Genomic DNA, 57,385 nt, shown 5'->3' with positions numbered 1-57,385 from the left:
TGTCAAACATATCTCAAAACATATGGCAAGACAACGCTGCATGACTGCCATGACTGATCGTGCTGGGTTTGAGCCTTTTTAAGCTTTTTATACTGAAAGAGAGTAGAGCTTAAGTGTTCTCATCACAAATAAATAAACTTTTTATTTTAAAATAATTAGATTCACAGGAAGTTGCAAATAAATGTACGCGGGGGCAGGGGGGCTCCTCCACCCTTCACCGAGCTTCCCCCAAAGTTAGCATCTTGTGTAACTGTAATACGATATCAATCCGGGAGGCTGACGTTGGTACAATCCATAGAGTGCATACAAATTTCACCAGTTATACATGCACTCGTGTGTGTGTGTGTGTGTGTGTGTGTGTGTGTGTGTGTGTCTGTGTGTAGCTCTATGTAATGTTATCAGATGTGTAGCTTTGGGTAACTACAGTCACATTCAAGATACATAGTTGACTGTACCATCATCAAAATACTCCATGGTACCACCCCTTTTAGTGACAGCCCCCCTCTTCCTCCCATTCCTAACCACCCCCCACCCCTGGCAGTCACTATTCTGTTTTCCATCTCTGTAATTATGTTATTTCATGAGTCTTACATAAATGGGATCATGCGGTATGTATCCATTCTTTTGAGACTGGCTTTTTAAAATTCCATATCATTTCTTTGCAGTTCATCCAAGTTGTGTACATCAAAAGATCATTCCTTTTCACTGCTGAGTAGTATTCCAAGGTATACATGTACCAGTTTGTTTAAACATTTAACTGTTGAAGGATATTTGGGTAGTTTCTAGCTTTTTTCACTATTATGAATAAAGCAGCTAGGAATATATGTTACAAGTTTCTGCACGAAAATAAGTTTAATTTCTCTGGGATAAACACTTGAGAGTACAATTGCTGGGTTGTATGGTAAGCCCATTTTAAAAGGAACCCCAAATCTGTTTCCAGAGCGGCTATGCCATTCACATTTCTACAATGGATGAGTGATCCAGTTTCTCCACAGCCTCACCAGCATTTGATATTTTTCATTTTAGCCATTCCAATATGTGCATAGTGACATCTCATATGGTCTTAATTTGCATTTCTCTAGAGATTAATGAAGTTGAACAACTTTCATAGGCTTACTTGTCATCTGGATATCCTCTTCTGTGAAATGTCTGTGAATATCTTTTGCTCATTTCCTAACTGGACTGTTCATTTTTTTAATATTGAATTTTGAGAGTTCTTTATATATTCTAGACCAAATCCTTTTTTGGATATGTGATCTGCAAAATATTTTCTCCCAGTCTGTAATTTGTCTTTTCTTCCTCTTAACAGAGTCTTTCATAGAGCAAAGTATTTTAATTTTGATGCCATCTAGTTTATCAATGATGAAACTGTTCTGTGTTTTGATATCAATATCAATATCCTGGTGACATTGTGCCATAATTTTACCATGTGCTACCCCTGGGGAAATGGGGTAAAGGGCACACAGGATCTCTATGTTATTTCTTACACCCATGTAAATCTGCAATTTTCTCAAAATAAAAAGTTTAAAGAATAAATCAAATGTCCAATTATAAATTCATTATTAACTGGTTCCAGTTTATCTCAGTTTGAGGAATCACCTCAATCTAGATTCTTCCTCTAGACATACAGGTTAGAAACCTCAGGGTCATCCTTTACTACCTCTCTTTCTCCTTCTCCCTGAGTAAATGATTTTTTTCAATATTTTAAAAAGATTTTATTTATTTGAGAGAGAGCACGAGCAAGGAGAGGGGCAGAGGGAGAAGCAAACTCCCCACTGAGCAGGGAGCCCAATGTGAGACTCGATCCTGGGACCTCGAGATCATGACCTGAGCCCAGGTCAGACACTTAACCAGCTGAGCCATTTAACCAGCTGAGCTTAACCAGCACCGCCAGCCCATGGCTACATATTTTCAAACCAGCACTCTTACTGCTCAGTGTCTGCATGTGCTACTGTTAGTTTCCCTTCATCCGAGAATGTCTTCATTTCCTTTTTGTTCCTTAAGGGTAATTTCATCACATATAGAATTCAAGATTGATGGTTCTTTGCTTTCAGCACTCTATAAATGTTGTGTGACTTCTGTCTGCCTCCATAGTTTCCTTAATAGGCAATACCAAAATAGAACTTGAATTGGTGTTCCTCCCTGGTTGTTTCTCCCTGTTTTTCAGATTTTTTCTTAGTCTTTGGTTTTCAGAAGACTAATTATGATGTGTCTTATGGATCTCTTTGGTCTTAACCTACTTGGAGTTTATCAGCTTCTTGAATCTGTAGGTTTCTATCTTTCACCAAATTTGGGGGAGTTTTCAGCCATTATTCTTTGAATACTTTTCAGTTCCACATTTCTCCTCTCCTTCTAGGATTCCCATGATACAAACGTTGATCTTTTGTTATTGTCTCATGGGTCCCTGATTCTTTTCTTTTTTTTTTCTTCCAGTCTGTTGTTCAGATTGAGTAAATTCTATTGATTTGCCCTTAAGTACCCTGATTTGATCTTCTGTCATTTTCACTCTACTACTGAGTTCATCCAAATTTTAACTTTTACAACAATTCTTAATTTCTATAATTTCCATTTGGTTCTTTCTCATAACTTCCATTTCTTTGCTAAGATTTTCCAATTCAAGAGAATTTGCAATTGGCTGTTGAAGCATTTTTATTACAACTGCTTTAAAATCCTTGTGAGATAAATTCTAACATCCGAATCATATCAGTATTGGTACAGTTGATTGTCTTTTCTTTACATTGTTGTTTTCCTGGTTTGGGTTATGATGAGTGATTTTCTCTTGTATCCTGGACATTTGGGTTATTATGTTAGGGATCTTTTAATTTTATTCACATCTTCTATTTTAGCAGGTAGGAGTCCTGTTTAGGTGTAGTGTATTGTTCTTGGTTCTTTTACGGGTTTTAGTTCCAATGGAAGTTCATTTCTCTCTTTTTTTCCTTTTAGTTTTATGGTTTTATTAACATGAATGACATGCATATAAGCTGTCTATTCATTTTCTTCACTGTGCAGCCTGGCATTGGGATTGACAACTCTGATGGCCAACTGGGCTGTTCTTTCCACAATGGCTTTGCAGTTCTTGGAGGAGACATTGTGAGCAGTCTCCGCATAGTGAGATTTGCTGCACATCAGCAGCACTTCAATCTCCTTGACCTTGTGAACTAGGAACTTCCAGAAGCCACTGGGCAGCATGTGCTTTCTTTCCTTGTTGCTCCTGTAACCAATGCTGGGCATCAAGATCTAGTCCTTGAATCTTCTGTGCACCCTACTGTCAATGCCTCTGGGTTTCCACCAGTTGCTCTTAATTTTGACATGCTGGTCTGATGGGTGTCGATGAACTTCTTGGTCCTCTTGTTGGCCATCTTGGGCTTCACCAGAGGTCTGAGGGCGGCCATGATGCTGAGTAAGAGATGGCTGCCAGGAGAAGGAGATGGCGATGCAGTTTTCTGAGCCCTCGAGATACTGTTCTGGTCTGCGTTGTTCTTTGGGTGCTGCTAGGGTTCCCAATCCTTCCCTGCTGGTGTCTTCTGTGGTGTCAGAAGATGCCTCCCTGGATTGCATGGTGTTGCTGGGCCGCCTTCTGCAGAAGGGCAGGCAGATGGGGCTGCCACTGTGTGGAGGGCCCGGAGGCAAAGGGTTTTGTGGCTGCTGGGAACGAATTGGGCCACTTGCTGGCACCCTGGTGTGAAACTGGGGTGGGGGCTCCCCATAGGTCTCTACTGGGCTCCCTGTCCTTTGGCAGAGAAAGCAAACTTTCCTTTCCTTTTTTTTCCCCCTTCTTCATCTATGCCTGTTGGTGGTTCTGGGTTGCAGGCCCCTTCAGAGCTAGTCCAGGGTATATGGGAGACGAAAAGAAAACCCAGGAAACTCACCACATTGTTGTTCCTCAAGTCCTGAGGTCCTTAGCCAGCCCACCATTTTCTTTCTTTTAAAAAAAAAATTTAATTATTTGAGACAGAGAGCGCACAAGTGTGGGCAGGGGGAGGAGCAGAGGGAGAGGGAGAAGCAAGCTCCCTGCTGAGTGCAGAGCCCGATGCAGGGCTCGATCCCATGACTGCAAGACCATGACCTGAGCCAAAGGCAGACACTTAACCCACTGAGCCACCCAGGCCCAGCCCCTACACCCCCCACCATCGTCTTTCTAGCTTTCAGAGTCCTTTTATCATTGTTTTTAAACTTCCAAGGTTTTTAGCTGTACTTAGAGGACAAGGAAACTGTGATTCTACACCATCTTGTTCTGAAACCACAAGCCTGCCTTTTAAAGGAAGCAATAATTTGAGACTATATTCAGAGGGCAGGACAAAAAAAATAGAGTAAGAAATTGCCCCACATCAGCTCCCCCAGATAAATGCTGCTCATTGATTCTGACCTGGATGACTCAAGATTGGGCTTTGAGCTTGTGCTGGTGTGTTGTCTTTAAATAAATCACTGAGGGCTATCGCTTCAGGATGCATAATTCCTGTGACTGGTGGTATCAGTGATGTGACCCCGGGTAAGTGGGTGTAAAATTGCGAAAGGCTACACATCTTTATGTATGTATTCAAACATACAAGGGTAGGGCGCCTGGGTGGCTCAGTTGGTTAAGCGACTGCCTTCGGCTCAGGTCATGATCCTGGAGTCCCGGGATCGAGTCCCACATCAGGCTCCCTGCTCAGCAGGGAGTCTGCTTCTCCCTCTGACCCTCTTCCCTCTCATGCTCTCTCTCATTCTCTCTCTCTCAAATAAATCTTTTTAAAAAAAAAACATACAAGGGTAAATGCATAATTAGCTGATGTTTATCATCACTGAGCACTGCCTGAAGGATGGATGGTTGTAACTTTCTTAAACCCCCCTCTTGCAGAGAGTGGAATGGATGGCAAAGGAGCTTACAAATTGCTGGATCAAGGATGGCAAACAGAATTAATTCACTTGCTCATTCTGCTCAATTGATACTGGATACTTTGTCCTGAGAGATCCAAAAGCCATGCCTAGATTCAGTAGGAGTGTCATGTTCAATGAGTCCTGAATGGTCGGTGGCAGTGGATATGCCCCACCCATTGAACATCCCAGATCTAGAAACATCCTCTAGAGCTCACATGCTTTTTGCAGACACAGAGCTTACCTGAGTTTGAAGGCCCATGGGGGGAAAAAAGCTGTATTTGAGGGGTATGTAATAAAGAGATTTCTCAGTATGGGGGTCCAGAGTGATGGACTTTTGTCAAGATTTTGCCCAGGGGCTCAGAACGTATATAGTTCTAGCTGGGATGGGACTTGGCGTGGCATTTACACACATCACCGATATCTATGTGTAAACAATTGCGTGGTTGTTGTTGTTTTTAAAGCAAGGCTTTTCTGCTTTTTACAAACAGTATAAACACTTTACAAATGACCTCTGTCTCCAGGGCCCTACCCACTCTACTCTTGTAGACGAGCAGCAAACAGCTTATCTCAGGGGCAGCAAAGTTACTTGGACGGGAAGTGAGGCAGACATCCCATTTTCAGGACCTGCTTCATAATATACATGAGGAGAATTATTACCATTTTATCTGACAATTGCATAAAAACATTACAAAGCCAAAAATGCCTGTTGAGTAAAATGATAAACGGGAAAAAAAAAAGTGCCATCTGGCGTTCAACCCCTCTGTTCGTACACTGGAGGAAAAACCACCCAGATGGGACTTTGCTAAGAGTTGGTTAGTGTCTCTCAAGAGTCATTTTGACCGGACGCCTGGGTGGCTCAGCTGGTTAAGCGTCTGCCTTCGGCTCAGGTCGTGATCCTGGAGTCCCGGGATCGAGTCCCGCATCGGGCTCCCCGCTCGGCGGGGAGTCTGTGTCTCCCTCTGACCCTCTTCCCTCTCGTGCTCTCTGTCTCTCATTCTCTCTCTCAAATAAATAAATAAAAAATAAAAAAACAAGAGTCGTTTTGACTTGTTTTCGGCCTCAGACCTGACCTGAGATCCTGGCTCTCCCATATAACCCACACAACCTTGTACGTGTCCTTCACGCTTCCACGGGGCAGTTGTCTTCCCTGCCCTGTGGCTATGTGGGAGAACTCAAGACTCATTTCACTTGTTTAGAATTTGTGCTTGGTCAGTGCAAAAAAGTCCTTATCCTTTTGCTAGAAAGACCTGAAAAATGTGATCCTGGCAGATGGACCTATCAGGTTAGTGAGCTAGAAAGTTGCAAAGGTGGCCTTGTTTGAGAAGGCAAAATGAAAATTTTCTAAACGGGCAGCAAATCTTCCCCCTGGTACTTTGCCCTGAACCTGACCCCCTTTTCTTCTCGTGAGGGAAAGAGCTTGGCATGTGTAAGTAGCCTCTCTGCAGTCTCAGAAGTTAAAGCCACACTGCATTTTATTGTAATTTCCAAGCTCTGGTGAGAGGAGCAAGAGGGACAAGTGATGGAATGGAACAAAGCAAAGCCAGGGCTCAAGGTTAGGAGTCTGAGGGGATTTAGAAAGGGGACAAGCAGCCTTACATTCCTCCAGAGTCCCTGAAAACACCACCGTATCATACAATAGCGCAGAAATTCACGATGATGGCGAAGTGTGCCTTAGTCTTCAAAAAAAAGTTTGTGTGTGCTCGCTATTTAAGAAGGCAGAGAACCAAGTTTTCTACAGCCAAGCAAACACAATCGCAAAGGTTAAAACCAACATTTTAGTGCTTGAGGACAGGGGAGCTTCAGTTGCATGGAAAATCTCAGTGGGTAAGGACAACTCCATTTCCAACAAAGCTGAATAAATGAAGCATTGCTCCATTTATAATCTCTGCAAATTGGAACTGTGTAAATTTCCCACCCCCACCCCCAAAAGACAGTGGCTACTTAACTTCAGTGCAAATCAGGGTCGCCTTGCCTGTGATACTTGAGTGAATGAAATATGCTATTTTGTGATACGCCCCCTTTCAATTCATGTTCTCTGCTCCAAAGGGGTGCAGTGAAAAACAACAGACAAAAACCCAATAACGGACGAGACTTCACACATATATTCTTCTTGACAATGGAGTTTATGGAAAATTCTGCTCCTCTCCACAGCTGAGATTCCTTGACGGTAGCATGGGGGAGGCTGGACGAGGTGGTCTTCTAGGTCCCCTCCAACCCGGATGTTCTAGGATACAGTTACCTGACCCAACTAATAGGCACCCAGTGAGTGTCCTTGCTCAGCTTCTCCAAGAGCACTCTGAGCTGGCTGTGGGCACTCTGGAGGTCCTCCTTCACCAGCACGCTGTCCACCAGATGCCCGTAGTGCTGGTCTATGAAGGCGGCAGAGGCAGCCATCTCCTGCTGCTCCTCGTCCTGCAGGGAAAGGGGCAGCTGGGGAGCCACTGGGTTGTTCTCCCTCAAAATAAGAAACCTCCAGCCTTTTTCTCGGGCAGTGTTCTAACGTCTAATTTTGAGTGGCTGACTTGGGCCCATGAAAAACCCATGGTGTACACAAGAACAGAATGTGGTGATAATACCCGATCACATGTCCGAAAATGTTGCCCAGAAGTAGACACAATCCTTGTTCGTCTTCTCAAAATATCTACTGTTAGATATTAGGACCTGTTAACCTCAGCCATGACACGGGCTTTGGGCGGATGCCGATTCTATATCTGTGTGTACCCATAATACACACTTCCGAGTGGAAGGTATTTCCAAAGAAGGGGTACCATTGTGTTGTGTGTCAATTTGGTTAAGTAATTACAGCAAAGAATGGCAAATACTATTAACTATAACCAAAGCAAGCCTTTCTGGATTCAATGATGGGGCAAAGAAGGAGAATAAATAACTCTAAGGCTCTCTGAATTCAGACTCCTAAATTCATCACGTAGAACTCAATTCTTCTTGCCATTTCCTCATACCAGAGCCCAACATGAGCACCATAGCTAGAGTAGAGTTCTTTCCAAAAGTGCTGGGACAATCCTGACCAAACACCCCATTTCCCTGGGGTCCCCAACTTCCTTCATCAGACTGTTTTCCTGCCCCCTAACCCTGAGGGACAGGTTGCCCGCATCCCTCCTTCGCCCGGCCTGCGTAGGGTTTGTTTCTTCATTCAAAAACACCTTGAAGAAGCAGAACCTCAAGCCAGTAGTTGACTGATGGTTAGCTTGATTTGGGGGAAAAAGGCACGTGGCAGGTCACCTCTAAGTAACATCGCAAAATGAAATTCATCTCTGGCATTCACCCACTCCCTTTCTATCTCTAGCCAGGCCTCTGCCGCCTTCTCTCTTGTGCTTACAGAGACTCAGTGCTTTTAGAGCGTGGGGTGAGCCGCCCTCCCCCAAAGAGACCCACATTCCAAAATATTCTCTCTTCCTCCTCCTTCTTCTCTTCTCTCTGTTCCCCATCAGCCCCAGATCCCGACTTTAGTGAGAGCACCTGCAGGGTCTGAAGATAGGTTCTAAAGGGCTCGGAAAGAGTTGGGCATGCTGCCACAAAGACGGTAGAGACTGAACAGAAGGCTGAGGTCACTTCTCCTTACTTTCTCCCAGGAGGAGAAAAGGTAGATGACATCAGGAGAAGCTTGCTAAATCCATACTCTCTCTCGCAGGGCTCCTCTCATACTCAAAAGCACTCTGCAGTATCTGATGCTGTCCCTGGATCTTCAATCCTACCTCCCCTGTCCCCTGCTTCTGGAGTTTCCCCTCCTCTAGGCACCCTCATTGTTCAGCTTGGAAGCATATAGCTATTTAAGGAACTATAGAAGGAACATTTTCGCCACTAAGTACCTCAATCTTTCTAATATTTGTGTCTTGAAGGAACTCAAGTAAATCTCTCATGGAGTAAAAAGTATGACATTTGTTTTGCAGCCAGAAATCCCCTGAACCAGGGGCACCTGGGTAGCTCAGTGGGTTAAGCATCCAACTTTTGATCTCAGCTCAGGTCTTGATCTCAGGGTCATTGAGTTCAAGCCCCCTGTTGGAGCCTACTTAAAAAAAAAAGGCGGGGGGGAGATCTCCAGAACCCTTTTCCTGGCCTGTAAAGGTGGAATTCAACCCCCTGTGCTTCAGGGAGAGAGTCACAGTCCCGAACAACCCATAGGAAAGACTCCCGCCATGCTGTCCCTTGCCCCATGTTGGATCCACTTGCTGGATCCGAAGTTGGTGTTTCAATTAAAAACGACTTGGGTTTGGCCTGGGAATTGAACAGGTTAGTGTGATCAAGTCTTTGACAGATGTCCCTTATTTTCTGGGAGGATCCTTCTGTGGAGGAGTGAAGGGTGGGGAGCCCAGGCAGAGCCATCCCTGTCTGAAGCGGGAGGAACTTTCAGCTGCCGCACCTTGGGCTTTCCGGTGACCTGACTGACCATCTAAGTCTGGCCAACAGGCAAATGGAAAGACAGCTCCATGCAGAAGGTACAAGCCCCTTACACAGCTGTCACAGCCCCTTTAGGCCTTCAGAAATGATCAACTTTAAACTTACACATGGGGCTGCTGTGTCCTCACAAGCTGGGGACATGGGTGGCGTCTTCCTCTTTTCCTGAATCGCAGGTTTTACAAATATAACATAGGGCTTGAACTCTGAGGTCCTCAGTTGTTGCAGTGCCTGAGAAAGTTCAAAAATAGGACACATTTTATTATGAAACACTTACTGAATGCTCCGTAACAGTGTGCTTTATCACATAACCTCAGTGGCAGAGGTCCTGATCACATGGTCCTGTGACAATGGACTTCAACCGGGCAGACCAGCTCCTCATTTTCCCATCCTCCACTTTGACACTGGACTTGGCTGGGCCCCAAAGGCCCACTTGCTGAGAAAGAACGTTCCAAAGCCCTGGTCCCAACTGCTGCCATCTCTCTCAGCTCTGAGCCCACAAGCTCTAATCAACCTTCTTTATGCCCTCTCCACCTGCCCAGTCCTGACAGAAGATTCAATGTGCATCTCCTAGTCAAACGTCGTCAATTTGGACTACGCTAATTCACAATATGTATTATCACACAGGCCTCCTTATGATATTCAGAGAAGGAAAGGTTTGCTAAGCAAATGAAGAAGCTAAGAAATCATCTGAAACAAACTGTGAAGACATTAGAAGGTTTTCAAATGCAATTCACCCTCTTCATTAGCACCTATGACCTATAATGTAAGGGCCTCATTTGGAACACTGTATTAGACTATTATATGTACAATCTGCACCACCCCCCCCACCAAAATCAATAAAATCACTTTTCAAATAAAATTTTGCAATTTAGACTTTTAATTTTGAGGACCAACCCCCAGCAAGTCCAAATGAGAGAGGGTTTTCCTTCATAGACACAATGTGCTTTTTGGAATCTGTCTCAAGCCGACTTCTGTTAAATAAAGTCTACACCTTATAGCATAAAATCAGAGCTCCATTTCTATAGAGGAAAAAAAAACACCCAGATTGAGTTCAAAGCTTAGAAGATTTGTCAAAGACAAGGTTAAGAAGATGCTTGAGCCCCCGCCAAACACACAGCAGGCAGGGTGTGGATCTGACACCCTTCAAAGGGTCACTGTCTCCTTCCCTTTTCTCTTTCCAACTGCTCTCCGGGTGGCCTCTCTCGGTGATGCCCTGAGCCACTGACTTGACTGACTTGACCTGTCGTGGGGGCGCGGGGGCGGTGTCCTGATACGGGGAGCTGGGCCCCAGCATCCACCTGTGCAGTGGCATCTAATTCTCTGTCCTGTCACTGCGGACCGGCGGCGCCGGCCCACTGCCTGATCCCCACCATGCAGAGGCTATGATCCCAGGTCTGCAGGCCACCAGGGGGCCTGGGAGCACCCTACAATGAATGCCATTTTGTGTATACATGTGCACATTTCGGGCTACAGAGCTTTCCTTAGATTCTCAAAGGCAGACCTAAGGAAATTTTAACATCCAGTCCTCTGGACTAAAAAAGCCTTAGACTGGGGTCAAATGTTTTGTAAAATATACAGTCTCCTCATTTATTATTATTTTTTTATTATCATTTTTTTTTTATTTTGAGAGAGAGAACAGAGGGAGAGAATCTCAAGCAGACTCCCTGCTGAGCACAGAGCCAGATGCGGGGCTCAATCCCACGCCCCTGAGATCATTATCTGAGCTGAAATCAAGAGTCAGACACTCAACCGACTGAGCCCCCCAGGCGTCCCTCCCCCCATTTATATATTCTGCCAACAGAAAACACCCAACTGGCTCAGAAACTCACGTCCGGCTCCACGTCCACCAAACACACTTTGTTTTTGGCCATCACCTCCTGAATGGCGTCCAGGCTGGTTCCGTAGAGATTTTCCTTATATTCACCATGCTCCAGGAACCTAAAACACCACCAACAGGGAATGGGCCTTTAGTTCCTGAGTTTGCCTAAATTAGCAGGGCAAGATAGATAGACTTTCCACCATAACTCCTCTCCCGCATCCCCCATCCTTCCCGAAGGCCCTCCCACAAGGTCAGGGGGAACACCAGACGGCTGCACCAAGGGCCAGCTGGGCCGCCAGGCCACGTACTTGTTGTGATGTAAGTCAGCCTCGAATGCTTGCTTAGAGACGAAGTGATATTCCACCCCCTCCTTCTCATGGCTCTTTCGAGGCCTGGTGGTATCTTTGAAAGAAAGGAAATGGGAAACTGGGCAAAGAGATGTCCCCTCACAGTGCGCAAGAACAACAGCGAGCCTGGGCCCTCCTTCCCCTCCGGAGCTCATCGCTGCTCAGTGGATGAACGCACCGCTCCCATTCCTCAGTGTCCCTGAGGGGCAGGCACCCTCCTCGATGTGGGAAAGGAGGCCTCCCCCTTTGCAGGGGAGGAAAACTGAGGTGCAGGGAGGTCAAGCCCCAAGCCAGGGTGTGAGCTCCGTCCCATGCCAAGCGTTTGCCCTTAGGGGCCCCGCCAGACAGCCTGGCTGAGGTGGTGTGGCTTGTAAAAAATCGCTAAAGGGATCCCTAGTCCTAACCGTTGATTTCCTCCTCAGTGGCGGTGGTACCGGGAGTTGAGTGGCGGCTGTGAGCCGCCATGGGCTGGGTGTGTCTTTTCTGCGAGCCAGGGGGCCCCAGATACAGACAGCCCTGCTGTAGGCTTTCAATTCCTTATTCGGTTATTTCTCATTTTGAGAAAAGAGACATGAAAACAGACAGTCCCGTGATGGACTAGATGGTTTCAGCAAAGCTGGCTCTCACATAAATAACTACAAAACATACAGCCTTTCTCCACGGATTTCTGTGATAGAACTGAGGTGCACACTTCAGGGGAAAATCAGGTCCTTCACAGAAGGAGAGCACGCATGAAGGAACACACTGCTCTTTTCCAGAGCATTCCGAAAGAAAAGATGCGGGTCTTGAAGGACAGTATTTTCATGCCCTTGGGGACCACACAGGGATGCTCTGTGCTCTGTACGTGGCATCCCTGTCCCATCTCGGGCAGAGCTGCTAGGGTCACTTTTCTGACCGTGTCATTCGCTTGTTTAAAAACTTTATTCACCACCGATAACATCCTAAAGACTTTTGATGAGTGTCTCCTCCCACATCATCCACACTAGCCTCCCCAGTCCCTAATGCTGCTACCCTGGGTCACACCTCCATCCCTTTCCATAAACCATTCCCTCTGTATAGAGAACTATTCCTTTCTTCTCTGCCTGGAAAACTCCTATTTATGCTTCAAAGCCCAGAATAAAAGTCACCACCTCTCTGAAGTAGGAAGACTCGGGAAGTCTGCCTTGACTCTTTCAGTTCCTAAGAGCAAAGCGGGGGAAGTCACCTATCTGTGGGGTGCCTGAAGCAGGTAGGCCTGGCCATCCATGCACCCCTGTCTTGGGGGATGGATCTGGGCATTTCTGAAGGACCCATGTGAGAGCAGCTTCCACATGTCCTGTTTCAGTCCGCCCTGGAAGGCAGTGGCCCTCGGAAGCCTACCTACCAGGTCCATCAGAGGTATGCCACTAGAATGGCTTCCTGAACCCTGCTGCCTCCCTCCAATCCCTGCCACTTCAGGTAGGGCTCCAAAAGACAATTCTGACAACCCACACCCTGGGTTATGGACCCCGAGGTCCAGGGGAGAGGCGTCTGGCAAAAGAAAGCATTGGTAGCTGCCCTTAGAACATTCTGGAAAAGTCTAATTACTGCCACCACAGCCTTCCCTTTCGGTGACCCCGAGTGCCCACACTGCATCCCTCTGAGGCCAGAAGAACGGAGGGTCCCAGAAAGGGAAGGGACAGCCAAGGACAGGAGCGGTAGGCGGCAGGGGAGAGGCCCTTCATGTGGCCTCATTAAGGATGTGACTCGGCAGGCTGCCTGGGTTTGAATCTTGGCCCCACTACTTACCAACTGTGTGACACTGGGCGAGTTACTTAACCTTTCTGAGCCCCAGTGTCTTCCTCTGCTGTACAGGATGGTGATCATCCTTCTCCTCAAGGGTACTGGGAGGGCCGCCCAAGCTACTGCACATAAAAGCTCCTAGACCCTTCATGCCCCTCTTCTGCATCACATCCAGAACCAGGGCCTCCTGCCTCCTTGGTCCTCAGTATCCACAGCTGCTCCTAGCCTCAGGAACTGGCAGGGCTGTGAGCACCTTGGAGGGTGCCCAGCCACTCTGATGGGCTGGAAGCCAGCTACAAGGGAGTGCCCGAGCAGTATCATAACTCACCAGGCTCCCGCCTTCTCTGCCCTGCTCTCTCACCCAAGCAGAGAGCGGGGGCCGTTGGAGTCAGAGTCACTGTGAAGAGGAAGCTGGAATGCCCCCTTGGTGCTGATAGCCCCTTGGTGTCATCCTGAGGTTGCTACTTTGCCTGCAATGTGCTTTAGACTCATCTGCCACCCCAGGAAGGAACGGGGCAAGTGGTCCTCTAGCTTCTGCCTCAGAGGGTCCTAGTGGACCACTGAAAGTGGGTTTCTTATCATGCCTAGGTCCCATGATCCGCCCATAGCAGGCAGTGCCCATCGGTCCCTCAGACCCAAAGTAAGGATTAGATGGATATGGGGAGTCAAGTCCCTATGAACTATTATTCATGCTCACACATGCACACACAAACCCCCGTGTGGGCCTTCTTACGTGGAACTGCAACGCCAAAGTGCTGTGGGTTCTCTGCCACCACCTTCTGCTTCAGCTCATGCAGTCGGGCTCCCAGGGATCCTAGGAAACAAAAGGAAGGCTGACCAGGGTCCCTGTTGAGCTCCCTCCCGGAGGAAGGAGTCCAGGAGGAAGCCAGCCCACTCCCTGGAAATGCGGGACCTCACCTACCAATCAGAACCACCAGGCGGGGCCGTTCACCAGGCTGGTGCTGGTACCTGGTTACCTCCTCATAGGTCAGCAGCTCTGGAGCCTCGGCTCCTGCAGACCCCTTTCCTTCCTGGGGGCTTCCCGGTCTTTCTCTTCGGCCCAGCCGGAAGCTTCTCCGAAGACCAGCTTTGTGGGAAGGGCAGGGAGAACTGTGGCATTTGTCCCAGAATCTCCCAGGAAAGACTTTCTCTACCTGGCCAGACCTAGAAGGGGGTCTGAGTCCCACTGAACCTCTCCCAACTACCTCCTGCTACAGGAAGGGGCTGATCAGGATGCACAGCACAGTGAAGAAAAGGTGACCATCTGGCCTCCAAAAATAGGGTTCAAGGTCACTGTTTTATTTAAAGATGTTTACTTTTAGAGAGCACAGGGGGAGGAGCAGGGGAAGAGAGAGTCTTAAGCAGACTCCATGCTGAACGCAGAGCCTGGCCGGGGGCTCGATCCCACGACCCTGAGATCGTGACCTGAGCCGAAACCAAGAGTTGGACCATCAACTGACTGAGCCACCCAGGTGCCCCGGTCACTGTTTTATTTAGCACATGGCCGACTTGCGTGAATCATCACCTCTCTGAGCCTCCATTTCCTTATCTATGATGAAATGGGAATACAAATCTACAAGTGCAATGTGTGGTCCTGGGTTGGATCCTGGATCAGGGAAAATGCTCTACAGGACATTACTGGGGCAACCTGGCCAAATTTTAAAATGAACAGTGTATTAGATGAGAGAACTGTATACATGTTAAACTCCCAGAATTTCAGTAATTCCCCTGGGTTCTGTAAGAGAATGTCCCCATCCTTAAGGGATACATACTGAGGCATTTAGGGGTGAAGGGATGTGATGTCTACAACCGAGTCACAGGACTCAGGAAGAAACTGTGTATGTGTGAGACAGGGGATGACAAAGCAAATACGGCAAAGTGTCATCTGGTGAATCTGAGTTCTTGGTACGATTCTTGCACCTTTTCGGTAAGTTTGAAATTACTTCCAGACGAAAGGTAAAAAAAATCTCTGCCGGTCTCTAAGGCCTTTGAAAAGACTAAGCAAAATAAAAGCAGCAAAGGACCTTTGGAGGCTGGTAAAAGGCTCCGTCACTGTGTGGTGGTGGCACACACACGGACTGGACCATGGCCGAGACCGTGATGATAACAGATCGGTGTTAATGGAGCGGTCCGCATTCCTTCCCTGCCAGGGCTCTGCTCCCCGGGGCTGGGTGGAAGTTGGGGGGGACCCCAAAGCCTGGGCAAGTCAGTCCCTCCCCTGGCTGACAGAGATGAAGGGGAATATGGGTCCCCCAGGCTCGGCTGCTCTTGAAGCGTTGCTGGGGCTCAGGTCACTCTGCCCTTGTCTTCCCCTGGTCCAAGAGCCCACAGTTGGCTGTGTGTGGGCAGGGCAGGGGGTGCTGGGGGGCGAGGCCCGATACTCACCCACATAGTGCCCTTTGAAGTACCCCTCACAGTCACAGGTCTCTGGGAACCAAACAGAGAGAGGGCAGCCAGTGAGCCATGCTGGACACATACTCTGACCCAAAGGGACCCGGCTCCTGGGTGGCGAGGAGGAGCCCACTGGAATGATGTCTCACGGGGGCTCGGGAGAGATGCCATGTCCTGGCTCCCCAGGAAACCAAGTCCTTCTGTTTCACTCAATTCTCCATGTTTAGGCCCCAAACAGACTTTACAGGCCGTGGCAGGGGTTCTGGGCCAGCAGGCCCCTCTGGGTTAGGATCTCCAACAGTAGAAGGAGGGGAGATTCACTCGCCCGCCCCACCTTCCCGTCTCCTGCCTCCCACCCAGCTGGTGGCACAGTTAGCCCAGCCAGAGTCCAGGGAAGGTGGGGCACTATGCGTCCGGTGGGCAGGGAGGCGCTCTATCCCCAGCGGCTCTTCACACCTCAGGGCACAGGGGGAGGAAAAGAAAGCCCTCTAGCTCCAGACAGTCTACATTCTTGTCCAGGTACACAGGGGATAAATACCAGCCTACCTTTGTCACAAGGCTGATCATCTGCGGTTTGCACAAAAGACAGATGGAAGAGCGTTAGTGGAGGGGAACCAGGAGGCCCTGTGGCTGAGAGGCAGCCGTGGCCTCGTGTGCGTAAGGAGCCCTCCATCTGTCCCCTCTCTCTTTCCTCCAACAAACCTGTGATCTGAGCTGCGGTGCATTATTAAACCGAGCCTAGCTCTAATTAGTCTTCCTGTGTGTGTCTCATGAGCGGCCCGGAGCAAAACAGCTCAGCACCGGCGTGAGCAGCCCCAAAGCCAATTTACTCAGCAGCCCTTCTGATTTGAGAGCAAGTCTGGAAGAGTGGCCGTGGGCAGTGGCCCCGAGCCAGGGAGCAGCTCACCCCAGGATGCCTGCAGTGGGGCCAGACCTGCTCTCTCTCTTCCGGGGTTTCAGACGGGCCTGGGCAAAGGCGGGTGCCAGACGGTGGAGCGGTGCAGAGCAGGGCTGCCAGCCGCTGCACTCCGGTCACCGGACACCCCTCTGGGCCCCTTACTTGGTTCCGAGCCCCCCTGAGCCAGAGAAGCCATATCACAGGCAGCTTCATCGCTATACAGAGCTCTAACCAGGAGGCCATGGGCACAGGCCCTCTGAAAACCTGACCCCAGCCCCGCTCCCTTGACCTCATGACCCTCCATTTTCCCACGTTGGAAAAGAGGATGTCCTGACTCCACTCCTTCACATTGTGATGATTAAAAGGCAAGGTGGCAGGTGAGAGTGTCTTCTGACGGCAGGGGCTGCACAGGGTAGGGGTGCCAGATAAAATAGAGGACGCCCAGTTATATCTGCATTTCAGATACACAACAAGTAAGTCCCTAGTATAAGTATGTCCCAAATACTGCATGAGCTATACTTACACTAGAAACCCATTCATTATTGATCTGAAATTCAAATTTAACTGGGCATCCTTTATTTTTATTTGCCAAATTTGACTGCTAACACAGGGTCACGTGCAGCCTTCTCCACTCTCGTCCAGCATCGGTGGTTCTGAAACTATCAGGATCAGAGGGCCCCTTGGTAGGGGACACTCTCTCAGACGCGTGCGCGCGCGCACACACACACACACACACACACACACACACACACGTTTGCACACAATTTTGGAAGAGGTGTTTAACATGCCCCCCCCCGGTATCATCTATGGGTCCCAAATACAGTAGCTCCTCTCCAGAGAACAGCTCCCCCCTCCCCGACCTACCCCCATTTCCCCTCCTCACCCCTCTCCCCATCCCCTCCTTCTTCTGGAGGCCCCCCAGCTCAGACGGGACCCTTGGTGCCCTCTCCAGTCCAGCGCTTGCTTCTTCGGGGCACGAAGCCCCTGAGTCCTAGCCCCGGCCCCTCGCTGAAGGGCTTCCCTGCCCATCTACTCACAGGGGGGCTTCCTGAGGCTCTGGGGGCTCGGCAGGGTGCCGGTGGCTCTCCTGTAGCTTAGTCGCCTGTGGGGACACAAGGAGATAGACAGGCCCATGAGCTCCGCCACAAAACCAGTCAGAGAGAACCTTCTGGAAAATTCAGGGAAACCAAGGCCTGGATGGCACAGGTGAGAGGCGATGCGGTCATTTACACTTTTGGAAATCTATCCTAAGGAAATCATTTGAAATATGAGGCACAGTCTCACGTGCAAGGTGATTAGTGCGGTCATGTGGCAGCCAGACGGTGCGGACAACTTAAAGGTACAGCCACAGGGAAGGAGTGAACTCACTCAGAGACGCTCGGAGCACACCCAGGTGAGGGGCAACCCTCCCAGGATCTGACCTCGCAGAGCCCACTGTCCTCCTCCCCCGAACCCATCACATTTCTAGAAAGTGTTCGTCTGAACCACCTGTGACTTTCCTGCTACACTGTCAGTTCCTGGGCCGGGGGGTGGGGGGGCAGAACCCAGACTCGCTGCCCATGAGTACATGGTCTCCTTTTTTTTTTTTCCCCCATGTAAACCTTTTGTTTTAATAAATAAGACCTATTCATGGCCTAGATTTTAAATCACATTTACAGATGAGGAACACTTCTAGGCCCAAACAGGTGAACGGTGAAGCTACTATTGCTGGTAGGAATGCATGCCCCCCATGCATTTGAAGCCTAAAGAGCAGAGACTGAATGTCAGAGAACACCACACACATCACCCTCCAGACTCGAGAACTGACAGCAGAAGACGAGAGGAAGAGCAGAGACTTGGGGAAGCTCCGCTAACCACCATCTGATACCCTCACCTTCATGCTACAGAAGCAGATGAAAGTTGTGTTTTCAGATAAGCTAAGAAGGAGGTTTCCTGATCATAGTAAGTGAAACTTTCTCTCATTTTAACAATTAGGCCAAGGGCATTAGCTACAGAGAGGATCCACTGATGAATACAGAATATTAGAACAGCGAAGAGGAAGCCACACAGGTATCTTGTTTTTTCAAATATCAGAGAGTTCCGCATGACAGCAGGAGAGCAGTGGATGAACTTCACCTCGCCCAAAGGTTTAGTCCAAAAACTTCCTGTTGGCATTTGCACCAAAGGCTCCCTGTACTTCTGGCATCATCTGGGCTATGACATCCAGCCGGCTTTCTAGGGTATTGGAAACTTTTATTTTACAATTCCCATTATAGATCTCAATTCCACCAGCTATTTCCTCAGGAAGCTAGGCCTCCTGATCAATTTGGACATCAACATCTTTTTTGGTGGCAATTTTGTACCTAAGAATCGCTTTTTGCACTGCAGCCTTTACCAGAGGGAAACCCTGCTTCCTGCAACGAACAATCATTCGGGGCTCCAACAATTGGTACAAACCCTCGAGGACCAGCCCATCCAGCAGCATTTGGTACCTGGTTGTACCTTTTCCCGCTTTGCTGAGTCTCTGTTTTGCTTCATTTAATAGGTCTGTAATAAGGTCATCTCTTGCTCTGAGGACTTTGAGCCTTGCTTGATTCATCAAATTAGACATCTGAATTTTCTTCTGCTGCTCAATCTGCTTTTCTTTCTTCTCGAAGTATTCCATAATCTTCAGTCTTTGGGTTTGCACAAGACGACATTTCTCAATATTGAACTCTTCCTCTGCCTTCGCATCCATTTCCTCTGCTTTCCCATTGGCTTCTTGTTCAATAAAAGCCATCATATGCTTAATCTGCTTTTGCACGTCAGCATCGCTGAGGGCCATGGCGAAAGCTGTGCTGGGCCGGAGGCCCACTGGCTCTAGCTTAGGTTGGAAGGGGGCAGTGGAAAGAAGGGCATGGTCTCCTTTCTGATGAAATATTATATAGCTATTAAAAATCACACACTAAAGACTAGGTAATAACATGGGAAATGCTGAAGTTGCCATGTTAAGGGACACAGACCCCAAAAGCACGACTTCCAATTCTCTCTGTGTCTCTCCCGTAAGAAGCACGGGAAGGACATCCAACATGCCATCTCAGATAGTGGCGAGGCTTGGAGTAATTAGCTTTCCCTCGTCCTCCTCGTCTATATTTTTATATTTTATTTTTTAACTTTCTTTAAGTAGGTATTATACAACATACACGCATTTAGTGACAACATAGAATTCTGTGCATGTATTTAAATCTCAAACGGCCATCACCGCTGGTTAGAGTGCGAGAAGACCGAACACAAGGGCGATGGGTACTTCCCTCCGCAACGACACACCGCGCGCCCCTCCGGCCGGGGCTCCGCTGTGTACCCACACCTCTAAGCCACTCCAGAGCCACCCCCTGACAGCACAGCCCAGACCCACCTTTCCTGGAACCGCTTGGAGGGGATGAGGCCAGCTCGAAGGTTGGTGTCCCCTACTCGCTTGGCCTGCCACCACGTGGGATCGTCCTGGCTCACCACCTCCAGGACCTGCCTGCGCTGGAAGGGCAGGCCCGCCTCCTGGCAGGGGATGGCCCGGTCCTCCCTCGGGTTGTAGTGGAAGAGGGCCCGCATGAACACCTGAAGAGGGGGTGAGCACAGATGTGTCTCTGCCGCATCGAAGGCCAGATGACACCTATCATTCGCCATCAGGACGAGCAACCAGCCTCGAGGACAGAAAGCTAATCAGAAACAAGGCACATGGTTTCCTCTCGTTCTGCAGCTGTTGTGAATATTACAGTCGGGAAATCCATCGAGGTTCAGAAAATTAAGAGATGGGCCCTCTATCTGAATTTCTCTTTCCAGCCTAAGTACTTCCCTATTTCCCCAGCCTGCAGTCCTTAAAGCAGCCTCTTAGCAGACACAAAGCAACAACCAGTCCTGGGAACCAGCAGGGTATTTTTGATATGCTAACTGCCCCTAATGAAGTCCGCAGCCATCTGTTAAATAAGTGATCTAGATGCTTTGATTAGAACACAAATATCAACAACACAACTGTTACTGGCTCATCATCACTCTGCAGTGGGTGACTGACAGTCCACATTTTTCTACAGCTCACCCTGCCTCATCTGCCACATCCTCGGCCAACCCCCAACACTCCCCTTTACCCTGAAGTCACCTGTCTAGAGATGATGGGGGGAAGATACAGCATTTTATCACACTTTCTTGTTCCATAATTCAGTGGATGGATTTATTTTATTTATCTCTATTACCAGACCATTAGGGTCCAATTACTTCAACAACAAACAGAAAAAAAGAAAAGAAAAAAACAAAACAAAAGCCAGAGGTCTTCCTTAGACAGATCCAAGTCATATTCCTTTATGTGTCAACCAGAAAAGATTCAATTAGGGGCGCCTGGGTGGCTCAGTCGGTTAAGCGTCCGCCTTCGGCTCAGGTCATAATCCCAGGGTCCTGGGATCGAGCCCCACATTGAACTCCCTGCTCAGTGGGGAGCCTGCTTCTCCCTCTCCCCCTGATCGTGCCCTCTCTCTCTGTCAAATAAATAAATAAAAATCTTAAAAAAAAAAAAAAAGAAAGAAAGAAAGAAAGAAAAGAAAAGATTCAGTTAGACAAGAGTAAGAACTTTCTGGCCAGATATTATGAGGACAGATACCCTCATCCAGCCACAGATGTCAGGGTCCCAGGCACTCAGAAAAGAGCATAATCTTATATGGCCAGCCCAGATCAAGCTTCTGGATCAAGAAGAAATATTTAAGAAGGATGGGCTAAGGGACAGGTTACCCATTTTCTCCAGGAAAACCAAGTTTTCTCCCTGTCTTAAGTTAGAACATGCAAAAGCTGCCTATGAAGATCACATTAGCATATCCAAGAAAGAACTGCCTTCCATCAGATAAGAGTCTATATTATGCAAGACTTGGGATTCGATCAAAGTGTGCAAATAAAGAACAGTCACACAAAGATGATGTCTTCGTTTGCTGTAAAAGTCTGACATCAAAGACATTGTCCATTATTGATCCCCATTCACCAAAAGACTCATCGACATGTACTCTATGCCTAGTGCTGTAATTTGTTCCTTCTTGTCCCGCATTTCGTGCCCAGAGCCAGGGACTGGGAATCACCTTTCTTGAAAAATGGGCACACTTCCTTCCATCTCCTGAGGAAAGGTATGTCCTGCCTTTTCTCTCCTTTCTGCCCTGGCTGCCAGGCAGTTCAGATCCCAATTTATTTGAAACCAAAGCAACGCCCTCTCTTGTTCTCTCTACCACCACCTGAGCTCGGGTCGGGGGCTTTTACAACAGCCTCCCTACCAGGTCTCCCTGCCTCCCGTCTCTACCCACTCAGCCCTCCCCCACGTGGCAGCCCAGGAGCTCCCACATCCCCCGGGGACTCACCATTTCAGTACCCCCCCCAGCCAGACTTCCAGCAGCCAGCCCTGGCGTCTCTCTGTCCAAGGGCTTTCTCTGGTCACCGCTCTACTCTAATGCAGCCAGCCGAGAATGCTGGGAATCCATCCCTGGGTGCAGCCTGGCAGGAGTCGGTGCACAGATCTCCCAGCTCCCCTGGCTCTTGGGTGGGAAGGCACGTGTCTACGCGGGATCCCCGAGCTCCCCAGCAGGATGACACAGTGGTAACTTGCCGGATGACACACACTTTGTTGCACCCACTGCCTTCCTTTCCGCAGAGTGTTTCCCGGGGTCACCTCCAAATGAACTACTTGTGCTCGAAGCCACGTCTCAGGGGTTGGCCTCTGAGACCCCCAGACCAGGCCGGGATTATGCCAACACCCTTAAGAAAGCATTCAAGGCCATTCTGAAGATAGCCTTAACCTACCTCCCAGCACAACCCCTCCAGAGCCCGAGCAGGGTGCTCTCTCTCACCAACCCCCAAAAGTACTCCTCTCCACACCTCTGAGCCTCTGTGGATGCAGACCTCTCCGTGTGAACTTCCCTCCCCCTCTCCTTCACCAGGGAAGTCCTACCCGCCTTCACCTGCCTCAAGCCTCACTTCCAGCACCTCTACTACCTGGCCCCTTCCGGGGCATCTGTAACTCTGCTCAGAATCTTTCTGAAACACTCGCACTAGTCACAGAGCCATGAAAGATTTGCTCCCCGGCCTCCCGCTCTGAACGAGGGAGTCCTCAAAGCTACCAACTGTCCCTGTCTCCAGCATCTGGCAGAGCACCTGGCACAGAGGAGGTGCCCAAAAAAGGTAGGCTCACCAAAGAATTAAGCAAATGGCAGTCACTTAATTGGTCCCGAAACCAGCACATTTGGTAGTTTCTCCTCTTCAGGGCCCTAATTTTCTATTTCAATTAAAATAACCTTGTCTTGAACCATGAGAGATGATGGACTCTGAAAAACAAACTGAGGGTTCTAGAGGGGAGGAGGGTAGGGGGATGGGTTAGCCTGGTGATGGGTATTGAGGAGGGCACATTCTGCGTGGAGCACTGGGTGTTATGAACAAACAATGAATCATGGAACACTGCACCAAAAACTAATGATGTAATATATGGTGATTAACATAACAATAAAAAAATAAAAAATAAAATAAAATAAAATAACCTTGTCTTTTATTAGTAAGCTACATCAAATCCGGTTTAGAAAAAGGCAGGTACAAATAAATGAATCACAGTGTGACTGAATTACAGTTCTCTCCTGAGCACACGTCCCGAGGACCAGACATGTGATCTCTTCCCGAACGACTGCTTCAAAGCCCTTCCCGGCCTCCGACCCCATCATACCTTGCTGTCCTTTAAACGGTCCTCCTCCTGGGTGGCTGGGATGATTTTCAGGGTAATGGCTCCCTGGGACTGCGCCTGAGAGGGGAGTTCGAAGCTTACCACCTCCCATGTCTAACCCTCGGTGAATTCAAGTCTTCCTGCCCCGATCTGGAAACTCATTCAGAAGGAATTCAGGTGCACCCCCTCCCCTGTGGCCCACCCTCCAGGGGTGGCTCCCGTGAATTAACTAAAGCAAAACTCAAAACCCAGTATCTGCATTTTCGTGGGACAAAGGGACACAGAACTCTACATGAGCACCAAGAACAGCGCACGCCCTGAATTCCTCCTTTCCGTCCCTCCTGACCTCTAGTGACCCACAGGCCACCCTTCTTTCTCTTCTCTCAGATTATTTTCATAACCAAGTTCAGTTTCATTTCCCTCCCTTTGCTTCCATCTTGCCCATCGGGCTCTCCAACCTCAGGTCACCCCTACCTTGCTGGGGCTTCCCCTTCCTTCTCCCCTGACACAGACCCTGCATCCCCATGGGGGGAGGGGGACACAAGGCAGAATGCAGTCCGCCCATAAGAGCACACCTCGCCCAACAGTCTCCCTGGGCCCGCACTGCCCTAGAACACAAGGATCCCGGGGCCCGGAACCGGGGAAAGGGCAGTGGGGTCAGGAAGACCAAAGGAGCCTGCCTGCAACCAGGGCTCCCTACAGTGGGAGGTCCTCTCTCGTCAGATCAGCCCATTTCTGCCCCCTCCCAAACCATCAGAAATTAGCGAAGAGGGTCATGTCGGGGGAGAAGGATAAAGAAGACAAAACTGTGATTGGGGCTTTTGACAATTGCAGCTTGACTTGAACTTGCAGAACGGGCTCTGGAGGTTACCTGCACCCCAGCACTTAAGACCTTAGAATCTCCTCACAGATGTGAAGGGCTGTATCCCTTCCAGGATGTTTACATCCTGATCATAACCACGCATTGGATGAGAAACCTCCCTGTTCCTACTTTACAGGAAAGGAAAGTGGAACCCAGGGTGACCTAATGGCTGGCCCAAGGCTGACCGGCTGAAAAGCAGTGGAGACAGGATTCGAACCCAGGACCAGCTGACCCCAAAGCCTTTGCTCTTGGGTCCTCCTTGTACTGCAGCTTCTTATTCCATATTCCTCAGCCCTTCGGAAGAGGGGACCCTTTTGAGGGGATGTCGCAGAAGGGGCCTCAGGAAAGGGAGTGGGGCTATGCTGAAGAGGTCTGACAGGCAGGTGGCCCGGGAGTGCCACTCTTCCTGTCTCCCACCCCAACCCTGGGCATGCCACCAGGCCACTTTGCCTGCAGCCTCCTCATGAACACAGAGACTGAGCCAAAATCCACCCTGGCTCCTGGAAGTGCCTTGCTTTGGTCTCCAAAGACCGGCCCCCCGTTTTCCGCCCCCCCAGGACACATGCAGCACGGACCAGAATCTGGCTAATCTCATCGGGGCGTTTATGCAGGACTGCGATCCCGTTCACCTCTCGGAGTTCATCTCCAACGTGGACCAGACCTAGGAGACACAGGGGCTGCCCATCAGCACAGGAAGGGGCCTCAGCCCCAGCGCACCACTGGCACCCACCAGAGGAACCCGCCACACGCACAGCAGACTCAAGGTGTAAAGACAGTGGGTGGGCCTGGGCCCGGCTGAGTCCTACTGTGCACGGGGCACCCCACTCAGCATCTCAGCCTCAAAACCACCCAGGGAAACCCCCAGTTTACAAGTAGGCACCTGAGACCCAGAGCAATTATGCAGCTTGCCCAAGGCCACTCTGCTAAGAAATAATGGAGCCTGTGTTCAAACACACTTATTTTGACATCGAAAGCCTGGTTCTTTCTGTTATAACCTCTGCTTTAGAAATATCATTAACTCTTCACCTTCCTAGGTTAACAGACATACTCTTAGAAGGTCTTTCTCAAATCTTAAGAAAACTTAAAGGCACCAGGAAAGGTGACGTATAGAGTGTTAAGACACCTGTCCAGAGGCCTCGGCTCTAATGACCAGTGTCTCTGCACATGAGGCCCTAACTGCTAGCCAAACAGCAGCGGCAGCCAGAAGGCAGTTCGGCGTGCAGGATCTCGGGGGCCCCCCTACACCTGCTGAATCCGAATCTGCATTTAACAAGATGCTGGGGGGGGTGTCGGTGCTTGCTAATGTTTAAGAAGCTCTGGTCTCCACAAGAGTGATCCCCAGATTTCTGGGGTAACACCTCTCTACACCAGAAGGTTTGCCTCCCAACTGAGTAGTTGTTTCACACAACACTGATTCTCAACCTGTTTTCCACCCAAACAAATCTGGGGCGTGAACACCCTTCCCTCCATAAGAGCGACAACTGGGGTGGTGGGGAAGGGCGTCCCTGCTCTGCATGCAGTCAGGAAACCCGCCCAGCCCATGCTGCGGGCTTAAGGACCCCAGGCCTCAGCGAGGCCAGCACAGGAGCCCTTCTGATCAACCCCAATGTTCTCCGTGCCTGAGGCATTTTCAAACGGTTAAAATTTCTACCAGGCTTGGGAAGGAGAAGAGAATCCCAGCCCTGCTCCCAGAAAGCAAAGCACATCCCAAACGGGACCAGAGAGGAGAAGGAAAGGAGACTCTCGTGGCCACAAGGGGAAGGCTGGGGCATGCTGTATCCTTTCCAAGCCATCACCCTCACCAGGCCAGCACGGACCCCACTCACCGCTCCGGTCGGCCGCGCCCCCTCGCATGATCCGGGCCACCACCACAGCCCCGGAGTGCTCATCCCGCCGGATGGTGGCACCCTGCATTGGAGACAGAGCAGGCAGGCTCCTAAGAGGCAGCCCCAAACCTCAGACCCCGAGGCTCTGGACCCCATAGAGCCTCCCCATCTCTCCCTCTGTCACCCCAGAGGGCAGAACAAGGGCAGCCCTTTCCGGTGCTGAGGATGCGATGAAACCAGCATCTCACGTTAATACAGCCCAGCAATTCCCACATCTCATTTCACAGGTGAGGGACAGGGGCTCAGAGAAGGTCAGCATCCCTGAGGTCGCCCAGCTGGGAAGGTGTAAAGGATTGTGGGACGCCGAGTCCAGTGCATGTCTCTCACATCACAGCCCTTGTCTCTTGCAAAGACATTTAATAATAAGGAGAGAACATGCCTGCAAATTCTCAACCTCTAATCAATCACAGGGTACTGGGCCTTCTGTGGTTGCCAAGGGGAACCAATTATGACCAGCCAGAGCTTTAGGACCAGGACTTGGCCAGTGGAGCACAGCAGAATGATGTCTAGGATGAGAGGTGCTAACAAGCCCTCAATTTCATGCACCCCGCAGGCGGGACGGTGGCAGGTGAAGTGCTGAGCTCCCATGTTGGACGACCCTGGGCTTGAATCCACCTGCCATTCCCTGAAAGCATGCAGCCTTAGAAGGAAGCCCTTTATCTTCTGTGAGTCTGTTTCCTCTGGGGTGGGGGATAGCATTTAACCTCCCAGGGTTGGTGCATGGATTCTATCAGGTAATGCAGGCAAGCCTCAATTATGTTGCACACAGTAAGTGCATGCAGTAGGTGCTCCATACATGTTAACCTTTTATTATTGGCTGTTACTGCAAACACATGGGCACACTTGTTATTAACTTCATTTATGTCACCTATTTGAAGTCCGTAGGACAAATACTGCTGGAAGCAGAAACCATCAGCCAAGAACCCCATGGCATCTTGCCCCCTAGACCTTCAAACTTTCTGGCATCTCTGTCCATCCTGTCTTCCTTTCCCTGCTCTCAGCAGAGCGGCTCCCCCAGCCTAGGCTGGTCCTTCCGTCCCCTCCCTCCCTCTCCGGCAGACTCAGTGCCCCCTCTCTGCTGGCTCCTTCTCCTGGCTCCATAAATATCACGTCCTCCTCATCAGTAAAAAGCCTGCGCCTCCATCTAGTAACCACCAGTCTCTGCTCCCTTGGAGCAAGCACCTGCTGTCTCTGCTTCCTACCCCCCAAGTCACTGTCACCTGCACCCTCAAGAGCACTGGCCGCAGCGCTGACCGCCCACCAGCTGCCGGCTCCCACACACTCTCAGCCTTCTCACCTCTACCTCCCGCCTGTCTGCCTTGGGTGCCCGCCCTCCCTTTGGGTTCCTCTCTTAGCCCGGGCCCTGGTGACACCCCTTTCTCCCGGGTCTTCCCAGAGACGACAGGTCTCCATGGCTGGGTCCTCCTCTATCTGCCTTTCAAATCAGGATTTGGCCCTGGCCCCCTTCTGGCCTCACTGTCTGCTCTCTACCCATGTGGTCTCGACTTCTCAGGTGTGATTTTAACCCCTCCCGGATGCTGGCAGCTGCCCAGTCTGTGTCTCTGAACAAATAATCCCTCCACTTCCTGGATGCCTCCACTTTTGAATTCAATGGGACCTAAGCTCCATCCCTTGAATGACGGCCGCAGTGGCCACCTAATCGTCCTAGCTGGACACCTCAGCGCTACCCTAGGCATCCCCCCCAAGACTCCTGCCCAAACCAGGGCAGTCACAAAGTGACATTAATTTTTTTCTGACTTATTTCTTGGATTTCTCTTCCCTGTTCCCACAGGCCTAGGCCAAGCCCCCTTTCTGGCCCTCCCCCTACCTGGTCCCCACCTTCAAATCGGCCCTCCGCTTCTGGCCTCACCCCCGAGGCCACTTTCTATTCAGCAGCCAGGGCGATCTTTCTAAACCGCAAATCTGATCATGTTATTGCTTCTTAAAACCTTACAGTGACCGCCCCCCCCCCTTCACTGCCTTCAGGAACAAGCTATGACACTTTGCATGGACCATCAGCATCTCCCTCTGGTCCGGCCCCACCTCCGTCACTCCTAACCACAAACTTGGCTTTCTACATCCTCACTGGGAAGCCCAGAGCTCCCTGAATATGACAGAGTAGGCAGTTAGCTAGATAGCAGCAGGGAACAAGTACTTTCCGACTGACAAAAGGGTGGAGGCCAAGTTCCAACAGCCAGGACAGACCCCAGGCGAGATGCCTGCCTTCTTCCCTATGACCTTGGCCTTACCAGTAACCTAGAGCTTCATTATAATACATTAACATTGTGGGTTTTAACCCCTTACACCGTCCTCCCTCCTCCCTCCCCCAGAATGGTTGCCATGACAGGTCAGACAAGGCCCATATGGGGCCCAAAACTCCTGCTCCCAACTCATAGGAGCCCCTTCGATGATTGGCTGCAGGCTCGGTCAGAAACCACCCCAGCTATGACCCATAACCTACCCAAACATAAAAAGGAAAGACAACCCTGACCATGTCAATGGATGCCTGCCCCATTTGCAGTGGGGGAAACAGAGGGGGCCGAGAGCTTCCCTTCCATTTGCAGAAGTGGTTAAGCTGAGCGCCCTTGGTGAAAGCTGAAAATCAAGAATGCCAGCTGTGGCATACTCTGGGGCAAACACTCGACTCTCTGGACTTCCGCCACTTCCCACCATCTAATAAATAACCCTGTCCCTTCGCTCTGTAAATCAATGCTGCACTAGGACCAGAATGATAACAATCTGTCAGCTGGGGAGAAGAACGGCAGCTGCCCCGTGCTTCCTCAGTATTCAGAGCGGGATTTGGCAAACTTCTGTAAAGGGCCAAATGTAAATATTTTAGGCTTCGCAGGCCACACCGTCTCTGTGGTAACTACGCCACACTGCCGTTGCAACGTAGAAGCAGCCACAGACGATACGTAAATGAGCGGGCATGGCCACACACCAGTAAAACTTTATTTAAAAAAAACTGGCAGTGGGCTGGGTTTGGCCCTTGGACCATAGTTTGCTAACCTCTGATGCGGAGCATGATGATCAGGGCTGCCCTGTACAGCTGCGCAGGTTGTTTACTGCACAAAGGAGCTTGGCCACAGTCAAGTGAGGCTGTGTCCACCCAGAGAAAGAGATACCCTACACACAAAGGTGCCACGGGGACTAGTGGCAGCCCTGACAAAGCTACTAACACTCACTTCAGGGACTTCGGGGGGGGGGTCTCTTCCCAGGTTTCTGGGTAGGTGGGAGAGTGGTACATGGAGGGGTTGGGGAAAGAGAGGTGGGTGTCACATACCAGGGGTTCCTTGTTCTTTACCAGGCGGACAATCTTCACTGATTCTTCATCAAAATCCTCGTCAATATTATCGGGCAGAGGGGGAAGAACGGGGTCGAAATTCTTTTGAGCAACTGTATCGTGTACCATGAGCATGGCCTGTCAGGAAATCAAGAGAAGTGAAGGGCCAGCCCTAAAGCTACCAGGGGTCAGGGGGCCTTGGCTGGGCAGTGATTCGGGGGTCTCAAATCACATGCCAGAGAAACCACCACCCAGACGCTGGTCCTGAGGACCCCCTCACTCAGAACTCTTCTTTCCTCAGCTTCCCAGCCAAGCGCTCCCCACAGCCCCCATCCCAGGGGACACAAGCTGTGTGGGCAGGCAGGGACCGCGTGACTACCCTGAGGTGGGGGGTGGACAGCAGCTGGAGCAGCTCCCTCTCGTCGCTGTGCACAGAGGCGGCCTGCAGCTCTTCCATCACCTGTGGAGGAATGAGACAGAACATCACATGCGGCTGTGGGTGCTTCGAGCCCACTGGGAGTCTCTGGGGAAAACCCTGCTCCCTGAGCTTCAGACCCAAGGGTCCTCGCAGGAACTGTGACAGCATCTGAGTGCATGGGATCCTCAGCCACCCCAGCACTGACACTCTCAGGGAAATCACAGCCTGCCTGGATCAGAAGAGCCAGAGTAGCTCATGGAGGGTACTCCTAATGGGAGCTAACTTATTAAGCCCTTACTATGTGCTCTTTGCTTAATGCGGACTTTCCCACCTAAATTTCACAGAGAACTCAACATGGCAGGTATTATTATTTTGCCATTTGACAGATGAGAATTACATAGGAGAGATTAAATACCTTGCCCTAGGTTGAAAAGCCAAGATTTGAACCTGGGCCTATGTGGCTCTGTTATCTGTGGTCTCACCACTGTGCTAGTTTATAGATGAAGAGACTGGGGCTCAGAGCGGTTGAATGACCTGTGGCAGGTCCCAGAGCTGGTAGGAGAGACAGTGCCGGGCCTGGGAGCCTGACAGCCTAACGTGCTCCTAATCACGTCACATAGGAGAAAGGAGGGAACGTCTGCACCCATGCCTTGACAGGCCATCTCCTGGGTTAGGTGAGTTTATTGAGGAGCTGACCTTGACCATCAACTTCCCAAACCATGCAACATAGAGGGCAGGTCCAAAAGAAGTTAGGAAGCATTCCTTAAAAAAAATGGGAATCCTGAGCCAATAGGCAGGGACACACTGCAAGTCACCTGACCCCAGGACTTCACATTGGGCCTCCCCAAAGCACAGTACAAGGCGATTGTTTGACCTTCATATCGCCAGTCCTCAACAGTTGGGAACTGCTGATCTGATCCAAATGCTCTCATTTCACAGCGGGGGGAACAGACTTTCTCGGGAACACACAGTAAGCAGGCATGCTCATGTGCCTGTGTCCCTTGGCTCAGTCCAAGGCTCACAAGTTCCTTCCTGCCCATTAGGAGGCCCAAGGAGGAGCAAGAGGAGAAGGGGAGGTGATGTCTCTTCACCTTTGGGCTCCGAGCCCCTGTGTCCCCTATAGGCTAAGCGATGGTGACGGGCAAGATGAAGGGGCCCAGTAAGTCGGAGGGGGAGACAAACCATGAGAGACGATGGACTCTGAAAAACAAACTGAGGGTTCTAGAGGGGAGGGGCATGGGGGGATGGGTTAGCCTGGTGATGGGTATTAAAGAGGGCACATTCTGCATGGAGCACTGGGTGTAATGCACAAACAATGAATCATGGAACATTACATCAAGAACTAATGATGTAATGTATGGTGATTAACATAACAATAACAAAAAAGGAAAAAAAAAAGATGAAGGGGCCCTATGGGGTCAGGAGTGGGGCTAACACCGTAAAGAAAAACCCGGGGCTTACATCCTCAGCAAGGGCCACAGCGCTGTGCAGAACAGGGGTTGGACTTTGCCTCTCGTAATAGCGAAGCTTCTCGTGAATCTGCAAAGACAGACAATTTCAGGCTGGGGCCTCCCAAGTCAGCTGCCAGGTGTACCCTGGGTACCCCACAGACTGCCCATGACTGTGCGGATGGCTGCACAGTGGGTCACCAATGGGTCAGCCCAAGAGAAAGCCATTCATAGTGGGCTAACGAAGACCTTCCCGGGGCAAGGGAATGCTTGAGATGAACTTCACGGGCCTCAGCCAGCTAGGAAAACCTCTAGAAACCCTCAGCAGATGGGATAATATGGGGGCTTTACCTTCATCAAGTAACTGAGGCTTTTTTCACTGAAAACATCCCTCAGGAAGCCCATCTCTTCCTTGTGGTTGGAGTCAGGTCTGAGCTGAGAAGTCAATAGTGCCAGGGTTTCATGCAAACCTGAGGAGAGGATAAGACACACGAAGTTTGGCCAGTGCCATGGGTACTTCCTGCCCCTGTGGGACCCCAAGTGGACCCTGCCGTGTGGACATTCCACAGGCTCTCATCCCCAGGGCTTTGGGGCAGGGCAGCTCCTGTGAGCTAATGCAGGCAGCATCCTGCTTCCTCCCAGCCTGGGGCTGCTGGGGCAGGCTCTTTTCTCCAGGGCTTCCGGCAGGCCCAGCCCAGGAAAGGCACTCACCGGAGTCCTCAGACAGCACGGGCATGTCTCTGCTGCTCAGCTCCCGACCTCTGCCTGTGGATTCCGGGAAGAGGAGGACAGTGAGTGGTGTCGCTCCATCAAGCATATTCATTCAACAAACAGTGCTTACACACCTGCTGTGTCTGTCCATGACCAATTTGGGGACAGAGGGGATGGTGATGAATAACTCTCCGCTTGTTTGTTTGTTTTCCAGAGAGCAAAGAAAGAAAACCAAGATTTGCTAGTACCCCGGATGTGCCAAGCATTCTGCTGGCTAGTTTCATATGACATTTTTCTTAATGTGCACAAAGCCCTGAGGAATGGGTACTAATATCCCCATTTTACTGGTGAAGAAACAGAGGCTCAGAGTTCAGTAGCTTGCAGGTCAGAATCTATACTCTGGTGGCCTTTTCGGGCTGGTCCCAAAGGTAGGCGGTGGCCCCTGCTCACGGTGGGTGCTCTGCTCTGCAGCATCCCCTGTGCCCTGTTACCTTCCGAGAGGCCCTGCGCAGGTCCCTTGTCCTTCACAAGTCCCTTGTTCACCTTCAAGTCCCTGGTCACACCTGTCTGGGCCTACAAGCTCCCTCCTCCCCCACCACCCCCAAGTCCCAAACTGAAGGGAGCATCCCCTAGAACGGAGGGCGGAGAGGAGGTGGAGAAATGAGAGTCGGGTCTCCACTATGCAGGACTGGGCAGCCCTAGCTCAGGAGCCCCCCGCCCCCCGCCCCAACGTGCTCTGCAGCACGTGGACCTCAAAAAGTCCTCCTTCGGAAGGGGACAAGGAGAGTAATGATTCATTCATTCCGCAAACATGGAGCCAGCCCCAGTGCGCGGAGCACCGGGCACACCAAGATGCAAAAGAATGGTACTGGGCTCTCTCCAGCCACTGCGCCGCCCTCCGCCACACTCACGCTCTGGCTCCTTCTAGCTGTGCCCCCACTCCCCGAGGCGACCAGGCCAGACTCCAGCTCGCTTTCGGAAGGAACCTGTGGGACGAACAAGGAGCGCGGCTGGCCGAAGGGAAGGCGAGCCCCGGGGGCCGCTCGCGGGCGGTCCGGAGGATGCCGAGCGGCGGGAAAGGCGCGGGGCGCACGGGGGGCGGGGTGGGGGGGGCGAGCGCGGGGAGGAAGGCCCGGGGCCGAGGGGCGGGGACTCAGCGCCCCCTCCCCCAGGCGGGGGGCTCGGGGGGCCGCGAGGCAGCCGCGCGCACGAGGGGCGGGGCTCGGCGCTTCCTCCCCGCCCCCGCCGCGCCCCTCCCGCCGCAGTCGGGCTCCCGGGTCGCTTCCCCGCGCGGCTTCCTACCTGGGCGCTCCGGGATCTCCGCTCCGCCGCCGGGAGCCGCGCGGGTGCCCGGAGCCTTGGCCGCTGCTGGCTCCGCCTCCCCGGCCCCTCCCTGCCGCGGCCGCGCGGGGCGGGGACGGTGGAGCAGGAGCGGGCGGGGCGCGGGAGGAGGCGGGGGAAGAGGGCGCGGGAGGAGGCGTGGGAGGAGCGCGGGGAGCCTGGGCGTCCCGCCCCGCCAGTCCTCTGCGGACCCGGGCTCCGCTCTCGGGCCCCCTATGCCCCCGCCCCGGCGCCCACCCACCGAGCCCCGAGCAGCCCCCGCCTGTGTCCTTCTAGGCGGCACACGGCCAGCCTCCCCTTCTGCCCCCCGCCGCCCGCACATGCCCCACCCCCCGCGAGTTGAGGGCTGGACGCTTGCTTCACGTATTATCCAAAATCGCAAACATTTATGGAGTCCTCTCCAAGTACCAGGCACTGTGCCGGGGGCTGGGGCTTCAAAGACCACCAAGACAGACAACCTGGATTTGAGGAACTCTCGTGCCGGACGGGGCACCAGTCAGAGGCGAGGGCAAGTGGCTGTAACAATGCAGCGTGCCGGGGAAGATTTATCGGTGCACTGTGCCCTGGGGGCGCGGAGAAGGGAGGGAGGAGAAGTCGAGCTGGGAAGACTGCAAGGCTCAGTTCTGCCCGGGTGTTGGGGGTGGGGCTGCGGAGCGGGAGTGAGGGGCGGGGAGGGGCAAGGCAGCTTGTATGCAGGGGCTTCTCCTGGGCAACGGGCTCTGAAATGGCCGTGAAGATCACTTAGTTTTATTGTGCTGTCTTTATGCCCAGGTACTCCTCAGATCACTTTGTATCACATTAGCGCCGGAGATAGACACCATTATTATCTGGGCTCCGTAATTGAAGAAACTAAGGTTCAGGGGTGGAAGATGTGTATGGAAGAGAGGGCAGAAGCTGCTGGGTGAGTGAGCAGGTGGCTGTGGGTATTAGAGAGTGAGGAGTAAGCGAGTGAGTTCCCTCCCTGTCTCCCAGCAGCAAGGAACGCGCAGCAGCCCTTGTCGGGAGTGATGGACCCTGAGACTGCGTCTGGGAGTAAGTCTAGCATATTAAGAAGTGGAAATGAGTTCCCAGGACCCCGCAGCCTGCAGTACATGGGGAGGCTGTCAATGGCAGAGTGTGTCACGGTGACATTCCCCCTCCCTCATAAAAAATGATCTACACCAGTGCTTCTCAAAACGTAATGTGCCTGTGAATTATCTGGAGGTTGCATGGGGCTGGAGTGGTGCTGGTTTCTGCATTTCTAACAAGCTCCCGGGTGATGTGATGCTCCTTGTCTTGGGGACTCACTTTGAGTACAGAAAACACTGCATGAGACATATTTACACCTGGGAGCTTAGTGTTGGAGAGATACCAAGAGCCATCTGATAAAAGGTCAAATGATTTTTGATGAGCTCACCAACAAATGATTGCTGAAACAACTGGGTATTCATGTGAAGTGGGTGGGGGGAGGGGAGACTGCAATCTCTACCCACACCACAAACAAAGTTCAATTTGAGAGGGACCATAGTCCAAAACATAAACTTAACTGATAAATCTTCTAGAAGAAAACATAGGAGAATATCTTCTTAGTCTTTTGGTAGGCAAAGATTTCTTAGAAAGGACATCAAAAGCAGAGACCCTAAAAAAATTTATAAATAGACCATCTAAATTTAAAACTTCTGTTTATCAGAAAACACTGTCAAGAAAATAGGCAAGCCACAGACTGAGAGGAAATATTCATAGCAGATATATCTGGCAAAGGACCTGTATCTGGAATAAAGAACTCCTGCAACTCAATAACAAAATACAAACAACACAGCCAAAAAAACCCGGCAAAAGATGTGAACACACACTTCACAAAAGAATATAAATAGCTAATAAGCATAAGAAAAAGTGCTCATCCCATATCGTTTGTCATCAGGAAATATAAATTACAGCCCCCTAGCAGGTATCACTGTGCATGCCCTAGAGGGTGAGAGCAAAGAGTACTCCTAACACCTAAGGTGCCAAAGATGAGGAGCAACTGGAACTCTCCAACTGCTATGTGCATATAACATGGTACCACCACTTTGGAAAACTGTTTGGCAGCTCCTTTGAAAAAGTAAACATACATCTACTGTGTGATCCCGCAATTCCATCCCTTGGTATTCATCCGAGAGAAATAAAACCATCTGGCCACAACAGCTGTATAAGAATATCCAATGCATCTTTATTCATGATAATCAAAAATGGAGAACAATCCAGATGTCCTTCAACAAGTGAGCGGATGAATTGTGGTATAGCCATATGGTGGTATATTTGCTCATCATTAAAAAGAAACAAACTACTATCCAAAGATTATCCCCACCATGCAACAACGTAGGTGAATGTCAAAATATATTATGCTGAATGAAAGAAGGCAGACAGAAAAACACATACTGTATCATTCCTGGGGTGTTGTGATCTTGATGCTGTCACTGCACAGGAGGACTTGACTGGTCCAGAAACCCAAAGTATTATTGTTATTATGCGTATTACCTAAATTATCCCGGAAGAAGGAGAACTATGAACAGACCCATTTCAATAGAGTAGAGTTGTTGGGGGCCCCATGCTCAGTCAGTAAAGCATGTGACTCTCTGTCTCAGGGTCATGAGGTCAAGCCCCACGCCGGACATGGAGCCTAGTTAAAATTTTTTGAAAAATGGAGTAGAGTTGTCAAAAAATTTCTCCTTCAAAAAGCACTGGATAGCTCTGCAGGAGAATTCAACCAAACACTTAAACAGGTACCCGTACTTCTTCTAAAACATAGAGACAGAAGGAAATCTTCAAAATTCTTTTTATGAAGTAAACATAGCATTGAGATTAAAACCTATTGAAGAAAGCAAAAAACAAAGAAACCCAACCCGACAAACCTATCTCACTTACGAAAAAATCCTGAAAACTGTATGAGCGGACAATTTCACCAGAACACCAAAAAATAATACACCATGATCAAGTAGAGTGTATTCTAAAAAGCGCTTAGTATTTGGAAATTAAATGGTTTACTATTTGGAAATCTATTACTGTAACTCCATGTAAAGTAATCTGTGAATAGAATAAAAAGTAAAAAATTAATATTCACTCTATAGATGCACCCATACATAATTTTTTAAAAATATCTTTCAAGGGGGCACCTGGGTGGCTCACTCGTTAAGCGTCTGCCTTCGGCTCGGGTCATGATCCCAGGGTCCTGGGATCGAGCCCCACATCGGGCTCCCTGCTCAGCGGGAGGTCTGCTTCTCCCTCTCCCACTTCCCCTGCTTTGTGTTCCCTCTCTCGCTGTGTCTCTCTCTGTCAAATAAATAAATAAAATCTTAAAAAATATATATCCTTCAAGGGCGCCTAGGTGGCTCACGCATTAAGCGTCTGCCTTCGGCTCGGGTCATGATCCCAGGGTCCTGGGATCCAGCCCCGCATCAGGCTCCCTGCTCGGCGGGAAGCCTGCTTCTCCCTCTCCCACTCTCCCTGCTTGTGTTCCCTCTCTCGCTGTCTCTCTCTCTGTTAAAAAAATAAATAAAAAATTTAAAAAATATATCTTTCAAAAATGAAGGTGAACAAAAGGTTAAACGTAGAGTTACCACATGATCCAGCAATTCCACTCCTAGATATGTACCCCGAGAGAGGAAAATGAAAACACAAAAACCTGTACAAGAAGGTTCAAGCAGCATTATTTGTGATAGCCAAAAAGTGGAAAAAAACCCAATGTCTATCAACTGATAAATGGATATATAAAACGGGGCATCCCCATACAATGGAATAAAAAGAAATGAAATAATAAAAAGAAATGAAGTCCTGATACGTGCCACAATGTGGAAGAACCTCAAAACATGATGCTAAATGGAAGAAGTCATTCATAAAAGACCACACATTGTATGATTCCATGAATATGAAGATTCCAGACTAAGCAAATTTACAGAGCCAGAAAGAGGTACGGTTGGCTAGGCTGGGGGAATGGAGGTGAGGAGTGAATGCTAATGGGTACCAGCTTTCTCTTTAAGATGATGAAAATGCTCCAAAATTAGATTATGGTGCTGGTTTTACAACTGTCTGTTGAATATACTAATCTCTGTGAATCTACTAAAAATGTTACTCTTCAATCTCTGTATATACTAAAAACCATTGAATTGTACACTTTAAATGGAGGGATTTTATGGTATGTAAATTATATCTCAATAAAGTTGTTTTTATAAAAAGCAAATGGACTAAAGCCTCCACTTATAAGGGATCATCAGACTGGATTTAAAAAGCAAGACTTAACTGTATGCTAGCTAGAAGAAACTCACTTTGAACATAAAAATACAGATATGATGAAAGAAAATGAAGGATTAAAGATTTACCTTGGAAATACTAATTAAGAAAGCTGAAGTGACTACTTTAATGTCAGGCAAAGTAGAGCTCAAAACGAGGAATATTACCAGGGATAAGGGAGGATATTTTATAATGAGAAGGAATCAGTTGGCCAAGAAGCCATGTCAACCCTAACTGCATGAACATAATAGTCCAACCTCAAGGTGCCTGCCATCACCACAAGAGTTATTTAACATTGCTCTGGGTGTGGCGGCCAATGTGAGTGGATGAGACAAAAGCAAAACAGGCATAGGGCGCCTGGGGGGCTCAGTCCATTAAGCATCTGCTTTCAGCTCAGGTCATGATCCCAGGGTCCTGGGATCGAGCCCCATGTCGGGCTCCCTGCTCAGTGGAGAGCCTGCTTCTCCCTCTGCCTCTGCCGCTCCCCCTACTTGTGCTCTCTCTGTCTCTCTCTCAAATAAATAAATAAAATCTTTAAAAATAAATAAATAAAAATAGCAATAGAAGTACTGAGGAGATTAAGAGAGCAGAATATGCAATTCATATTACAAATTCAATAACTTTCTTATGAACAGAGATAGATAATTATAGTGTATAATGGAAGAAAAAATTGCAAACTAAGAGAGTGACCAAAAGATTGAATACTTATTGATATGTGGGGGAAGGGACCTTAAAAACACTAGTAAAACATATATACAATAAACGGTAACTCAAAAGATACAGAGAAGAATAGCTTAATGTCATAAATATGTCATTTCGCTCTAAAATCCTCTCCAAACCTGATGCAATCCCAATTAAAGTATAAAAAGGATCTTCAGATGAAACTTTTAAAGTGCTACCAAAATTCAGGGCGCCTGGGTGGCTCAGTTGGTGAAGCGTCTACCTTCAGCTCAGGTCATGATCCCGGGGTCTTGGGATCAAGCCCCGCATCAGGATCCCTGTGGGGAGCCTGCTGCATCCCCTGCTTGTGCTCTCTCTCTCTCTGTCAAATAAATAAATAAATAAATAAATAAATAAATAAATAAATAAATAAATAAAATCTTTTAAAAAATTAAAATAAAATAAAATGTGACCAAAATTCATCTGGAAAAATAAGCATTGGTGAACAGCAGGAAAATTCTAGAAAAGAAGAGTTATAGGACCAGGTGGTGTGGTGTGCAAGGTGCTAGCCCCATCCGATATGAAACATTTCTGACATGAAAACAATTTTTTAAAGTTTAATACTGAAGAAACCATCAACAGCTAGACAAATAGAACAGATTAGAAAGTGCAGAAATAATCCTCATGTATATGGTAATTTAACTTTTTAGAAAGATGACATTATAAATAAGTGTGGGGGGAGGAATTACTAAAAAAAAATAGTGTGGGGACAACTAGCTACTCTTTATGCAAAAAGAAAAAAAGAAAGCTGGATCCCCACCTCACTCCTCACACGAAAATACTTCTCCAGTAGATTTATTTTTATAATCTTGGAGTGAGGGAAGGCCATTCTAAGCTAAAATCCAAACCCAAATCTATAAAGAAAAAGATACATGTGACTAAGTGAAATGTAAACACTTTTATGGACAAAAATAGTATTTGTAACGTGGTAGGATATGGCATGCAGTATGATCAATACTTAAATTCTTTAATTTACAAACATTCACACAAATCAAAAGATGGAAAAAAAGAAAAATGGCTAAAAAAATACTTTGCTAGAAAAGAAAAAGATACAGTCAACAAACATGCAAAAAGATGCCCAACTTGACTCATAATCAAAGGAATCAAAACGAAAATAAAAAGTGATGTCCCTTTTCACCTACTAAAACACAAAAATGTGTAAGTTTGTTGACCACATTGTGGTCAAGGACGTAGGGAAATCAACAGGTTTATACTGGAAGGAGGATTAATTGGTGCAAACTTTCTGGAAGAGCATTTAGCATATTATTTACCAAAACGTTTATAAGTATCTGTCCTTTAGCCCAGGGGTTATTTGGGCAAGCAGGTTGGAAGGAAAAGTAGGCAGAGAGAGAAAGAGAGGGAGGTTTGGGTGGATGAGAATCTGGGTTAGAGAGCTGGGAGAGGGCTGCACCCCAGGACAGAGAAGGTGACTCAGGGCAGAGCTGGCCAAGATGGCGGGGGGCCCAGGCGCGAGTGGCACAATCGGGCCAGGGCTTGGTCAGGATGCAGTGGGAGAGGGAGAAGCAGACTCTCCGCTGAGCAGGGAGCCTGACACGGGGCTCGATCCCAGGACCCTGGTATCATGACCTGAGCCGAAGGCAGACGCTTGACTGAATAAGCCACCCAGGTGCATGGGATCTGTCTTTACAGGCAAAGGAGGGGAGAGGAAGGAACTCTGAAAAGGACAGAATGCCAATGATCTTCAAAGAGGTGACACAAAGAACCCTTGAGGCTACAGGTCTACCTCCTTTGGTTTGGCACTCAGCCCAGACACGGAAGGGAACAGGGAATAATTCCAAGAGGAGAAATGGGCTCCCTCCCAAACAGGCATCAAGAGGGTGAGTCAGAAGGGTCTAAAGAAAGGACAATCTCAGCTCATTTACCCCTCAAGGAGAACAAGGGAAAGTACTTGTAACTACTTTTTTTTCCCTGATAACTTGTCCTATTTATTGTTTTTGTTACTCCGTCTCAAAAACACAGTTTAGATTTGTGAAACAGGATGGCACGCAGGAAAGTGCATGAACAAGACAACTTCACAAATCAGTCAAAAGTGAACACTCGTGGAGTCACCACCTGGGGAGGGGAGGGGACTACACTGTGGGCCCCAGAAGGGCATCCCCGACCCCCCCACTCCCCCCCCAGATGACAAATTCAACCACTGCCCTGACATCCATAGTAATTACCTCTGCTCTCCGGTTTTACCATCGAAGTGTATGTATCCCAATACAATGCCATTCTTTTGGTCTGTTTGTAAACTTTTCTAAATGGAATCATACAATGTGTCTTTTGTAAGCCTGGCTTCCTTCACTTAGCATAATCTTCTTTTACTACTTGATGAAAAGACCACCCTTCCCCCACTACTCTACTGTGCCACCTGTCACCCATCAGGTGTCCATACCGTACCTCCTTTCGACCCAGGCAAGAGGGGCCCATGCCCTGGGCTGCCGGTTCTAGCAACCCCCCCATTAGAAACACACACACACACACACACACACACACACACACACCCCACACACAATGTATCAAAGAGCATACCGCATGTTTCAACACATTCGGAAACTTCTTTGCAATTCTTTCTTTTCTGACTGCTGGGTCACATTCTCTGTCTTCTTTCTCCATGAGTCTCCAATAAACTGTATTCTAGACATTCTCACTTTATTCCCCGTTTCTCTTATGTCCTCCTGTCTGTTTATCATCCTTTCGTTTCTCTGTGCTTCCTTCCGGATGGTTTCTTCCGACCCATCTTTCAGTTCACTGTGACCATTTCAACTGTGTCTAATCTAAACCTCGTGCATTGGATTCTTCATTTTCATTATCACTTTTTTTTTTCAGTCCTGGAATTTTATGTCATTCTTCTTCAAACCTGCTATGTCATTTTGTATATTTTCCACTCGTCTGCCCAACATTTCAAGCTTGACTTGTACCTCCTTAAACAGAGTAAGAATAGTTGTGTTAAGGCTGCTCCTGCTATTTTTTTTAAAGATTTTTATTTATTTATTGAGAGAGAGAGAATGGTAGAGAGCATGAGAGAGAGGAAGGTCAGAGGGAGAAGCAGACTCCCTGCTGAGCAGGGAGCCCGATGCGGGACTCGATCCCGGGACTCCAGGATCATGACCTGAGCCGAAGGCAGTTGCTTAACCAACTGAGCCACCCAGGCGCCCAAATAAATAAAATCTTTAAAAAAAAAAAATAGCAGGAGGGCGCTATTTTGGAGAAATATACCAGATTCCCGACTCTTGGAGGGCCACAGACTCCTAGCTCATCCCCTCTGCTGCTGCTTCCGAATCAGTAAATACTCTCAAGGACAAAAGCACCTTGCATGCTCAGTTCATCTCTCTGGGTTTCTACGTGTAGACCTTGGCCTGGTAACCCCTCACACTCATGTTCGCTCTTCACTGCTTGCTTTAAAAGAAAAAAAACCTTATATTGTGAAATAATTTTAGATTTCCGGAAAAGTTGCAAAGATAGTGCAGAAAGTACCTGAATATCCTTCACTCTGTTTCCCCCTAATATTAACATCTTACATAACCCAACACATTTGTCACAACGACGCAATTAACATCGGTACATGACTATTAGCGAAAACTCCAGACTTTATTAGGATTTCACTAGTTTATCCACTAATATCCTTTCTCTATTCTGGGGATAGATTCTGTAACCCAGGGGACCCCACTACTACATTTAGCTTTCAAAGTTTTTGCGAAGATTTTAAAATACATGTCTGTTTCATCCAGCTTCTGACAGGATGGTCCTAATCACCCCGTGTTCTGGGCTGCCCTCTCCCTTCATCTCACGGTCATTCCTAGAAGTAAAAAGTCCATCACTGAGTCAACATAAAAATCTCAAAAGGAGTTTTCAGATTTGCTTCAGTGGAGGAGGTTGAAAGATTGAGTTCGCAACTGGCTGGGGCTGGGGGAGCCGTAGGTAGGCTAGAGAATGGGATGTGGGTGAGAAAACAAATTCTCTGGTGGTTTAGGCTATGACACAGCAACAAACAAACTGTAAGATCTCAGTGGCTAAACACTTGGAAGTCTATCTTTGGCTCACACCAAGTCTGCTGCAGCCTGGGGAACTGTCGGGGCAGCTTTCTCCCAAGCGGTGATTCAGGGATGCAGGCTTTTTCCAGCCTGTGGCTCATCCATCTTTGTGAGGGACACTTCATCCCCACTCCTGATGTTTCCTTCCAAGAAGGGAGAGAGGCCCACTGGCATAACACCCTTGGTCTTTCTCTATGCCTTTGCTTACTTGCTTGATGAATTTGGAAGGAGAAACAAGGCATGTCTCACCTAGCCCTCTGTTCTTCTCTCTCTCCTGGGAGCTGGCTCGCCTGAAGAGTGTGTGTTCTGGACTGCTTCTGCAGCTGGAGTGTGACAGGGACGGCCCCAGCCCCATTGTGGGGGGCGGGGGGCTGCAGTCTTCTAGCAAGGCCTGGGACTGCAGAAAATCTGCCTAATTCTGCCCACTCTGCTCCATCCAAAGCCTTGTGAGCACACCTGTATGAACACAATGTATACTTTTTTTTTCATCGATTCAGTCATCATCTAAAGCAGTGGCTCTCAACCCAGAGTAGGTTTGCCTCCCAGGGGGACATTTGACAATGCTTAGAGACATTTTTGATGGTCACAACTGGGGAGGTGGGGTGTTGGGCAGGGAGGAGACTACCGGCATCTAGTGGGTAGAGGCCAGAGATGTGGCTAAGCATCCTATAATGCACAGGACAGCCCCTCATAACATAGAATTAGCTAGGCCAAAATGTCAGTAGTGCTGATGTTGAGAAACTCTGATTTAAGAGGAACAAATTGCCATCTTAGATCAGCGGAAGTGACTTAGTCCAAGCAAGTCCAATGCAGAGGGGAACCAGATTGGGTGACTGCCTAGCTGGGCTCTTGTCTGGCCAGATGTTGTCCATCCTGCTAACAGGTCTTACTAAACCCTACCCCACAGCTGGGACTTCAGTTTCGATGCAGGTTTTCTCAGATGGCTCCAAGGAAACTTGACAGTTCTCCCCAGTTCTCCTTCCTCTCTAAAGTGGTTCTAAGTCCTGGAGGTTGTTAATTACCATCAGGACCTAGGAAAGCAGGGGGCAGCCTTTACCATTACCTGCCCGTGCCAGCAGCATCCACTGGGCTCTCCACTTCCTCTGGGATGCGGTGTGGCTGTTCCTTCCTGCCTGGGTCTGCCGCCCATCCCACCGCCCCAGCCACAGCACCTCCAGGCTCACAGATGTCATGAGGATGTGATGAGGCTGCCACAGGGTCACAGAGCCAGGAGTCCATCCTGTGATGGCAGAGCACCTCCCAATACTCTAGGTAAGAAGCAGGACACAAGTACGCTCTCCTCTCAGATCCCCAAACCCATCGTGGGGGGTGGGGGGGCTATCCATTGCTCCTCATATACCCCATGGGGTAGGACTAGCTGCAGTGCTCACATTAATGTTCCACTCAAGGCCCTTCTCCCCAACTCATGCACCACTTTTGAGCCTGACGATCTGTTTTTAATGCAGTCCTCAAGCCTAGCTCCTGGGTACGTGTGGGGCTGGGAGGGTAGAGGGAAGGACTTCATAATACGCATGAAGGGAACAGGAATGATGCATACTGGACCCAACACTGTATTCATAAAAATACAATTTTTGGTAACACTTCCTTTACTCTCCGTAAATGACAACCATAAATAATATGCCTTCTCGTACACTTAATTTTTAAAAATCACAATACCATACCTGAACTGTAATAGAGGGAAAAAAATAAAAGGAAAACAATTTGTAACCGCATAACACATATTTCAAAATGTCAGTGGTCAGGTGCCGTGACACTAGAAAACAATGAAGTGTCAGATACTGGCCCCTCCTTAAAATAAATCACTTAGGATTTAAGAAAAGTAAGAAGATCAGAGTTTATTCTGTATAAGGACAAAAACAGGAAAGAAAGAGATAATGATCAAAGGCTAGAATAAATATTATTTTAATCTGTGTTTTTAAAACCGCAAAAGCGGATTACCTTTTGATATTTTTAAAAAGATTTTATTTATTAAAAAAAGATTTCATTTATTTATTTGAGAGAGACAGACAGAAATCGGGAGAGAGAGCACAAGCCGGAGGAGGGGGACAAGCAGCCTCCCCGCTGAGCAGGGAGTGGGAGTCTGGGGTCATGACCTGAGCCGAAGGCAGACGCTTAACCAACTGAGCCGCCCAGGTGCCCAAACTTCTGTTGTCTGTACTTGTGATGGAGTTCGGTCCTGGGGCCCCTGCTCATTCAATGCCCATTGTGAAATTGAGACACGTCTCCCCACGTTGCCAGAATCACACACACACACACACACACACACACACACACACACTCATACAATGCACACACACAATCTCCCCTCCCAGAACAACTGAGTTAATGCTTCAAATATTAACCCAGCAAGTGAGAAAAATTCCAGCTGTACATGTGGAAGCACATATGCTCCACAATGTTAACCCTGGTTTTCCAAGGGAGAGGGGAATTACAGGAAACACTCCCATTTTTTTCATTTATTTATTTTTTTAAAGATTATTTATTTATTTATTTGACAGAGAGACACAGCGAGAGAGGGAACACAAGCAGGGGGAGTGGGAGAGGGAAAAGCAGGCTTCCCCGCGGAGCGGGGAGCCCGATGCGGGGCTCGATCCCAGGACGCTGGGATCACGACCTGAGCCGAAGGCAGACGCTTAACGACTGAGACACCCAGGCGCCCCTCATTTATTTTTTAACATTCCTGAATTGCGTAAAAGTTTGCTTGCGACCAGTATGAACCTTGCAATCAAATAACCCCCGACAGAGCTATTTTGAAAAACGATGTGTCAGGGCTCCCTCGTGTGTGTGTGTGTGTGTGTGTGTGTGTGTGTGTGTGTTCCCCCCAGCCCCTTCGCAGCGCCTCCCTGTGGCTAAAAGCGGTACTGCGTCCTCCGGGAAGCGGTGGAGGAGAAGGATGTGGGGGGCACTGGCAGAGGGACCCCCCCTACCTCGGTACCATTGACCACTTAGCAGTCTGGTAAAGCTTATGGACCTCTTCTCGGAATAATCGTCTTTTCAATATACAAAATAATACACATATGCCTAAAAGAAAGCCAACGATATTGAAGTGGTTATCAAAATGTTCATGTGTGTAATATAGTAGTAAATGTGCTTCATTAGTGCTTTCAATAACCAGTTCTAGTGGCAGGCCTGGTAACTAATTATTTTCCACGTACTGAGGAGCACATACGATATTTCAAGCTATCGGCGACAACGTGCCAGTGTCGGATTTTTTGGTGAAAAAGTCCCAGACACTGCTAGCACAATAGAAGGAAAAGATAAACCACTTAAAGGTTAGTAAAAGTCAATATGTAATTTTTTCAGTCTTGGACTCTCTGGATTCTGCACAGAGATCCTCTGGGGTGCATGGCGGTGGGCATGGTTAAGACCCCCCCCCCGAAGGGGTCCGGGTTGGGGAGAAGCCCTCCGGTGGTTTTTTTTGGGGGGGGGTTGCGGTAAACCGCGCGGCTGGGGCGCACCGAGGGTAAGTAAAGGGAATGGCAGAGGCGCCTCCCCCTGTGCGCAGAGGGGGGACCTGCAGGCCCCTCCCCCCTTCCTGGTCCTGATCTAGTTAGTGCCTCTGGAGGAAGTTAAAGCCCCGCGTGGTTCAGAGAGCTCCCAGTTCCTGCGTGTGCTCCTGCATGTCCAGCGCCCACCATGTGGCCCCTGGTCCTGCTGTGGGGCTGCCTTTTGCTCCCAGGTGAGATGGGGCAGGAGAGGGAGGAGTGGAGGGATGTGGGGCTCATGCCCAAGCTGGCAGAAGGAGGACTTCCTGAACCTACCTTTCATTCTTCTGACCCACTGCTGCCTGATCCTTCCAGGTCTCGCCCCCACCGCAATGGTCCTCAGTCTGCGGGGGGGGGGGGGGGGGTGAGGGGGGGGGCAGGCACTTGCTGTTTCTGGAAGGCAGAGCCGGGTTTTCTCCCAGACCACTGGTTCCAAACCCTTCATGTTTAGGTGGCTAGGAGGGGGGCTTCACCTCTCTAATTTTTTTTTCCTACTCTACACCCAGCCTGGAGGCAGACAAGACAACCCTACGTGGTTGCCATGGTAAACTCTGCAAATATTTCTTGAGCCTCTACTGTACCACTCACAACAACCCTGAGAGATAAGGGATTATGCTGTTTCATCAGTTCATAGGTCTGCCTCTTCAACTTTTTAACATCAAATATCAGGATGCGTCTTGTAACGGATGACAATTGTTCAAGTGACCATGATTTCTTTAGTGGTATATAAAATTACGGCATATCTTACGTATGATAGCATCTTAATTTCAGTGAACTAAGACATCATCATCATCATCATCATCTATAAATGGGAAAGCCCAGATGCCCAGGGAGGGCAAGTAACTTCCCCAAGGTCACACAGCTACTAGGTGGCAGTGCTGAGATTCTAAATCCAGGCTGTCTGAATCTAGAGCTTCCCCATCACCACCCTTCCATATGCCAATTTTAGGGAAACAGCAACAGCCCTGTCCCAGTTACCCTTGGTGGGGAAGAGACCACCAGCTCTTTCCAGGGCTGCTGCAGAAGGGAGTGACTGAAGAGGAGTTCTTCTGGTGTTGACCCTGGAATTTGAATCCATGGAATTCTGACCTCTGTCCCTACTATGGTTTCAGGTTATGGAGCCATCCTGGGCCCCAAGGAGATCACTGGGTTTGAAGGTGACACGGTGTCCCTGCAGTGCACCTACCAGAAGGAGCTGAGGACACACCAGAAATACTGGTGCAGGGAGAAGGGGTTCTTCCTGTCCCGCTGCTCGGGTACTGTCTATGCAGGAGAAAATGGCCAGGAGACAAGAGAGGACAGGGTGTCCATCCAAGACAGCCCCCAGACGCTCACGCTCCACGTGACCCTGAGGAATCTCACCCTGCAGGACACTGGGAAGTACTTCTGCGGGGTCTCCAAACTGGGCCGAGACGAGTCTTTCCTGGTCTCTCTGCTTGTCTTTCCAGGTAACACATGTCTCTGCTTCTCTGGATGGGGGACAGGTGACACAGAAGGGAAGAGGGAAGGGTGGGCCGCTGGTCAGTGCAGGACCCCATTTCCTCCTCGCCCACAGGTGTAGTGCTTGTACCAACCTCCTTGGGGGGGGGGGCGCTCAGTGAGATGATGCTGGTCAAGTGCTCGGCCGTCGCAGGAGTAGAAGCCGTGCAGCATGACCCTCGGCTGCTCTTTGACAAGGTCACACCACGCAGATCTGTTGAACTCCCTGCTCAGTGCCTTTCCTCTTTGCCCAGATGGGGGAGAGAGACTGCATGGGCTGGGGATGAAATGGGCAGCCCACAGAATAAAAAAGACTCCCTCTTTGGAGTCAGAGATATTCCTGAGGATCCTGCAGGATGGGCCCACCATTGTGCAGCATCCCGGACCCACTCCGCAGTGCCCCCCGTCCAGCCACGGCCACACTGGCCTCACCCTGCCCGTGGTCTCAGCCCTCCCTGCTTCCCTTCCCCAGATCTTGAAGTCCCAAAGGCAGGTATGAGGAGGGTCTGAGATCCAGCCTCGGAGGAGGAGCTTGTTGAGCTCAAGGACACTAGGGGATTCTGGCTGGGGAAGGAACATCTCTCTGGATGCCCAGAGCCCCACCGGATCTGCCGAGCTGAGAAGAGAGAAGTCAGAGAGGGCCCAGGGGAGTGGGCAGCCCCAGTCTGCCAGCCAGTAAGGGTGAGGCAGGTCTTTGTATACCACTTCACAGATAGATGGGGGCCCGAGGCTCCAGAGATGAAATGATTTGCTTGAGGTTTCATGGCAGGAGGTGATGGAGCCAGGATTCAAATCCAGGTTTTTTTCTCGCTTTGGTGTCTGCTCTTTCTCTCCCCTGGCCCCATCTGGGACCCACTCCATCCCCAGGCAGTCCCCACTGTCAGATCCCTTACATCCATGGGTCTTTATTTTAATTCAAGGAGATAGAAATAAGCTCACCAAATAATAACAGCAGTATCATAACCATATTGAACCTGTTCTCCATTATTTACAAGCTTCTCTGATCTCTTCTGATTCTTATCAGTATTCAGACCTCCTTCTTACTTAGTGGGGATCAATTTTAGCTATATTTGGGGCTATTTTAAATTTTTACCTCATTTATAATTATTCATTTCTGTGTGATATGTGCCTTATTATGTAATCCTGTGTCAGACATTGTTGACCTTTCTCTGATGATATTTGGGGTACAGAAAATAAAGGCCAATGACAGTGGTGTGCGGGTGAATGTTTAGCTGGGGAAGCTCTGATTTGCAAGGTCTGCCAGTTTCTGTGGTTTAAATGCCCCCACCCTCCCCAATTTCCAGCCACCGATAGTTTAATGACGAGCTCACAAAATTCCTGAAAAGTAAACAGCTCTCCCAAGTCAGTGGGAGCCATCTGCGGCACACCACTGAGTATGGTGACAGATCAGCATTTCTAGAAAGGTCAGAACAAGACAAGAGTATCCACTATCGTTTCTTTTATTCCCCATTGCCTGGAGGCTGTAGGCCATGAAATATGACAAGATAAAGAAGTATACATATCGGATAGGAAAAGATAAATACCCTTTATTTGCACAAGATTTGATCATTTACTCAGAAAAATCAGAGAAAACCTGACCTCGTATTAGAATAGAGAATGAATCACAGACCTGTACCCCTGAAACAAATAATACATTATATGTTAATAAAAAATTGTAGTAAAATTAAAAAATAAAAATAAAAAATAAATAGAGAATGATGGGGACAGGGAGCGAGTCCCGGATGGCACTCCAGCAAGGAGGTGACCGAGGGGCACCCGGGGGCAGGGGGAGGGTGGGCAGGGAACTCGGCGGTTCCAGGGGGGTTGGCCACACCACGTTTCTGCCCACTCTGCCGGGCACATAGGCTAGGCATCTCGTCCTTGAGGGATCCCAGCCTCTCAGGACAGAAAAGAGTGTGTCAGGCAGAGGTGGAGAAGAGAGGCATGGCACACAGGGGAACAGCACGGAGGTGGGCAGGATGCTCACTTCATTGGGAAGAGAGGGCAAATAGAGGAATGGCTGGTGCCCCAGATGGCAAAGAGGTGAAGCCGACATGGTGAACTGAGGTCTGAGTTTGAAAGACTTTGAAAGGCCTGTAAGAAGCTTGAGCTTCAGCTCATGGGCAGTGAGGGCCACGGAAACAGTTCTGAAGCAAGAAGCGATGGAATCCAGTATCCCATATCCGGATCCATATTCTAGAGCCAAAACCAGTATTGGTGTGAAGAGTGGCATGGAAAGAGCAGACTGGCAGGCAGTTGGGGACAAGGGAAGCCGAAGGTCTGGGCTAAGTGGGGGGCCAAAGGCGACTACAGGAGGGGGAGACCAGCAATCGACGCGAATCTTCCATCCGTGACTCCTAAGTGGCTGGAGGGAGGAGATAGTGGAGACTCTGAGCAGAGAGATGCGGGCAGGAAAGCTACTGGCTGCCACCAAGGCAGGAAATCTGGCTCCTAGTGGTGATCCTCGCCTCCCCTGAGACCAACCTCTCCCTTTCCCCCAGGTCCCTGCTGTCCTCCCTCCCCCACTCCCTCCTTCCAGCCTCTTACTACAAGGAGCCTCCAGCCCAAGGCAAAAGCTTGGCAAACTCAGCCCCCAGAACTGAGTGAGTGAATGGTTTTCCTGTCTCTCCTCCGCCCCTCTGTAAAGCAGCATCCAGTGAGGGCCTGCCGATAGCCAGACACTGCGCTCCATGGCCCCCAGAGCCTGGGAGCTGTACTGTCCGCGGAGGAATCAGGGGCCCCATGGAGTCAGGTCACCCAAGGAGCAGCAGAGCCCAGGGAAGAGGCGCAGCCTGACCGCCAGGCTTGTGTTCTGTCTGCTCGCGCCGGGGTTGGAGGCCTGAGCAGGAAAGGTAGGGCGTTGGGCCCTGACCTCTGGACCTGTCCCTGCCACCCTGCCCTGCTGGCCCCGTGGCTGTTGAAGGAGGTCAAGGCCTGTTGAGGCAGAGGTGGTAAAGGTGGGCATGTGGCGACTTGCAGTGATAAGTGGCCAGGACCGGAGTGGGAAGCTGGCCGGCCTCTGTGTGCTGCGTGGCCACTGCAATGGGTCACGGAGTGGGCACAGGGCTGTGATGACCCAGGCAGTGGGCACGGACAGGGGCTGAAAACCACGCGCGGGTGTGGGGCGTGCCTGAGACAATGGCTTCATCTAGGCCTCTCTTTGCTTCCTGGGGGGGGTCCTTTAGCTGGGGAAGTTCTGAGAAATTGGTCCTGGGGAGGCTAGGGCTCAGGGGTCAAGGGTCAGAGGTCTGGGGAATGCTGGGACTCAAGGGTCAGAGAAGGTGCTAAGGCGTTGCTTTTGGACTTGTAGCTTCTCCTGGTCTCCACCAAACAGTCACCACAACCAAGCAGGGGAAGACAGGGGCCGAGGCCTCTCCATTCACAGGGACCTCCCCGTACGGGCATGCAGGAACCTCCCCAGACCCAGGAACCTCTCCGTACGCGGGGACCTCTCCTCATGAAGCAACCTCTCCTCATGCAGGGACATCCCGCCCATCCACACAGCTGCACTCCACCTCCGCGGAGGACACCCATCTGCCCCCCAGCAGCAGCAGCTCCGTGTCCAGGTGAGCCCAGGGTGACCAAGGTCACCTTTCAGGCCATCCCCGGAACATGAGGTGCCCTGGAGCAAGTGAGGACCTGGCACTCCTTCCTCTAGGCCAGCACAGCCTCCTGTCAGGGCCGCGGCTAACAGCACAGAGGGCAGACTCGGCTCCCATCCCCCCTCCGCAGGGCCCTTAAGCAGTGGACGACCTGCACTGCAGAGCCGGCAACCCTGTTGCTCTGGACACACAGGCCCACCTGAAGTGAAGGGTCCACCGTGGCCCCAGTCCCCACCCCAGTCTCCCCACCCCAGCCACGGGGGCAGCCACCCCAGTTTCCCCGGCGCAGCTTGCACCGGGCACTGTGCCGAGCACGAATATAGGTTTTTTTCTTACCCAACTGGAACCACAACCTGAAGGATTGGTTCTTGGGGGTTATATATATTTGCACTCAGTTACTGACGGAGGCTTTCTGCCTGAGGCGTCCAGGTTACCTGCTGCCAAGTTCAGACCAGCTGAGAGCGCTTCCTGGAGTTGGTAGTGGGGACTGGGGTCCCTCCCAGTGGGACTGACCAGGTGCTGTGGTCCCCGGTGCCCTCTGATCTCTTTGGGAAAGACAAGGGGCATGGCTGGGACGCAGACTAAGAATGCCATGTGCACAGCATGCTACTGCTCTCTGGTGACACCTGCTGGCCTCCTTCCATCTCACCCACAGGGTCTCCATCCCAAAGGTCCGCATCTTGGCCCCGGGCCTGGTGCTGCTGGCCCTCCTCCTGGCCGCAGGCCTGGTGGCCCTCAGCAGCTATCTGCTCCGCTGGAGGAAGGAAGGTGAGCAAAAGTAGAGGGAGGGGGTGGGAGGTCAGGGACCTCGCGGAGACCTGCAGTGCCCCCCACCACCCCAGGGAGACCTTGTGCATCAGTGTGTCCATCCGAGGTATGGGCATCAGGAACCCTGCTCCTCCCTTCTGAGGGCGCCACAGGCCAGTCAACATTAGGAAAAAGCAATTCAAATGCATGAATGGGAGAACGGGGGCTCTTGGCTTGCTCCCATCTGTCCAAGCTCATCAATCACTTCTGTCCCTATTGATCCCAGCAAATCCATGTCCAGCCTCTGCAGGTCCAGTTCCTTGCGTGACTACCACGGCAGGGGCTATGGGGCGGGAATTCAAGACTAAGCCCTTGAGCAGGAAGGATACTGTGGCCTCACACCCGTCGGGGTCTCGAGAGGTGCTCGGCTCCTGTGAAGACTTGGCTTCGAATCCCAGCTCTGCTACTTTTTAGCTGTGTGACCTTGGGCAAGTCACCTACCTTCCCTGAGCCACAACTTTTTTGGATCACAGATCTAGAATACAAGAGAACTAGAACAGAAATAGAATACGAGTCCAACCAAAGTAGAATCCAAGCCACATATGTAATTTAAACTTCCCTAAAAGTCACATGATAAAGGGTAGAAAGAAACTAGGGATGTTAATTTTAACAATATTCTTTATTAGTATGATCTTTCCAAAACATGATCATTTCAAGGTGGAATCAACATAAAACTATTTATGATACATATTCCGCTTTCTGCATTTTTTCATATTGAGTCTTCAAAACCTAGTGTGATTCGGAGAAGTCATGCTTCCGGTGTCAGTGGCTGTGTGTGGCTCGGGGGGGCCCCCCGGCAGACAGCATGGGTTAAGAGGGTTAGCCAAAATATCAGTCAGAGGAGCCCATGGGCTGTGCGTTTCTGTGTGGCTATGTTGCTTTTAGCTCCTCTAATGCTCTCAATACTGTGGCGTTAGAAACTGCTCATTACAAGCACCCTCATTTTACAGGGGAAGAAACTGAGGCAGAGTGGTTAAGCAGCTTGCCCTGAGTTTGCACAGCCAGGAAGCAGCAGAACCAGGAAGACGTGTGCCAAAGCACTCTGCAAATTGGCAATGTTGTCCTACTGCACGTGGCCTTGGGTGGGGGGCAGTGGTCCTGGGCCTGCCTCCAACTTCTCCGTGTGCGGCCCCCAGGAAGAAATGTCAGCTTTGCCCACGTCCCCAGCTCACCGCAGAGGAGTCCAGAGGAGCACACAGGGTGGGAACATTCCTGATCAAGACCTCAGAACTTCTTGGCACCTCGCCTCTCGAACTGTGGTCCCCAGATAGCAGCCGTGACATCCCCTGGAAGCCTGTTAAAAGGACTATCAGGCCCCAGGCCCGACCGGCTGCATTAGAATGGGCATTTTCATGAAATGTCCTGGGATCCTGGATGCACCCTGAGGTTGAAGAAGCAATGGCCTTAGCACATAGAATTACTTCCCCGGCTAGTTTCTGGCCCACACCAGGGGGTTTCCGTGTACCCATCCCAAAAGGCAGATCACTACTAAGGGACTGAGCTGAAAGTCCAAGCAGTCTTCCTGCCCAACCCAGTCGGCTTGCTCCCTCTGGGAAGCCCCTGCTCCCAAGCACACGGGGGCCCGTCCACCTCTGGGGGAGCTGTCGCAGGCTGCTCCCAGCTACTCCTGGCCTCAGGGTATGCCTGCTGTTCTCTTTCAGCTCAACTGGCCGCAGAGACACAGAGGAACGAGAAAGTCCAACTCTCACACTTGGTAAGAAAGGCAGCCAGCCCGAAGCCCCAGCTCGGATGGCGGTGGGGCTGGGCGTCAGGACTCCCGGGAGCCGTCTCTGTACCTCCCTCCCTGTTTGTCTCTGAGCTCCAGGCAGGGCTCACTTCCCGTCTCTGGGGAATCTGTGTGCCCCTCCTCACCCTGACGGCCCAGCAGGTACCAGGTGGGGGTCTTCCCCAGGCCCAGCGCCCTCTTCGCCTCCCCATCTTAGGAGCAGAGAGTGTCAGAGCCGGATCCTCGGGGTCTCTGCGAGGGCTGCGGACTCACGGGCTCAGGCCGCAGAAGCCTCACTTGTGTCCACCCCCTCCTCCCGCTGTTTATTGAGAGGCCTCCACGTTATTCTCTTGCACACAGGGGCAGGAAAGGGGGGCTGCCATTTCCTTCTTTCTTGGCGCCAGTGAGGACAAAAGACTCAGGCCTGATCCCCCTGGGAAGGGGCTGGGACACGAATGGGGTTCTGGGCTTTGGCTTAGGAAGCAGCTGTTGTTGTCTCAGGAAGCCCGGCAAGGCCAGAGGTGGTGGACAGGAGTGAGGGAAAAGTCACAGACTCGGATGGGGAGGGGGGCTGCCACTGTCCTCCAGAGGTCAGCTTGGGCCCAGCCGTGCGTCCTAGGGCGCACCCTGCCGGCTAGAAGAGGGGCGGGGGCGGGACGGAGAACCTCTGTACTGGGCTGCCCACTGCCACCCAGCCCACCCCCAGGAGGGCTGCCTGGGACTGCTTCCAGCCTGCCACACCTGTCCCCGCCCCTGCTGACCCCTTGTCGGGGGGAGGATGGAACAGGGTCTTCCGAGAGGGTCAGAGATAAGACCTCGGTGAACATGACCAACCGAGAGCTTTTGGTTTTCTTTGGTTTATTTCCCTTTGGGCTTCTTTGTAGTTTTTAGCAGGGGCTGCAGGTGGAATTGAAAGGGCTTGGGGTTTTCTTTGCCCACATTCAGGTCAAAGAGGGAAGGGGGCACTCTACTGGCTCTGTCAGAGAGCCCCAGGGGCGTGTAAAACTCGGAGGGAGGTATGAGGGCTCAGGCCAGCATTTCCTTTGCCCACAGAGCTCTTTCAGGAAGCTCCCTTTTCCTCTTTAATTGAACACCTACTATGTGCCAGGGGCTTTACCTGTGTCACCAAATCTTCATAACTCCTGCACAAGGTAGGGGTTATCATTACCCCCTTCTTACAGAATAAGAGACAGAGGCTCAGAGAGCATAAATAACTTGCCTCCAGAGACCCCGCGTGAAAGAGGCGGAACCGGAGCAACGGACCTGGTCTGCAGGGCTGGCCGCAATACCCTGTGCTGCCTCCACCCTGCCCCACTGGCGTGCCGAGGGCTGGAGGGGTGGGGCCAACTGCTCGACCTGCCCGAGCCTATTCCCCTAGACTCAGAAGAAAGAACCATCCTCAGTCCGTGAACATGGGACGGCGTGGCCCCTGACTCCTGAAACAGCCCAAGGGGGAGTGCTGGGCTCAGATTAGGGCTTGGCTCCCACTTCCCAAGGCTTCCCTGATTCCCTATTTTCCTAGTGCTTCGACGTAGAGGCTCCCATTTGTGAAATCTCCCTCCACTCCCCCCATTCCCTCGTCCCCTCGTCCCCCCAGCCCCCCTGAGGAATTCTGCTCTGATTTTCATCTTGTCCTGTAAGACTGAATGTGTCGCCAGAGATGGCTCAAGTGTCCACCTCTGCCCCCATCCCCTGCAGCCAGGGCAGCGATAGAAGAAGGAGGGGGCAGTTAGGAAACAAGGGCATTGAAAAGAAGGGAATTGTGTGCGGCATGCCCCGCCAGGATGGTGGCAGAGGATAGAAAAAGAGCCCGGGTCCGAGGTCACTTGGTCGTGAGTTCAAGTCCCAGCCCAGCTGTGTGACACATGGCAAGTTACGTCACCTCTCTGAGCCTCCTTATCCGCATCTCACGGGGTTATGCTCAGGAAATCATGAGATGAGATGCCCAGTAGGTGTCCAGAGGACAGGAGCTTCTTTCTCCATCTTCAGTGACCGTCGGGCCATAGGATTTGCCGGCTGGGGGACACCTAAGGGCAGCTATGCCCTTGGGAGCCTTGGCTGGGGGCCTCGGCCGGCTCCAACATCGTCTACCCCGCTGCTGGTCCCAGGATGGTTCCTACTCACTCTGGACTGCCTGCCTCTCTTCCCTTGGCTTCCTTATCTGATCAAGGAGGGGAGCTCAGGCTTATGATTTGTAAGGAACTTTTCTTCTGCGGTTTGTTATTCGGTGAACCTTTGAGGAGTTCAACTTTGTTCTCCCTGGGCCTGCAAGGAACCGGCAGCCTGCACATTCTTTCTGCTTCGAGGATAGACATAACAATAATGGAAACAAATGAATCATTCCAGGAGTTCCCAGGCGTTGAGCAGTAAAACATTTCCATGAATATTCATTATAACCCTGAGGTTATCCACACTTGACAGCTGAGGAGACTGAGCCTCAGAGAGCTTAGTGGCATGCCCAAGGTCCCTCTGAGATGTAGGAAATAGGACGGAAGGGCTCTGACCCCACAGCCTGCCCACGCTCTCCCGTGGCTCCCCTGTCTTGCTGTGGCGGGTGGACCATCACTGCTGCTGGGAATGGGCTGTGCTGACCGAGTCTCTGTTTCAGCCGCTGGAGTACACCATGATCAGCCTCGCAGGGCCCCCTGGGCCCCACGCCAGCCCCAGCCCGTGTGCAGAAACCCAGGGCCTCAGCCAGGTGTGAACAGAGGGCATGCAGGGGCGGGGGGCGGGTAGTTGTGCCTGGAGCCACCTAGCCTGGCTTCTCTCTGACAATGCAGGGAAGTGGGGGGGGGGGGCTCTTTCCTCAGCATCTGCTCCCTGAACACTGCCCCCTGCATCCACCCACCTACGCCACCATCACCAAAGGCACAGTCCTTTTCATTCGGGAGTCAGGACTCCCAACCTTACGTCCTTTTTCCCCCATCCAGAAAGTTCTTGACTAGCTTGTTAGTAGTCACAGTTTAAAGAGCTCTGGACTGGCAGGATTCCAACACCTGCAGGCAAAAACCTGGCTAGAAGCCCTGAGGATGCTCTTGCAGATGGGGTGGGGGGATGTTTGGGAGGAGGTGAGAGGCATGAATCAAAAGCCTGGGGGTTCTGGGGAGAGCTTGTTAGTCTGTGCCCCTTAGAAGGACAGAGGCCCAGAACTGTGGAAAAGGCTAAGGTGGACCCAACAGCTACCTGGAGACCCACCGCGGCTGAGCTCTGCTTTTCAACACCTGACTTTTGCTCTGCTTTTCAACCCCTGACTCTTGTCTTTACAGACTTCAGAGGAAGATGAAGCCCCTTCCCAGGACCCGGAGGGGGACATGATCCCAGGGCCTCCCCTGCACATGTCTGGGGAGGAGCTCGGCTTCTCGAAGTTCATATCAGTCTAGCGGCGCCCTCCAGGCCAGCCGGCCGGGAATCTGAATGGCTGCATTTGCACTAACTCCCATAAGCTTTCCTCGACAGCTTCCCAAAGCTTGCCTGCCAGACTCCGGGCTCTCCCCCGCCGTCCCCAGGCTCTCCTCCTGCATGCCCAGCCTGACCCGAAAGTCTTTGTCAGCCCCGGAGTGGTGGCCTCACAGAACCAGTGGGACCCTGGGACCTCCTCGGTATGTGCACATCAGGGCAGGGCATGCAGCTGGAGCTCGCCAGAGCCAGGCAAGGCTTAGGAGATCTGGTCTGAGTTTGTATCCGCTACAAGAAATCCCCTGCGCCCGGGTGCCCAGCAAAAGACCCCCACCTTCTTCTCCCTTCATTCCATCCTGACTCAGGACCACTTTCTCCTACATAAGTGGACGAGGACGAGGAGGAGCATGCTGGGAATAGACGGGGTTCCGATTTCTCAAAATGGGACTGCATCCCAGTCCTTCAGGAGGCTGGTTAAAAATGTGACTCCTGGGCTCTACCAAGACCTACCAAAACCCTCTCTGGGGCTGGACCCACAGCTTTGCATTTCTAACAAGTGTCCAATGACTCTAATACTTGAATTTGAGAAGCAGTAGATTCAGGTTCATCCACGTTAGAGTCTACATTTGGGGTGTGGGGTCTTGCAACTGCCCCCCCCATAGGGGCTTCCCTGCCTAAGACACCATGACCCAGATAGGCGCTTTCCTGGGCCGGTCCAAGGCCAGGTCCAGGTCAGGTGCG

General features: G+C 50.4%; 2 protein-coding genes and 2 pseudogenes across 3 annotated transcripts in view; 1 reads left to right on the top strand and 3 right to left on the bottom strand.

Moving 5' to 3' along the window:
• Positions 1-2,985: 2,985 nt before the first annotated feature.
• Positions 2,986-3,392, bottom strand: LOC114200613 (large ribosomal subunit protein eL32 pseudogene; annotated as a pseudogene).
• Positions 3,393-6,972: 3,580 nt separating this feature from the next.
• MPP3 (MAGUK p55 scaffold protein 3) lies at positions 6,973-31,897 on the bottom strand. Its single transcript, XM_028092831.2, has 18 exons — positions 31,786-31,897; positions 31,426-31,544; positions 31,088-31,165; positions 29,588-29,668; positions 29,209-29,346; positions 25,866-25,947; positions 24,615-24,700; positions 23,181-23,255; positions 19,863-20,059; positions 17,527-17,591; positions 16,138-16,158; positions 15,586-15,627; positions 14,123-14,287; positions 13,934-14,014; positions 11,401-11,494; positions 11,103-11,211; positions 9,379-9,501; positions 6,973-7,269 (listed from the first exon to the last, which is right to left on the bottom strand). Exons 1-18 carry the CDS (start codon positions 31,895-31,897, stop codon positions 7,093-7,095), a joined length of 1,845 nt encoding a protein of 614 aa, XP_027948632.2. The 3' UTR covers positions 6,973-7,092.
• Positions 18,618-19,292, bottom strand: LOC114200611 (V-type proton ATPase subunit E 1 pseudogene; annotated as a pseudogene).
• Positions 31,898-45,735: 13,838 nt separating the features above from the next.
• Positions 45,736-57,385, top strand: part of CD300LG (CD300 molecule like family member g) — a 12,341-nt gene continuing 691 nt past the window's right edge. Inside the window, exons 1-8 of one of the 2 annotated variants that reach the window (XM_028092765.1) lie at positions 45,736-45,828; positions 46,747-47,082; positions 49,615-49,716; positions 50,424-50,679; positions 51,371-51,483; positions 53,184-53,236; positions 55,857-55,946; positions 56,515-57,385. The exon at positions 56,515-57,385 is cut by the window's right edge and continues 691 nt beyond it. In XM_028092765.1, coding sequence (XP_027948566.1) covers positions 45,786-45,828; positions 46,747-47,082; positions 49,615-49,716; positions 50,424-50,679; positions 51,371-51,483; positions 53,184-53,236; positions 55,857-55,946; positions 56,515-56,628 — 1,107 coding nt within the window. In that variant the 5' untranslated portion in view covers positions 45,736-45,785 and the 3' untranslated portion in view covers positions 56,629-57,385. The remainder of the gene's footprint in view (positions 45,829-46,746; positions 47,083-49,614; positions 49,717-50,423; positions 50,680-51,370; positions 51,484-53,183; positions 53,237-55,856; positions 55,947-56,514) is intronic. The other variant, XM_028092766.1, reaches the window with a different exon arrangement.

Source organism: Eumetopias jubatus, unplaced genomic scaffold (genome assembly GCF_037043125.1).
Source record: "Eumetopias jubatus isolate StellerSeaLion01/CBP00866 unplaced genomic scaffold, mEumJub1_p1.0 scaffold_10, whole genome shotgun sequence".
Taxonomy (NCBI): Eukaryota; Metazoa; Chordata; class Mammalia; order Carnivora; family Otariidae; genus Eumetopias; species Eumetopias jubatus.
This window is presented reverse-complemented; position numbering and strand designations above follow the sequence as displayed.

Bases quoted from the DNA above. Each gene is read 5' to 3' on its own strand.
- MPP3 (XM_028092831.2), bottom strand. From the start codon at position 31,897: ATGAATATGCTTGATGGAGCGACACCACTCACTGTCCTCCTCTTCCCG. The intron at 25,948-29,208 runs GTATGTGACACC...TCTCCAATGCAG, and splicing joins TAAAGAACAAGGAACCCCTG to GGTGCCACCATCCGGCGGGA. The intron at 24,701-25,865 runs GTGAGTGGGGTC...TGTGTCTCCTAG, and splicing joins GGGCGCGGCCGACCGGAGCG to GTCTGGTCCACGTTGGAGAT.